The sequence below is a fragment of the Scyliorhinus torazame genome, chromosome 6, assembly GCF_047496885.1.
Source record: "Scyliorhinus torazame isolate Kashiwa2021f chromosome 6, sScyTor2.1, whole genome shotgun sequence".
NCBI classification, from domain to species: Eukaryota; Metazoa; Chordata; class Chondrichthyes; order Carcharhiniformes; family Scyliorhinidae; genus Scyliorhinus; species Scyliorhinus torazame.
Window position 1 is genome coordinate 220,903,569 of NC_092712.1, and position 72,089 is coordinate 220,975,657.

The 72,089-nt window shown below is 48.1% G+C and overlaps 1 long non-coding RNA gene across 1 annotated transcript; it reads left to right on the plus strand.

Moving 5' to 3' along the window:
* The first annotated feature begins 6,293 nt into the window (after positions 1-6,293).
* On the plus strand, positions 6,294-29,863 carry LOC140425305 (uncharacterized). Its single transcript, XR_011947827.1, has 3 exons — positions 6,294-6,381; positions 25,502-25,585; positions 25,911-29,863. It is a non-coding gene; the product is annotated as an uncharacterized lncRNA (long non-coding RNA).
* Positions 29,864-72,089: the final 42,226 nt, after the last annotated feature.

The window sequence follows — 72,089 nt, forward strand, 5'->3', positions numbered from 1 at the left end:
AGGGCGGTGCCCATTCACCAAGCCCCATTACGGCAGCCATCTTGTTGGCCCCCCCCCACCCTCCCCTGCCACCCCTTCCCCGGTCACTCCCCCTCCTCGGCCACCCCACTCAACTGTCGACACCCGCGGGGGACCACCCAGGGCCACACCGTCGGCAGCCCCCAGTGAGGGCAGAGCCACCAAACGGTGGCCCTGGCAGCAAGAAAGGCGCCAGGATCGGGGGCACCGACAGGGCCAGTGTGTGGAGGTGGGGAACATGTGTGGCTGGTGCGCGCGGTGACAACTGGGGCCACCATGCAGCCCATGGTACCTGGTTGTGCACGGGTATATGCGCCATGATGACATGTTTTCCCCTCACCATCTGCAGATAATCATGTTTGGTCACCAACCAGCGATATTGGTCACTGTGGCGGCGGATGCTGCTCTGCACGCAACCCTGTGGCAGCGTGAGCGGGGGCGGCGCAGAGAGAAGGCGGAGGCTGCAGCAGAGGAGCGGGTTGCAGAGGGGCAGGTGGCAGCCGCTCAGGCTGGAGGGCCGGCCGCCCAACAAGATGAGGAGGAGGAGGAGGAGGAACAGGATGAGGAGGAGGAGAAGGTGGTGCTAAGGAGGCGCCAGATGAGGCCACGCGCCTTCCGCGACCTTTGAGGACCTCCTGGACCGGACCTGCAGGAGACTGCGGATGTGCAGAGGGACAGTGCGACACATCTGACATCTGATGGCACACCTGGCACCGCAGGGGAATGGGGGAGGACACCCACTCCCGGTGGCCGTCAAGGTGACAGTGGCGCTGAACCTTTATGCCATGGGGTCGTTCCATTCGCTGAGTGGGGATCTGTCCGGGATCTCCCAGCGTCGGTGCACAGGTGCAGCCGCGTCGTCACCAACACCCTATATGCCCTTGCGGACAGGCACATACAGTACCCTGTGGACTGCACCCACCAGAATGCCCGGGCAGCGGGGTTCGCTGCCGTCGCCACGATGCCCCGGGTCCTTGGGGGAAATCGATGGCGGCATGTCACCCTGCGGCTGCCAGCGAATACCAGGCAACTGTTCACGAACAGGAAGGGGTACCACTCAATGAACGTTCAGGTGTTCTGTGACCACCAGATGAGGGTCCTGCTAGTCTGCGCCTGATTCCCGGGCAGTGTGCATGACTCATTCATGATGGCATAATCTGTGATCCCCGGCATGTTTGAAGGACACCCCCCCCCCCCCCGGCTGCGGGGCTGGTTGCTGGCCGACAAGGGTTACCCGTTGCCCCTGTGGCAGATGACACCTGTACAGAGGCCACAGACCGATGTGGAGAGCTGATACAATGATGCCCATTGTGTGACCAGGGGTGTGGTCGAGAGGTCCTTCACGGTGCTGAAGATGCGTTTAAGGTGCTTGGACTGCTCTGAAGGCGCCCTCCAGTACGAGGCCAGGAAGGTCGGCCGCATCGTTGTGGTCTGCTGCGTCCTTCACAATATAGCCCAGCAGAGGGGCGATGTGCTGGAGGAGGATGGGGAGCAAGGGCAGGCCTCGTCCGACGAGGAGCATGAGGGGGCAAACGTTTCACCAACCATGGGGGAGGGGTGTTGCTGGGGAAGGACACGGACACCACAGTACCACACCCCTTCACCACCAGACACCCTCACCTCTCACACCACCGAACACCCTCACCTCCCACACCACCGACCACCCTCACCCCCCCACACCACCGAACCACCCGCATGCACACACCCCTCCATTACATATACCTGCGGCACAATGAGCTGGGGGCACTGGGTTGCCAGTGACAGCGGGTCTGGTCCATGGGATGGAAGATGATGACAACCCGCTCTGCGATGAGCTCCATGCTCCACATCGTTAGACAATGTCTGACTCATGCCCACAGTAGCACCTTCCACCTGGGTGATCCCTGCATGCTGCCCACCAGATGCCCAAGGAACAGGAGGGAGGGAGTCCAAGGTGCTGCGGTGTTCCGGGAACTCCCCTGCATGAATCACCGGCATGGGCCACAGCACCTCCTCCTCCCTTGGGGTGCCCGATTGCCCCCAGACTGTGCCATGGGACGGGGGTGCGAACGGAGCCAACCCCCGAGGTCCCCCTGACACGCTGCCAGTCCTGGATGCCAGCTCTGGTATCGACAAGGGTCTGAAAGTTAGCGGCCATGGAGCATAGGGAGTGGCCCATCTCCCTCTGGGACTGGACCACCTCCCTCTGGGTCTGTGCGACGCCGGCCATCACCTGGGCAATGCCGCCGACGCTCTCAGCGACGGCAGCTGTGACTGGGCTACCACCTGGGCAATGCCACCGACGCTCTCAGCAATGGCCTGCTGTGACTGGGCCATCAACTGGGCAATGCCGCCACCACTCTCAGCAATGGCATGCTGTGACTGGGCCATCACCTGGGCAATGCCACCGACGCTCTCAGTGATGGCCTGCTGCGACTGGGCCATCACCTGGGCAATGCCACCGATGCTCTCAGCAATGGCCTGCTGCGACTGGGCCATCACCTGGGCAATGCCACCGACGCTCTCAGCGACGGCCTGCTGTGACTGGGCCATCACCTGGGCAATGCCACCGATGCTCTCAGCAATGGCCTGCTGTGACTGGGCCATCACCTGGGCAATGCCACCGACGCTCTCAGCGACGGCCTGCTGTGACTGGGCCATCACCTGGGCAATGCCACCGATGCTCTCAGCAATGGCCTGCTGTGATTGGGCAATCACCTGGGCAATGCCACCGACGCTCTCAGCGACGGCAGCTGTGACTGGGCCATCACCTGGGCAATGCCACCGACGCTCTCAGCAATGGCCTGCTGTGACTGGGCCACACTGAGGAGCACTGCTGCAATCTCCAGGTGGCTCTGGCACATGGTTGCCTGTAAGTGGGCAACCCTGTCCTGGACCACGTCTCCGCCTGTACAGAATGCCCCAGGCCTTGCATATTCTGACCCATGTCCGACGCCGTTGCCCCCATTGCCTCCACCGCGGACGCCACCCGTGAGGTTTCGGCCTGGGTGACCGGCACTACTCCCTGCTCCTGCAGGCGGATGGACTCCTTCACCTGTATCTGCAGGTGCTGGAATCCGGCCATCCCCTTCTCTTCTAGTCCCTGGGTCTTTGCCTGCATCTGCACTATGGGTGGGACTGGATGTTCCAGGGGCTCAGGACCCGTCTGGGCGGCAGCTGGTTGCTGCAATGAAGTTACTGTGAAAATGCACTCGTGGCCACGTTCGGGTACACTGAGGGAGAATTCAGAATGTCCAAATTACTTAACAGCAGGGGCTGGATTCTCCATTCCTGAGACTAAGTGTTGACGCCGTTGTGAAAACGGTGGAGTTTCATGACGGCGTGATCGGGTCCCCAGATGCAGCGATTCAACCGCTCCCAAGGGGCCAACACGGGCGGATCAGGAAACTCATCACAATGTTAACGGACCGGCGGCCGATTCGCCGTGATTGACACGACGCTGCACACAATTCATTCTCCCCCCCCCCCACCCACGCAAGCGTCGCAGCCAAGATGGCCGCAAGGAGGGCAGGGCCGCGATCCCGGGACACCGGACTGGAGACCCCCCCTTGACTCCATGGAGGAGAGGAGGCTGCTGCTGTACCCCGGGCCGGGACGGAAGTCAGCAAGCACCATCGTTCGCCGTACCTGGGCAGAGGTGGCAGCCGCTGTCAGTGCCATCGGGGAGGTGGCCCGGACTGCAGACCAGTGCAGGAGGAAACTGCACGACCACCTCAGGGCGGCCAGGCTGAGTACCCAGCACTGTGCCCCTGGCACCAAGCACCCTACCCCCCACACACATGTGACTCGTCCCTCCAGGGGGACGGCCGGACCCCCACCCTGACTCACTTGGCTGCATCCACACATGCTAGCCGCAAAGTACTTTCTTTTATTCCCTTTTCTTTTCATGTACTTAATGATCTGTTGAGCTGCTTACAGAAAAATACTTTTCACTGTACCTCGGTACACGTGACAATAAACAAATCCAATCCAAACCAATGGCATGTGTCCTGGCCACTGATGCCATCAGAGACACAACACCTGGCTGCATGCGTCGGACTATCTAACATTGTTGCTGTTTGTGATTTCCCCCACTCAGGACAAGGCTGTGCACAACCGCTGGGAGCGGGAGAAGACTGGAGGGGGACTTCCAGACCTGCGCCCCTCACTGTGCCCAAGCAGAGGGCACTAGACATTGTCGGCAGGCCGGAGGAGAGGGAGGTCACGGACGCGGAGGTTGGCGGCCCTACTAAGTGAGACCCCCCCTGCCTGGTTGCGGGTCCTCACAACAAATGTGTGCCCACCCCAACCTCACACAACCCTCGCCCCACACCACAACCCCCCACACCCCTCACCCCACACCCCAACCCCCCACACCCCAACCCCACTCATGCCAGCCCTCATCACCTCACGTCTCACCCCCATCCAGCTATCTAACCATACATGCTGTCTTGAGTCTTCCAGGACCAGCCGGGGTTGGTCCCGGCCTGTCTGGGGCCCCCCGGCCAAAGCGAGTGCCATGGCCGGTGCCCCCCAGAAATCTGAGCACTGACGGGGAGAGCAGCCGGAACACCAGCCCTCTGCCCGAGACGACCCAGGACAACACAACCCAGGAGACCATGACCCACGAGACCCCAGAGTTCGGGTCGGATGAGGAAACTGACTTTCCTTCACAGCTGTGTTAATGTAAGCCTACTTGTGACAATGAAGATTATTATTATTATTATAAGCAGCAGGCTGCCTCCACCTCTGTTGTGCATCTTGGGGACACATCTAGACATACCATCCGCCTAGGAGGTCGAAGCACTTCGAGGATCACTGAGGGCACCGGTGGGAGATGGCGATGGAGGGGGCAGCACTATCTGGAGAATGGGGAATTGTAAAACCAACTAAACACCTTTGTGCATAACCAGTATGATGCCTCTATCACATTCTTCTACAATGGCCTCCCAACCCTTGGCCCTTCTCTCCAGGCATCCACCCCCTCGCTGTGGCACTCACCCATGATCCGGCCATGGACATGTCCCCGGTGTTGCTTCCCGCAGTGTTCAAGATCCTTATTTCGCCTACGGGAGCGAGCCGGTTGCATCACAAACTGTTTGGCGCCTGGCGCAGTTCTTGTTTTCTGTCTCTCCCGCTATTCACCAGCCTCATTCCGTTTGAATGAGAGTGTCACGAGGCCGGAGGCCCTAAGTTTCTCACGTGAGAATAAGAAAACTTTTTTCTTACAGTGCCATGTTTCCTAACACACATGCTTTTCTTTACTTACCCTTAATGCGCTCTTAACGAGGCAGATTGGCTATCCGCCGTGTGTGGATGGGCAGCCCTGCTGCCCCGTCCAATCCTGTCTCCCCAAAAATGGTTCTGGAGAGGAGGAGTCCAGGACGGACACACTGGCTGGCATCAGTGTTTTCATTCCCAATCCTGTTTCTGCTCCAGGCACCGGTGGGCCCGGAAAATCAAGCCCCGAGTATAGACAATCCCTAAAGTTATCCTCAGTTCCATCAAAAATAACCCCTGGAAGATTGTAGAGTACTTTCCTGTGTCACCATATTTGCCCTTTAAAGTTTTGATGAAGGATTTCCAATGAATATAAGCCAAGTTTGGTACAGAGTGTTCACATGAATCTATATGAATTACATATCGTTTGGTACGAGTCTCTGCCCGTCCCAAGTAAACTTTAATAAACCCACCACGCTCCATAACAAGTAGAGAATTGTTTTTTTGTAACAGTAATGAAAGGACCAATCATACCATAATGTGGTTTGGAAGAAATCCACAGTAGGGTGCATTTTAATGGCTTATATTTCACCTTCTGTCAGTAGTCGAAGACAAGCACTTAGATTGAACGTAAATCAAACAATTAAAGCTGGAATAATATCATATTACATTATGTCGTAGGCTTTTTATTTCTGGAAAAAGGCATACACCACAAAATAAAGTCTATGCAAAGGAAGATGGAACTAATAAACTTGTACAACACAACAGTTAGCACATACAGGGCAGTATCTAATGCTGCTCCCAGGAGTGGGAAATGAGGCGGGTCGGAGAACTTAATTGTGCAGCAGGTGAAAAGTCAGCTTCCGGATGGTGGGATTAAAATTGCAAATTAAGTCGGCAAGCAGCGGGAGCCTATTTTTAATGCATTGCCATGTCATGTATCAACCTCAAAACACCCACGCATAACTAAATGAAAGTTTTACAATTAAGTTGGCAGCAAGCGAGAAATACATGCCTTCGGGACTCACGACTGGCTAAAGCTGGCATGCGGCAGTCCAGGTAGACTTCCAGGTGGATTTTAACTGAGGTGGAGCAGCTTTTCTTGTCTGGGGAGCTTTGTTGGAGGCTTGGCTGTTGTGTTGAACTCAGGCGTCAGCTGTCCAGGTAGGCCGGGCAGCGGGGGGGGTTGGCTGACTGTGGGAGGGAGGGTGTTGCCTGCCAGGCAGATTGGAGCAGGGAAAACAGCCCAAGAGTTGTCGAGGGGAACAAAAATAGGGAGTTGAACAATACAAGGAAGGTCAGTCTCTCCTGATAGGAGCTCAATTCTGAGAATGGGAAATCAAGGGTGATTGAGGGCAGGGCAATGGTGAGGCTGGGAGAATTGAGAGTAACCAAGGATAGGTCAAGGGTAATAGAGGGGGACCGCTGAGGACCCAGGTTCGATCCTGACCCCGGGTCACTGTCCGTGCGGAGTTTGCACATTCTCCCCGTGTTTGCGTGGGTCTCACCCCCACAACTCAAAAGATGTGCAGGCCAGATGGATTGGCCACGCTAAATTGCCCCTTAATTGAAAAAATAATTGGGTACTCTAAATTAAAAAAAAGGCGCCAGGTGTAAGGCCTTAAAAGATCCCAACCAGTTTCAATTCAGTTCCTTGCTCTCAGTGAGAATGAATCAGACAAAAACAATATATTCTGGTGAAACATGGCAACACTTTAATTGATCACTCAGTGAATTAGGGATACAACAATGTTCTCACACAAGCCTTTTGAGTTTTCCCTTGCGCAGAGCTGGAGGCTTAGCTGTTGTGTTAGTCACTCTGCCGTTGTCCCGTCTCTCCACATCCATAGAACCATAGCGTCCCTGCAGTGCAGAAGGAGGCCATTCAGCCCATCGAGTCTGCACTGACCCTCTGAAAGAGCACCCTACCTTGGCCCACTCCCCGCCCTATCCCCGTAACCCCACCTAACATGCACATCTTTGAACATTAAAAGGGTCATCCTTCCAGAATGCATTACCTCAAACTTTTTAGGGTTAAATCCCATTTGCCACTGTTCTGCCCCTCTAAATCGTCCTGGAATCTAAGGATTTCCTCCTCACTATTTACCAAACCAGCGATTTTTGTGTCAATTGCGAACTTAATGACCATACCTCTTACATTCACGTCCACATCATTAATGTACACCACAAACAAGGGATCTACCACCGATCCCTGCGGAACACCATTGGACACAAGCTTCCAGTCACAAAACCAACCTGTGACCATCACCCTCTGCGTCCTGCCACTGAGCCAATTTTGGATCCAATTTGCCAAATTGCCCTGAATTCCTGTCTCCCATCCGAGACCTTGTCAAAAACCTTACCGGAGTCCGTGTAGACTACATCAACCACACTACCCTCATTTATACACCTCCTCACCTCCTTGAAAAATTCAATCAAATTTGTAAGATCTGGGGCGGTATTCTCCGACCCCACGCCGGGTCGGAGAATCGCCGGGGGCTGGCGTGAATCCCGCCCCCGCCGTGTCCTGAAGTCTCCGCCACCAGATATTCGGCGGGGACGGGAATCGCGCCGTGCCGGTCGGCGGGGCCGGGAATCGCACGGCGGCAGTCGGCGGGCCCACCCCCGCCAATTCTCCGGCCCGCGATGGGCCGAAGTCCCGCTGCTGGAATGCCTGCCCCGCCAGCGTGGATTAGACCACCTTTTGAACGGCGGGACAAGGCAGTGCGGGCAGGCTCCGGGGTCCTGGGGGGAGGCGCGGGGCGATCTGGCTCCGGGGGGGTGCCCCCACAGTGGTCTAGCTCGCGATCGGGGCCCACCGATCCGCGGGCGGGCTTGTGCCATGGGGAGCACTCTTTTTCTTACGCCTTCGCCATGGTCTTCACTATGGCAGAAGAGGAAGAGACCTCCTCCCCTGCGCATGCGCGGGGATGACGTCAGCAGCCGCTGATGCTCCCGCGCATGCGCCGACCCACGTCGCCCGGCGTAGACCTTTCGGCCCTGGCTGGCGTGGCGCCAAAGGCCTTTCCCGCCAGCCGGTGGAGCGCAAATCACTCCGTGCGGGCCTAGCCCCTCAAGATGAGGGCTTGACCCCTAAAGGTGCGGAGACTTCCGCACCTTTGGGGCGGCCCGACGCCGGAGTGGTTCCCGCCACTCCATTACGCCGGAACCCCCCGCCCCACCGGGTAGGGGAGAATCCCGCCCCTGATCTCCCTTTGACAAAGCCATGCTGACTATCCTTGATTAATCATTGCTTCCCATGTGGAGATTAATTCTGTCCCTCAGATTTTTTTCCAGTATTTCCCTACCACTGAAGTTAGACTCACTGGCCTGTCATTTCCTGGTTTTATCCTACTTCCCTTCTTGAATAATGGTAAACCAATTTATTTTTCCAATCAAGGGGCAATTTAGCATGTTCAATCCACCTACCTTGCATATCTTTGGGTTGTGGGGGCGAAACCTACGCAAACATGGGGAGAATGTGCAAACTCCACACGGCCAGTGACCCAGAGCCAGGATCGAACCTGGGACCTAGGCGCCGTGAAACTGCAGTGCTACCACTGCGCCACCGTGCTGCCCTGACTTTTCCATTCTTAAGCCAGCTAAAACCATTCTTCCTCTCAATGTTAATTTGTTCAAGTACATCACAGTTCCCTAATTTATTTGATTTCTATACCTATAGCTTCCAGGCAGGAGTAACTGATGGAAGGGTCTCTGTTCTGGCAGGGGGTGGGGTCTCTAATATGGGGGACTCTCTGATATATTGGGATGGTCTCTAATATATGGGGCAGTCTTTGATATATGGGAGGTCTGGTGGTGGTGTGTTGGGCAGGATTTGCTTTGTGGAAGGAGGCATCTGATGGACTTTAGGGGCACCTACCTTAAATACTTACCCCCTTGGTCCACTGTGAGGCCCACCGCGCCAGGGCCAGACTCACAAATACTTGTACCAATCCACAACCTCCTGAACCCCAGCCCAAAGGACCGGAGCATCACGGAGGCATGGCGAATCTGGTGACCAGCCCATTAATAGGATGTAATAGGTCATTTTGACCCATATGCCCCCTCCCACTGGTGCAGGGCATGAACGTTGATACCACCGCCAGTGGTGACCAGAGAATCAGACAGCGCTGATCCTGTTTTTATCCCACGGCTGGATTTTCCACCCAATTGTGGCTCTCGCTCTGCTGGCTTCACCCAATGGAGGGAGAATCCAGCCCATTGTGTTTAAACTTAAGTAATGAGGTCATGGGACTTGAGTGGGATGAACATGATCGGCCGGAATTCTCCAGCCGTTTGGATTCTTTATTCCCGCCAGAGGCACACCCCCACCCGCAGGTTTCACAGCGGCGTGGGGTGGCTTCAATGAGAAATCCCATTGACAAGTGGCAGGAGTATAGAATCACACTGCCAGTGAATGGCGTACCACCGAGATACACGCAGCTGGGGGACCAGAGAATCTAATACCACCGAGATACACGCAGCTGGGGACCAGAGAATCTAGCCCGGTGTAGTAATGGTCGGAGCCAGGATTATTCTTGTGAACCTCCTCTGGATCCTTTCCAAGGACAGCACATCCTTCCTTAGATACAGGGCGCAAAATTGCTCACAATACTCCAAATGGGTCTGATCAGAGCCTTATACAGCCTCAGACGTACATCCCTGGTCTTGTATTCTAGCCCCCCCCGCCGGTATGATTGCTAAAATTGCATTTGCCTTCCTTACTGCCAACTGTTAACCTGAAGAGAATCTTGAACAAGAACTCCCAAGTCCCTTTGTGCTTCTGATTTCAGAAGCATTTCCCCATTTAGAAAATAGTCTATGCCTCCATTTCTCTATTTCAAAGTGCATAACCTCACACTTTTCCACATTGTATTCCATCTGCCACTTCTTTGCCCACTCTCTTAGCCTGTCCAAGTTCTTCTGCAGCCCACCTGCTTCCTCAATACTACCTGTCCCTCTACAGATCTTAATATCATCTGCAGATTTAGCAACAGTGCCCTCAGTTCCTCCTTCCAGATCATTAATGTATATTGTGAAAAGCTGTGGTCCCAGCACAGACCCGCGAGGTACACCACGACTCACTGGCTGCCATCCTGAAAAAGACCCCTTTATCCCCACTCTTTGCCTTGTGCCAGTCAGCCAATCCTCTATCCATGCCAGGATCTTACCCTTAACACCATGGGTTCTTAACTTATTTAACAGTCTCCTATGCGGCGCCTTGTCAAAGGCCTTCTGGAAATCTAAATAAATCACGTCCACTGGTTCTCCTTTGTCTAACGTCCTTGTTACCTCCTCATAGAACTGTAACAGATTTATCAGACAAAACCTCCCCTTGACAAAGCCATGCTGACTCAGTCCTATTTCACCATGCACTTCCAAGTACTCCAGGATCTCATCTTTAATAACAGACTCTAAAATTTTCCCAATGACCGAAGTCAGGCTAACCGGCCTATAATTTCCTGTCTTCTGCCTCCCCTCCCTTCTTAAACAGCGGTGTTACATTAGCCACTTTCCATTCCTCTGGGACCCTTCCTGCCTCCAGTGATTCCTGAAAGGTCACCACCAATGCCTCCACAATCTCCTCAGCTATCTCTTTTAGAACCCTGGGGTGTAATCCATCTGGTCCAGGTCATTTATCCACCTTCAGATCTTTCAGTTTCCCCAGAACCTTCTCTTTAGTGATGGCCAATACACTCACCTCTGCCCCCTGATTCTCCTGGAGCTTTGGCATCCCACTGGTGTCTTCCACCGTGAAGGGTGATGCCATTTCTTTGTTTCCTATTATTACTTCTCCAATCCTTTCCTATACTCTGTGTCTCTGTCACTTTCTCTCACCTATTCCAGGTATGAAACCGGTCAATTAAGGTGGAATTCTGCCACACCCCCACTGTTGGGTTCAATTATGGGCTAGTGGGGGAGGGGGGGGGGGGAGAGTCAGGTGGGAGGCCCAAAAACTGGTTATTCGTTGGCTGTGAATTTCCTGTGGGATCTTCCACTGGTGCCAGCCATGGCAGATCAGTAAAGCCACAGGTAGCTGGTGTGAAACTGATTTGCGTCCTGTAAATAGGATGAAGGTGAAGGCCCAACCGGAATCTTGCCCCCATGCCCGATTCTCCGGGACGCCAGTGGAAAATCACGCGGGTACAGGACACGTAGAAGCGTGGAACCATCTAAACGTTACGGTGCAGATGGAGGCCATCCAGTCCATCATGTCCGCACCAGTCAAAAAAGAGAAAAAGGAAACTAGCTGCTCATTTCAATCCCATTTTCCAGCACCTGATCCGGAGCCTTGGAACACTTCAGATTCAGATCCAGAGGTACTTTTCAAATGAGTTGAATATTTCAGCCTGAACCATCAACTTGGGCAGTTAATTCTAGATGCCCACCACTCTCTGAGTGAAAATTATTTTCCCTCATGCGCCCTCTGATACTTCTACCAATCTCATTAAATCTATGCCCCCTGGCAGCACGGTAGCACACGTGGATAGCACTGTGGTTTCGCAGCGCCAGGGTCCCAGGTTCGATTCCTGGCTGGGTCACTGTCTGTGCGGAGCCTGCACGTTATCCTCATGTCTGCGTGGGTTTCCTCCAGGTGCTCCGGTTTCCTCCCACAGTCCAAAGACGTGCAGGTTAGGTGGATTGGCCATGCTAAATTGCCCTTAGTGCCTAAAAAGGTTAGGAGGGATTATTGGGTTATGGGGATAGGGTGGAAGTGACAGCTTAAGTGGGTCGGTGCAGACTCGATGGGCCAAATGGCCTCCTTCTGCACTGTATGTTCCATGCACACTATGTACTCTATATAATTGGCCCTTCAGCTGGGGGAAACAAGTTTTGTCTACCCTGCCTTGCTGCCTCATAATATTGTACACTTCTTGGACCACAAGCAGTGCTGGAAGTTGCCCTGTTCACTCTGCTTTCTTCAGCTGTTGGGTTTCCCGATGGCTGGGAAACCCAGCCAGCTAAAGTGAAAGCCAGAACACTGCTTTAATATGAAGCACACAGCCTCATTACAATATTTAAATAGACATCCTGCCTCCTGGAATCTGCCTATCTCTCAAATTCTCCCATCCTTTCTCTGTTCAGAAAAAGATGTGCGGGTGGGGTTTGGAGGTGGGTTGGAGTTGGGTCAGGTTGGAGATTCTTAAAATGTTATCATCCTGCCTGACTCCAACATGCCCATTTAAAAAAAAGATTAAAATTACTCCTTCACCTCATAGACTTAGCAAAGAATGGATAAAAGCCTTTCATTTGTATAGTGCCTTTCAAAACCTCAGGACATCCCAAAGCACTTTACAACCAATGAAGTATTAATGTGTCGGCACTGTTGTAATTAGGAAATGCACCAACAATTTGTGAACAATAAGATCCCACAAAATGCAATGTGATGATAATCGGATAAATATTAGCCAGGACACCAGGGGTAACTCCCTTGCCCCTTTAAAATAGTGCGATAGAAAATTATACATCGACCTGAGAGGGGTGTTGGGGCCTTAATTGGTTTAATGTTTCAATTAAAAGACAGCATCTCCAACAATGTAACACTGGAATGTTCACCTTGATTTTGTACTCAAGTCTTTGAAGGGTTTTGAACCAGTGACTTTCAGACTCAGCGGAATGAAACTATCACCGAATCACAGTTGACGTTTATGATACTTATTCTGAGGGAGAGACGTGCAGGTTATGAGGGCAGACAATGGGCTGGCACTTATGCTGCCCCTGGTTCCCAGCAGCTCCCTCCCCCTCCCCAAAGTGGGTTTGAATGTGGAGCATTCCTAAAATCCAGTGGATGGCTTGCCTGCCCCCTACCCACCTGCCCATGGGGACAATGGCACCCTGGTAATGCTATGTCATTTGAAAGTTCTGTGCTAAGCTGCTGAGTAGAACCAGGTTTGTTTGAAGTGATAGCAAGCAAATGTACGATTAGAGATTGTCAGTTCAAATTTCCATAGGTTCCCTTGAGCTGCCACTAGTTGCAGCTGCTGAATTTCTTCCCTGCTGTGATCAGCTAACCCAATAAATGCAGATTGTGGACCAAACCACGGACTTTTCTGCTCAATATTGCTTAGCTATTTAGCAATATGTGTCTGAGGAACCATGAAAGTCTAAAGAGAATTCTGATTTTATAAGAAAGGAATAAACATGGGCTAAAGTGGGAGGAGCAATTGGCTCATACTTCAAAAGTAAGGCCTCATCTCTGCATGTATATTTTCATGTTTGGAAAATGTAATAATTTTTTCAAGGTAAAATCATTTTATTTTTAAAAACATTTTATTAGGGTATTTGTAGTTTTTATAATAATAATGATAGCAGCAACATTAAACATGGTACATAAAACATTTCCATCCCTATCACGTTCTTCAACCCCCCGATCAATAGCCTAAACCCCCCCCCCTAGATTTTTGCCTCTGCTGACATTTTAATTTTCTCCGAGAAAATCAATGAACGGCTGCCACCTCCAGACGAACCCTAACTTTGACCCTCTCAGGGCAAACTTTATTTTCTCAAGATTGAGAAACCCAGCCATGTCACTAACCCAGGTCTCTACACTCGGGGGCTTTGAGTCTCTCCACATTAACAGTATCCGTCTCCGGGCTACCAGGGAGGCAAAGGACAAAACGTCAGCCTCCCTCACCCCCTGGACTCCCGGCTCTTCCGACACTCCAAAGATCGCCACCTCTGGACTCGGCACCACCCGAGTTTTTTATACCCTGGATGTGGCCTTAGCGAAATCCTGCCAAAACCCTCTCAGCTTCGGGCATGCCCAAAACATGTGGACATAATTTGCTGGACCTCCTGTGCACCTCGCACACCTGTCCCCCAAAAACTTGCTCATCCGGACCACCGTCATGTGTGCCCGGTGGACTACCTTAAATGGTATCAGGCTAAGCCTGGCACATGATGAGGGTGTGTTAACCCTGCATAAATCATCCGCCCACAGACCCACCTCGATCTCTCTCCCTAGCTCATCTTCCCATTTGCCCTTTAGTTCCTCTATCTGAGTTTCCTCCGACTCCATAAGTTCTTTGTAGATATCTGATAAATTCCCCTCTCCCACCCATGTTCTGTATCCCCCGTGGTCACAGGAGCGGGAAGTTCGGAACCTGCCTTCTCAGAAAATCCCGTACCTGCCGATATCTAAACCCATTCCCTGCTGGCAATTCAAATTTCTCCTCCAAATCCTTCAAACAGGTGAAGCTCCCATCTATAAATAAATCTCCCATCCTCTTATCCCTGCTCTCTGCCATCTCCGAAACCCTCCATCCAGCCTTCCCGGCAAAACCGATGGTTGTTGTAAATCGGGGTCCAGACCGATGCTCCCTCCGCTCTCCTATATTTCCTCCACTGCCCCCAGACTCTCAGAGCCCCCACTACCACCGGGCTTGTGGAGTACTGGGCCGGCGAGAATGGCAGAGAAGGCCCCCCTTCCTTTATAATCATGGCTATATTTGCCGCCCAGTAGTAGTTACAAAAGTTTTGCAGTGCCAACCCCCCCCCCCCCGACTACACTCCAATGATACTTTCTGCACTCGTGGGGTTTTACCCGCCCACACAAAGCCCCAAATCACCTTATTCACCCGTTTTAAAAAGGCCCTCGGGATAAAGATGGGGAGACACTGAAAGACAACCAGAAATCTGGGGAGGATCGGGTCTGTATCCTCCCCGCCAGTGACAGTGGGAGCATGTCCCATCTCCTAAAGTCTTCCTTCATTTGTTCTACAAGCCTGGACAAGTATAATTTGTGCAATGCCTCCCATTCCCGTGCCACCTGGATTCCCAGATAGAGAAAGCTCCTTCCTACCATTCTAAACGGCAGCTCTCCCAGTCTCCTCTCCTGCCCCCTTGACTGGATCGCGAACATCTCACTTTTCCCCATATTCAATTTATACCCCGAAAACCTGCGAAATTCCCCTAAGATCCGCATAATCTCCCTCATCCCCTCTAACGGGTCAGAAATATACAGGAGCAGGTCGCCTGCGTAAAGCGAGAGCCGATGCCCCCCCCCCCCCCTGGACTAACCCTTTCCAGTTGCTGGAAGCTCTTAACGCCATAGCCACCGACTCTATGGCCAGAGCAAACAACAGTAGGGAGAGGGGACACCCTTGCCTTCTCCCTCGGTGTAGTTTAAAATAGCCCAACATCCGCCGAGTCGTACGCACACTTGCTACTGGTGCCTGATACAGCAACCACACCCAACCAATGAAGCCCCGCTCAAACCCAAACCTTCCTAACACCTTCCACAAATAATTCCACTCCACCTGATCAAAGGCCTTCTCCGCGTCCGTCACAACCACCACTTCCATCTCCACCCTCCACCCCCCCCATCCTTGTGGCCAATATCCTAGCCAGCAGTTTGCCGTCCACATTCAATAGGGAGATCGGCCCGTATGACCCGCATTGCTCACAGTCCTTCTCCCGCTTCAGAATCAATGAGATCGAGGCCTGCGACATTGTTAGGTGAAGGACTCTCCTCTCCCTTGCCTCATTAAATGCCCTCACCAGCAGTGGGAAGGTAAAATCATTTCATCTGTAATTGTGCATCCAACTATATTTAGTTGCAAGAAATAATTAATTTCTTTCCACTTTCTTGTCTGTCTGAGTTAAAATAGTTTAGACGGGTTCTAAGTGATGCAACGAGGCCGTTCATCTTGCGAGAGGCCTCATTGTTTGATTAGCACTGCTGCCTATGGCGCTGAGGACCCAGTTCCAATCCCGGCTCTGGGTCACTGTCTGTGTGGAGTTTGCACATTCTCCCTGTGTCTGCGTGGGTTTCACCCCCACAACCCAAAGATGTGCAGGTTAGGTGGATTGGACACACTAAATTGTCCCTTAATTGGAAAAAAATAATAATTAGGTACTTTAAATTTACAAAACAAAATTTAAAAAAATGTACTGAATGAGCTGTATTTGTTTACACAGAGTGATACAAACTTCCAAATGGAACAAGACCTCCAGAAAGCATAGAATCATGGAATTTACAGTGCAGAAGGAGGCCATTCTGCCCATCGAGTCTACACCAGCCCTTGGAAAGAGCACACTACTTAAGCCCACATTTCCTCCTTATCTCCGTAACACAGTAACCCATCTAACCTTTTTTTTGGACACGAAGGGCAATTTAGCATGGCCAATCAACCTAACTTGCACATCTTTGGACTGTGGGACGAAAGCGGAGTACCCGGAGGAAACCCACGCAGACACAGGGAGAACGTGCAGACTCTGCACAGACATTGATCCAAGCTGGGAATCGAACCTGGAGCTGTGAAGCAACTGTGCTAAACACTGTGCTACCATGCCGCCCCAAAGGATCCATCCTCTATTCCTCCTTATGTTCTTTCCTCAGTCATTATACTGCTCCTTTGCTCCCCAGAGCCTGGCTCTTTTGCCCTCCTCGTCTCTTTAATTCACCATGCCTTAAAGATCCGGGTACCTTTAATTCTTGCTTCAAGGCAGCAGAAAAGATCTGGCGATAGAGCCTATAACACAGTATGGACAGCAGAAATCAATACTTCAGTTCTACTATTGCATGTTGGAGTACTGGAAAAGGTGACTCCCCATAGATTAATGCCCACCAGTCCTGGAGCAGCCCTCCAGGTTTTTAAACAGCTTGAAATTGCTGCAGTCAGATTTGTGCACAGCGTAAGGAAACTGAGAACCAGTAGCAGCTTTGTGGCGAGGATTACTGAAGCTTCTAAGTTTTCAGTGTCTTAATGTGCCTCAGTGATAGAAGCAAACAGTTAAAGGGGCACTGGCTTCACAAAGATAAGTGTTTGGAAATTATCTGATTACCAACAGGAGATAAAGGACAAATACAAAGTGACATTTGATTGTGTTACGACTTTACGTTTTAATCACCATGCTGAAAGTTACACATGGTTGTTCTAATGCTTTTCCTTCCTGAAACATCTTAAATCCAGTTAAATATTTAATAATAAGCAGAAAATGTTAGAACTATTCAGCAGGGCAGACAGCGTTAACATTTCAGATCGAGGATCCTCCATCAAAACTTTGTATTCGCAAAATCTTTTCTCAGTTAGACAATGCTCTTTTAAACAACAAGGTATGCATTCACCACTAATTTGGGTTATTAATGGAACTTTCATGCTGTTTAAACACAGTATCAGTAATAAAAAAAGTAGGAGCTTTCAGGTAGATTCTGGATCACACTTTTGTCCCTTGTTTGGTGGGCCTGTGCACAATAAAATGTAAAATGTCTGCATCCTACACTGCCGTTTTATTGAGAAGGTAAAATGAAAGCCTGTTTGTCATCTGACCTTGACAGGCTAACAGCTCAAGAATATGATGAGCCCATGCTTACACAGACAAAAGTACCCCACACGGGCGTCTGTACAGAGACCACCATATGGGTGAGCATATGTCACTCTCTGGGAAACAGGCCGAATCACTTCAGGGACTTAATGTGTCAGCAATCCAGAGACAGAGACCTGTCAGACTGGATTTCTGAGTCTTGAAATAACAGGCTCTCAGTATCATTTTAACATAAACTGTTTTGTAAGACATGCCTTAGGTTCTGAGGTAGAATTTAACTTTCACTGGTGGTCAGGCGCTTGGCAGCAGTGGATCAACTGCCCATTAGACATTATCTAATGGTGCATATAACATATGTCCAATCTTCCATGTCAAGCTTACTGCCCATCGATAAAAGTTAAAACTTACTTTTAGACTCATTTACAATTATTAGAACAATTGATTATCTGAAGAATAATGGAAGCCTGTACAAATTTTATGATCAGGCTACGTTAAGTATGTTACATAAATACACTTTTTCCCCATTCCCTATTTTTTCCCTCTGGATCCTTAGCGGAACATTTTAACTTTGTGGGGTGTGAAAGGAAAAGGGAAATTTTTACAGATTTTTGGCAAGTGCATCATTATAACTTTTGTATTATTTGTCCTCATGAATACAGCGCAGCTTTGAAAATCCTGCAATGAAGTGTCAGTTAAACACTGAGCATTTGCAAACTCAAGTTGTCTTCTTGATCATTTTGACATGGGCAACTGAGTTAGAACAAATCCTAACTGACAGGATTTGATGCTCAGCCACTGTAGCACCATGTGATATACGGCAGAGCAGAACCACAGGGCAAAAGTCCATCACAATGGGAGGTGGGCATCTTGTTGAACAGACAGAACCTACTGCTCAGCTTTTACGGTGCGGGGAATATGCCTGAATATTTTTGCAATGCTGTGGGAAAACAGGCTGAATCTTTGCATCCTGCTCGATCTTGACAAATTAAAGGGCGCGGAAAAATGTTGAATTGTTTGCACCTGAAATGTCCTAATTTTATTCCCACCGAATTTTCTTGCCCTGAAACGGTGTATCGTCATGTTAGAGTATCAACCCGGAGGAGGGAGCAAATAACTCACCAACATAATGTAACAGTGAATGCCAGGATGCTATTTGACTGAGGGGAATTGACCATGGGGAAGTTGTATCTGGACTCATTCCTGTTTTCAGTGTCAATGTACATGGACTTTTTCAGCTTGTAGAATGCCTGCCTGCTCCAGTGTAGAGCATGGTCAGGACTGAGTGTGAATTGGAGCTATAGTTACCTGGTGACATACACCCTGATACAAATTGCTGCATTTATTACAGACAGTTATACCCTTTGATAATTTATTGTTGGGTGTTTAATATTACATCAATATTCCTAATTTTAGAATGTACAGTTGTACCTGTTTGAAATGTTGAGCTTGGATGAAGCATTGAGCTGTTTTAACTCCCAGACCACATTTATATGCCACTGCCACTGGCCCCGTCACTCCAAGTAGGAAGGCAGAGGGAAAACCTCACGGGTCTGGAAGCCTCCCATTGAAATTGTTTAAGTGGTGAGATTGGCTGCCAGGGCAGGGGAGGATTCTTCGGCAGGGAAACCTAACTTTTCCTTGTGGGGTCAAGAGGGGCAAGAGTGTTCCACTGGGCCCCCACAAAGAAGTAGAAATTTGAATTAAAAAGTCCTCTTTCTTGATCTATTCTGGCCTTGATATAAGTGATGAATTTGGCCGGAAACTCACTGCCACTTGCCACTAAGGCCACTGAGTTGTAACTGCTGTGGGGTTCTGCTAACGTCATTTGGGTCCCAGCAGACCAATGCTAAAATAGGATCCCACTGCTTTCAGTCTTCACTGCTTGCTCAATTGAAAATTACAATTAGTCAGCTTCAGGAGGCTCACAGGTAAGGAGGTAATCTGGATATTTTTAAATGCTCACCTACAGGGCTTTTACAAGGGTTCTATCAGGTGGATAGGGTTGAATTCATACCTATTCTACCTCTGCCCAATTATTCCTTCTGTCTTGAAGCCTTGTTGCCCTACTATATCAATCAGGCCATGGGTTTGATGTATTTCTGGCAGTAAAACCTGCCAACACACAAAAAAGATCTGGCTGCACAATGTATGTCCACAACCAGGGCTTGTTAATAGAAACGTATACATTGGGCGGATTCTCCCATCTGGCGACCAGGTCCCGTGGTGGGGCTGGGAACATGGAGTGTTTCGTGCTGCGTAGGTCTGAGGGAAACCATGCCAGATCTTTCAGCCTTGATCTCATTAATTATGTAACTGGATATTTTGTGCCATATTTTGTGGTGAGGAAGGCATGATGACACATAGTCCGCTCTCGTATCCGGGCATCATATTGAAAAGGCGTCTGGCATCAACTGAAATGAAATGAAAATTGCTTATTGTCACAAGTAGGCTTCAATTAAGTTACTGTGACAAGCCCCCAGTTGTCACATTTCGGTGCCTGTTCGGGGAGGCTTGTACGGGAATCGAACCGTGCTGCTGGCCTGCCTTGGTTGCTTTAAAAGCCAGCGATTTAGCCCAGTGTGCTAAACAGCCCCAACTGACCCACTATTGAAGACGGTGGACCTCCTGAAAATTAAGATGGTGCTCCTGGTATGCTCATTGGCTGGAAGTAGACCTCCTCGATGCCCCTTAAACTGGAAGATCCACCAGTAGTTGCTGGTCCCACCCACAGGTGTTCCAGGGTCCAGATTTGCTGCCGGACTCCATTCCAAACTTTGGAGGCAGCCCATTGTTCAGGTGAGTCCCGAAATCTGTACGCCGCATTGTACCAAATGTGCTTTGGACCAACGTATATTCCTGCTGGTGTTGTGAAGAATCCGGAATGGGTGGAAGATTCTGGTCAGGTCTTCAACTGCATCCCATAGCGGAATACAAATCAATTTCTCCCTGACCTCCAATGGGTTTGCCGATTGGCCACGGCGGGCACAGACAGACGATCCGGTGCAAAATTCATGGGCGAAATTCTCCTACCCGCTCCGCCACATTTCTGCTCCGACCGGCCGGCGGGAGTCTCCGTAACACCGGCCGGTCAATGGGGTTTCCCATTGTGGGGCAGCCCCACGCCGTCGGGAAACCCCCGGGCGCCGGCAAAACGGAGACTCCCGCCGGCGGAGAATGACGCCCCATATCCCTTGAAACTGATTTTTGCTCTCCTGCCAAATTCTCCCCTCCCCTGCCCAACATCAATCCTGCTGGCAGAACCATGGGAAAAGTGCTACAATGAACATTTCATCCCTAAAATTATTAAGACCAGTCCGAAGGGTAAAATTCAGTAAAAATACAGAAAAGTTTTTTTAAAGTTCCTCCTCTCCTTCCTGTGTAAGTTGGCTGTATCAATGGATACAATTTGTTCAAGATAAACCCGTGTTGAGATATTGAAACAATGGGAATGGGATGATTTTGAGCCTGCACTAGCCGTGCGTGGGATCGGCAACGTAGACAGAAAATCGGGACAGATCGGGAAATGGGATTCTCTCCAGAGAGATCACATTTCGCGATTTTCCCCACCCCTTGCCGGGGACATCACGAGGCCGTCATCCTCGTTTGAATAGATTTTAATGCATTTAAATATTATTAATGGACCTCCCGCCACATGATCTCCCCTCACTGTTTGGCCAAACGAAAATTAGTTGGTGCAGAGGTAAATATAGCCCTGGGGGCGGGCAGAGTGCCAAGCTGACAATGCCAACTTGAAATGAAAAATGAAAATGATAATGAAAATCGCTTATTGTCACGAGTGGAGAGATAACTGGCCTGTCTGTGAAACTGGAGAGCTACACGTCGGTTTTCAGTCTGGGCCTGACACTTTATCAAATTCTGGGTAAGATTCCATCATGATCACAATCGTTGTTCACAAGTTAAACAGCTCAGCTCGTCAGTGCAGCAAGACGGTGCCTTGATCTCTACAACCCCTGCAGTCTCCGGACCTGCCCAATGCCCCAATTTACAAATTATGGGGTCCTTGAGCCCCCCCCCACCCCGTGAGCCCCCCCCACCCCGCGAGCCCCCCCCCCCCCCCCCCAACCACTCCCCCCTTCCCTCCACCTCATTAGGGTGGGGCACCCCCGGGCCCAATCACAGTCAGGAGCAACGTTGCAGATGCACCGTGGCAGTGCTCAATCAGCCAGGGTGGCAGAGCCAGATGGCACTGCCAAGCTGTCCTGGTGGCATGGGAGTGCCAGGGTACCACCCTGCCCAGAGACCAACCACCCGGGGCCAACAATCGCCTGGAGATCCCATTTGTGGAAACCAGTGCTAAACGGCACCATGACAGGGTTTCCAAGGCGAGGCCGATCGATCCCTCACCTTGGCTAACTCTGGCAAAGACATATTCAAGTGAGACTAACTACTCATTTGAATATGCAGATCTGGATCACGCCTATTGAGGGAGGGATCCAGATCGCAACACCTCTTGAGATCTCGTTACCTCGTTACCTGAGATGTATGAGTGTTGCCTCTCACAACGAGAATTGTCGCATCACTGGGTTGGGCACTATGAGACCAGTAGATCGTGCTCAACATTTCAGGTCAACAACCTGTTTGGTTGAGGATGGCCTTAATAATGCCTACTTATGATTTCCCTAGCTCAAAAGTGGTATCAGGAGAGGTGCAAAAAAAAAAATCATAGGGCGGGATTCTCCGTCCCGCTGCACCAGTTTTCTGGTGCAGCGCACCCTGGCTGGCCTTCATGCCCCCGCCGGCAGCGGGATTCACAATGGCTTTTCCCATTGTGGGCAGCCCCATGTGTCGGGGAATCCCACAATGGGTGGACTGCTGGCGCAACAGAGAATCCCGCCGGCAGAGAAACCAGCCCATAATCTTTCTCATTGACCAGGAAAAATAATTAACGTGTAGGTCACCCTCATGCCTGACTAATGGCAACCTTCAGAGAAACTGGCTGCCCCTGGGACCTGCTTCCCTTCTGTGCTCTCAGGCAGGGGTGTCAAAATAAAGCAGGAGGAAGAAAAAAGAAATCCCTTTAAAAAATGAAACTATATTTAGTCATGAAAGGGCATCACACTTCTTATGGATTCACATTGTTATTGAAATTCAGCTGATATTAAAAGACACATTTATTTAGCATGAACATCTGGCATTTCTACATCAGACTTCCCTTAAGACTGACCAACAAGTTCCAAAATGGAATTGAAATACTTCTGTGACAATATTTTGCCACGTCAGTTCATGAAGAGACAAACATCAACACATTCAAGGTTTTACTTATCATTCAATTGCAGTTCTGTTTCAATAGCTTTGGAGAATACATCTGTTCAGTATAGGCTTGTTGTTCCTTTTGAATGGTTATCTTTAAAGTTTGCAACATTTTCCCAGATTGGTTTGGAGCCGTACAGCTATTTGAAATATTCACTTTGAACTACGACGATGACTATCTTTTGAGGAAACCTACGTTTCCACTTTAGGTTAATGCCATCAATGCCAATTGAGGGTGAGGGGTTCGGGTAATGAGGGGGTTTCATTTGGAGGCCAGATACTTGCATGCCAGGCCTATAGAAGACCCAGGAAAAGGGAGCACATTCCTACCAGAGAAGATGCAGCAAATGTGAAATGTTAATTAGATGGATGGTTCAACAAAATGATAAAAGCTGACTACATTGTCTGTTCTCAACCCTCTCTTGACATGCTGTGTCTACGCTGTCATACACACAGCCTAAAACGCTTACTTTTGTAATGATTTACTTCAGGCAGCGGCAGACATTCTCCTGACGTGGAATTATTTATCTTCATCCTGCAGACAGTTTGGAACATATTTTCTTTTTTGAAAAGTTAGGGTCAGGCGAAAGGAAAATATTAACACGGACTCAACTAGAGTTCTGGGACTTGGCTTTTTTTTCTGCTGTAGCTTTCCCAGAAAAAACACAGCAGATGATGTCATAGCAGCTGCTGATTGCCTGACAGACAGTTTCCGTAGCACAACATGAGGCCCTTTGGTGTTCATGCCAGGCTGATTGACACATGAATGACACCAATGAGAACTGATCTATGTACCCTCTGGGAATGCCAGCGTAATTGATAGACAGAACGCAATGAGAAATAGTGTCTTTGAACCTGAAAAGAATTTGCTTTTTTCTTCCTGGAGCTCACGCCCCCACTCTCTGCGGCCTTTTTTCTAGCCTCTTTTAGGTGTTTTGTTCTGCAGGATTTATTGAGCTTAATGGAACTGAATAACTTTTTTTTCCACAATCTGTCAGTCAAGTAGCACAACTCCAGGGCTTGTAAATGAAGTCCTTTCAGAGGCTGACAGAAGAGGAATGTGTCACTCATCCAACAGTCCCTGTTGTGTTTCAATATGCCACAGGGGTGATAGGGGAAAGCAGTTGAGCTTGCCTGGGGCACATTCCCAGTGGTGGCTAAGAGGCCCTGCTACATCCAGGTGGCAGAGCTAGAGCTGGCCGATCAGAGAGGTCTTAAAGGTGCAGGAGCCTAAGCCTGAGGCACACACTGTGCTTTGAGATCGCTGCAACACAGGCTCGATCACTGTGCTACCACCCTCCCCAGCCGTGAATATATCATTACCAGGGTTTTTTAAAAAACTATTACGCTTTGCTTTTATTTTCACAGTTCCTCCTCAGAGACAGTACGGATTTCTTTCCTAAAATAGCTTATGGATCACTTTGATCGGCCTGTTTTATCAGAGATTATTGGTGAGAAAGCCTCTGTGGGTCTGGAGCAATGGTGGGCACATCAATCTGCACTAATTATGTGGGGCCAGCTTCCAAATGGACACCAGCCTTTTAGGCATATTTGTGATTTGGAATTTTCTTATGTATACCATTTCTACAAGTTGTCATGCCACTATTTTGCATTTTACCTCATGGATTATAAATATTTACAGATATTGTGGGTAATAATTCACCACCTTTCCATTCTCCCACTGTTAGCTTTTTGCAAATCAATCACGCCACATCCAATACATGCTGCATTGATGATACATTATCCAAATTGTTGGAGAAGTGTGAAGATGACACATTAGGGCAGCATGGTAGCACAGTGAGTAGTACTGTTGCTTCACAACTCCAGGGTCCCAGGTTCGATTCCCAGCTTGGGTCACTGCCTGTGCTGAGTCTGCATGTTCTCCCCGTGTCTGTGTGGGTTTCCTCTGGGTGCTCCGGTTTCCTCCCACAAGTCCCGAAAGACGAGATGTTAGGTGAATTGGATATTCTGAATTCTTCCTCCGTGTACCCAAACAGGCACTGCCGGAATGTGGCGACTAGGGGCTTTTCACAGTAACTTCATTGCAGTGTTAATGTAAGCCTTCTTGTGGCAATAAAGATTACATAAAAAAATTATAGTTCCAGCCTCTCCTAGACCTAGTGTATGTGGGCTAAATAGAATGAAAATTGATCAACGTGAGAGACCAATTGGGCATGTAGATTTTAAAATCACACAATACACTGGATATACAATGCACAGTGAAATACATATGCTGGATAAAGATATTACATTAACATTTGGCTTGAGGACCACCTTCTCCGATACCAAGTGCATGTGGAAATTTGATTCATTGATGGGGGGGTCTGAGAGGAACATGCATGCTGTGTACAGAACCTTTGAGGCACAGAATTAGAGTTTTCTTTCCTTCCCATGTGATAGTGTAAACATGAAATCTCGTCAGGAAATCATGGCCTATTTAAAATCAAGACGCAAGACAAACTTGGTGAATAAATGTGTAGCCCTGTCAGCTTTCAAAGGGGAAGACTGCAAGTTTGATTCCTCTCTGTGATATCATTTTGTTTTATCAAAATAAACCAAAGGAATAAAATAGAAAGCTATAAAAATATAAAATAGAAGCTAGAAAATAAAGCTGGAGCACACATGCACAACATATTAGTAGAAAATTGTGACAAACTTAATTCTAAATTGCAAGTCTTGAATGCAATTAGAATCAATTGTGTTTTTTGCTTTTTAATGGATATATGTAAACTGTTATTTATTTCAGATTCAACTGAAAACTGCAAAAATAAAATGAAGTAACATTATCAACGTGCTCAAGTAAAAAAAGTTAATACATGCCACATAAAAGGTGTTTATTACAAAATAAATTCATGCTCATAACTATGAGATTTATTAACTGGTAACCTTTAAATATTTAATGAAGTGTATTAAAGATTTATTTTAATAGTTTTATAAACTAGGATATGGCAATTCCATTGACAATTGTGTACTAATTTTTGGAACTTGTGTTATCTGTTTAATAACTCCAGCTTTTGAGGTTACAATTTTGGTTAACAGCACTGATTCATTTTGTTCATTCCACATCAGATTTGAAAGTGACAGTAGAATGGGTATTTTGTCTTTTTTAATGGATATATTATATACATATAAAAAAAAAATCTTATTTATTTCAGGTTCAACGGCAAACAGAAACATTCAACAATATAACCACGGGCTTCGCTCCAGCCCAACAGTTAGAAAATCAGCATGATAAAGTGTTGACATTTATTTCCTTTCTACCGGAACTGTATCATCTGGGGTGAGTGACAATTGTGCTGCTGTGGTTCACTACCCCCACCTTGGTGATTCAGCTGGGACCTGTAGCCTAGCACATGTTGAACTGCAAATACAAACCTGTATCTTATTGCCACTGTTAATGGAAGGAAAATGAAATCAGGTTTTCTGTGTTGCTTTGAAATGCAATCGCACAGTACATCACAATGTACATATTGTACTAAAGATATAAAGGAGAAAGCACACTGACTTTTATTTGTCCATTGTTTGCATCAATTGTTAGCACTGTTTTATTTTTGCGCCTTAAGGATAGGAGAGCCTAAATAAAGTTTTGACAGAAAGTTCAATATTTCAGCTTTGGGACTATTGTTTTGGATTTTTGCAATGTTTATGACTTTTGGGCCTTTTGCAACAAGATTGATTTCTTTTGTAAATGTTTTATGAATATTGTATGTGTTCTGTGTGTTGTTTAAATGTTTCAGCATTGAAAATCCCCATGGCGATGCATGTAATCATATTGAGATAAGTCCAGCCAAAGTTTGATGAATCAGGGGCAGTGTCACCATGAATAGACTATCGTCGGTGGGGACCATATTCCATTAGTCCATTAGTGAAGCATCTGTGGATCATTAAATCAATGATAGAAGGCCAATTGGTGAAGATGGAATGGTGCAAGGACCAGTCCCCCAATATTTATTTTCCCTCAAAGGCCTCTTATATTAACAGTTTTTTGCAAATCTGAGTCTAGTCTTTTGGGTTGCACGCCACGATCTTAGCCTGGATGACGTGATTCCCACATCTGCCTCGAGTACCAACTATTGCCAGGTGCCACTGAAGGCTCCAGGGCAAGGAAGCTCTTGCTGTAGAAAGTCTTAATGCCTCCTTATGTAGGTCATCCTGGATTCTTAGACATCAGGTAGAAAGCCAACATATCTGGAGGCCAGCCTATAGTTCTTGCCAATTTATCTTCATCACCAAAACTCCAGTGGCAATGGCATGTATTCTAGGACAGCCATGAATTTTCAATTTTATATAACATTGATTCTCAGCTGATTTGATGATTTTACACATGGGGGTGGGGTGGCCGGATTTTCTGGCTGTCTTGTCAGCAGGATCTTCCAGTCCTGCCGACAGTAAACTCCCGCCGTGGGTTTCCTGGTGGCGGGGGGTAGATTCAATGGGGAATCCCATTGGAAGCAGCGAGACCAGAAGATCATGCTTCCAGCCAACGGCAGACCGCCTCCCACCTCCGCCTCTGATAAACATGCATGGGGGGGCACGGGAATTCGGAAGGGATTGTTTTAAATTTGTATTTTCATTAAAGTGACAAACATTATTGCTGGGGAATGGAATTGTATCTATTTGAAACATCCCGTCCCAGCACAAATAGATCCTTGATCAAGTCTAGCTTGGCAGTGTTTAACCTACTGACCCACCTCAATCTTCCTTGTTGCATTTGTTTGAAGTAGAGAGAGCAAGTAAAATTGGGCGTCAGGCACATATAGAGTGGGTTTGTCAGAACTGGCGACTAATGTTTCCTTCATGTCCCGCCTATTTTTGTTATTATGTCCATCAGATGCAGCACTGCAACCTCCTGTTTTAGATTTGTTAACCACATGGTGGCACTGCCTCACATGATAGCAGGTCACCTGCTTTTGACGAGTATTACAAATCAAATCCCATGACAGTTCAGTCCAATGATATTTACTAACATTCACCTTTCCTTTCAAATTAAATGTGATCATTCATACACTGAGTAAACTGCATTGTAGAGTTCAAGTGTGCCATTTATTTTGCACAGCCTCTTTTGTTCCCTTCCATCCCTTCTGCCAATCGTCGCACGTTGCTATGGGAATAGCCACGCCAGCGAGCCAAAACTTTTATTTATGACTGCAGAAATGGCAGAACGAGAGCTAATGAAAAATACCACAAAAGCACCAGTATGGAACCCCTGATGTTTTAATTTGTCTTCAGTGAATCACACAGATGTTTATCTCTCAAACGAACACAAATAAGCTAACTTCTCGCAATCTAAACTCGAGCATGCAGGAACTCTCTACTCTATTGTTAATCTCCTCTGTTTATATCCATATCCTTTGAAACTTTCTTCTCTGTAAACATACTCAAGAAAGTTTCCTGTGGGTTTTTGTTTGATTGGCAGGCATTTAACCACAATGTTGCTGAAAGCAATGTGAATGCTTGTTTAAACAGAGACAGGGATCCCTATACAGAGTGTATTATATGATGATTAATGATATATGCAGGTCTTTCTTCATACCAGATTCAGTTTCTTCAAATATGAAAAAAAAAAGGCCAGATTTTCTTTCTCTCAGCAATTTGGCCTCTCAGCTAATGCCAACTACTGCCAGCCTAGTTCACTGTCAGTTTTCCTGCCCCCAAAAAGCAAAATATTGTGGAAATCTCTGGGACGTCGGTTTGGACATCAGCAAATTGTCTGAGATGAATGGAGTTTGCCAGTCCCCGGCGAGGTTCTTATTTTGGAAAATTACACCCAAGGCCTAATTTTAGTTTTCAGGTACGATGTTCACCACTGTCACTAGAACATGTTCCACAGAAATATCACCTGACTGTCAGGCGCATAAAAGACGGGCTTCTGCAAGCCGACTGCAATATTCTTCAGAAATTAGAAAAGGAAAGGAAAGAAGGAGTAAAGCACCCCGGTTGTGACATGAATCTTCTTAGGTCTTAAGACCTGAATACTGGTATCAAAACCAACATATTAAATTCGCATTGGCCAATAAGTGGAGCTGTCCCCTTCATGCTTTCAAAGCCTTACACTTGTGGGCTGGAATTCTCTGGCCGTTGCGATTTACTCTTCCCACCAGCAGCAAATCCCCGTTCACATATTCCCCGACAGCGTGGGGTGGTTACAATGGGAAATCCCATTGACAGGCTGCGGGAAGGTAGAATCCCGCTGGCAACAAACGGCGTGTGGCTGAGAAGCATGCGGCGGGGAGAACTGGAGAATCCCACCCGTAATCTTCCTCCTATTTCACCGTGGGCTGATGTTTGTTTTAACTAAAGCAATAAACAGAATAGTGCCATCATGGTGTGGGATACACGAGGTATTTGGCAGCTATCATGAGGAGCTATGGTCGGTGCAGTGGCATAACTACTAGCTATATTGTAAAGCATCCAAATAAATGCTGATACAAAACTCACCCACGAGTCAGATTTGTACTGACTGGGATATTTGGATAAATCGGCCTGAATATACTGCACTGTGGTTCAGGTTCCAATCACATCTGAACTCTAAATGTAATTTAACCATACCATTACTCTCCCAGTTTTTTGTACTGTCTATTCCCACTTCCTGTCATAAGTTGTGAAGTTCCAGCTCTCTCCAGTGGAGTCCAATCACTTCATAGATGTTATTGCCACTTTTTAATGAGCTTTTACACATCTACACAATGTAATATCTGTACACAATCTCACCTTCTGCTAAATATACACACACATGTCCACTTCACCAAAATCATCACGTGCAGTGAATTTAGAGAACAAATTTGAATTTGTCAATAATCTGTCCCACTTCACTCTGTTTATTAACTACAACAACTAATTACTTTTTTATTTTGAAATTGATACATAATCCTGGTATATTGCCCAACACAATTTCTTAACTTCCACTCCTCCCTCATTAAATCCCCAGTTACAGGATCTGATTTTGCTTTGAACAAGACAACACAAAAGGTTTTGATTTTCTGAGGTTATTGGACGATTCTGTCAATACTCATTTTAAAGTTTCATATGGTTCTTCATAGGTCTCTACTGTTCAAAATAAAGCTAGAAAAACTGTTTATCTGCTTTTGTAAGCTTTCGGAACATTAAACAAGGCAATATATCATGAGACCAATCTGCCAATCAAAATTATCTGTTCAACGATGCACCTTGATCATCATTAGCAGCTCAATACACAAGCAATCCGGAGCAGTGAGGTTATGCTGGAATTGTATAAAATGTTGGTTAGGCCGCAGCTATAGTGTTGTTTGCAGCTCTGGAATCCACCCTGTAGGAGGGGTGTGATAGCACTGGAAAGGATGCAAAGAAGATTTATCAGGATGTTGCCTGGGCTGGAGGGTTTTTGCTATAAAGAGAGATTGGATAGACTCATTTTTCTTTCCTTGGAAATGAGGAGACTGAGGGGGCACATGATTGAGATGTATGTATAAAATTATGAGGTGCATAGAAAGAGTAGACAGGAAGAATATTTTCCTCTTGGCGGAGGGATCAATGACCAAGGGGCATAGATTTAAGGTAAGGAGCAGGAGGTTTAGAGGGGATGTGAGGGAAAACCTTTTCACCCAGATAGTGGTGGGAGTCTGGAACCCGCTGCCTGAAAGGGTGGTGTATGCAGAGACCCTCATAACATTTAAGAAGTATTTAAGTGTATACTTGCTGTGCCAAGGCATACAAGGCTATGGGCGAAGTGCTGGAAAATGGGATTACAATAGTTAAGTAGTTGTTTTAGACCGACGCAGGCGCAGTTGGCCGAAGAGCTTTTTCTGTGTGGTTAGCACTGCTGCTTCACAGCGCCAAGGTCCCGGGTTCAATTCCCGCTTGGGTCACTATCTGTGTGGAGTCTGCACGTTCTCCCTGTGTCTGCGTGGGTTTCCTTGGGTGCTCAGGTTTCCTCCCACAAGTCCTGAAAGACGTGCTGTTGGGTGAATTGGACATTCTGAATTTTCCATCTGTGTACCCGAACAGGTGCTGGAATGTGGCGACTAGGGGATTTTCACAGTAACTTCATTGCAGTGTTAATGTAAGCCCTACTTGTGACAATAAAGATTATTAAATTAAAGATGTCTGTGACACTAATCACAGGTAAATTCATTTTAGAACCTAGTGTGGTGCCTAGTTTTTCTGAACTGTTAACTAGTGTTGCCTAATTTCTGGAGTTTATCACCTAGCTATTGAGTAGCACATTTGTGTTATCATATTGCTAAACCATTAGTGGATATTTGAGAGACACAAATGAAACACTTACTCTACGCAACCTTTACACAGTGAACTTTCGTTTTCTGGGCTCCTGGCATAGATCTTCATAATATGTTAGGCTTACATATTATTAAACTGAGTATAATTTTCTGTTAATTTAAATGACTGAATGGGAAATTGTAGGTGGGGAGCCCGGTATTACTATTTGCTCTCCAACTAAATGAAACACTGCACTGCAAGTGTTGAAGGTAAAAAACATACCCAATGTAACTAGGGGCACTGTTCCATCAAAACAATTCAAATATACTTGCATTCCCTTTCCAAACTGAGTGTAAGTATTTATCGGGCCAGTTACACACTATTAGTCTATTTCTCCCGCAGATTAGTCCCAGGTGAGTCTAGCAATTCTTTTTCACATGGGGGAGGTGGTGGCATAGTAGTATTGTCACTGGACTAGTAATCCAGGAGACCCAGGGCAATGCTCTGGAGACCTGGGTACAAATCCCACCAGGGCAGTTGGTGGAATTTGAATTCAATACAGAAATCTGGAAATAAAACTCTAATGATGATCTTGAAACCATTGTCGATTGTCCTATAACCCTATCTGGTTCACTAATGTCCTTGATGGAAGGAAATCTGCCATCCAGGAATGTGATGCCAGACCCGTGACTCTGAAATGGCCGAGCAAGCCACTCATTTGTATCAAACCATGATGAAGTCCACAAAAAGGAATTAAACTGGATCGCCCACCTGGCATTGACCTAGGCACCGGAATTAACAATGGCAGACCCAGCCCTGTTAACCCTGCAAAGTCCTCCTTCCTAACATGTGTGGATTTGTGGCAAAATTTGGAGTGCCGTCTCACAGACAAGTCAAGCTACAGTCTGACATAGTCATTCTCACAGAATCATTGCTTACAGATAATGTCCCAGACATCACTATCACCATCCCTGGGTGTGACCTGTCCCACCGGCAGAGGGCCGGCACAGTGGCATACAGACAGGAGAGAGTTGCCAGGGAGTCCACAACCTTGACCCTATGGAGTCCATTGAAATCAGATCGAACATGAGAAAGGAAACCTCCTGCTGATTACCACGTACCGTCCACCCTCAGCTGATGAATCAATACTGCTCCATGTTGAATACCACGTGGAGGAAGCACTGAGGGTGACAAGGGCACAGAATATACTCTGGGCAGGACACTTCACTTCATCATCAAGAGTGGCTCGGTAGCATCACTACTGACCAAGCTGGCCAAGCTGCCTGCTGCAGATGCACCTGTCGATGACCACATCAGTAAGGGTGACCGCCGCACAGTCCTTTTGGAGAGGAAACCCCATCTTCACATTAAGGATACCCCCCATTGTATTGTGTGGCACTACCACTGTGCTAAATGGGATAGATTTCGATCACATCTTGGAGCTCAAAACAGGGCATCCATGAGGTGCTGTGGGCCATCAGCAGCAACATAATTGTACTTAACCACAATTTGTAAACTCTTGGCCCGGCATATCCCCCACACTATCATTACCACCAAGCCAGGGATCAACTCTGGTTCAATGAAGAGTGCAAGAGAATAACACCAGACATATCTGAAAATGAGGTGTCCACCTGGTGAAGCTACAACACAGGACTACTTGCTACTCACAAATGATAGAAAGAGCTAAGTGATCCCACAATCAATGCATCAGATCTAAGTTCTGCAGTCCTGTCACATCCAGTGGTGAATGGTGGTGGACTGGAGGAGGAGGCTCCACAAATATCCCCATCATCAGTGATAGGGGAACCCAACATATCAGAGCAAAAGATAAGACTCAAGAATTTGCTATAATCTTCAGTCAGAAGTGTCAAGCAGATGATCCATCTCGGCCTTCTCCGGAGGACACCAGCAACACAGATGCCAATCTTCAGCCAATTCAACTCACTCCATGTGATATCAAAAAATGGCTGAAGGCACTGAATACTGCAAAGGCTATCAACGCTGACAACATAGTACTGAAGACTAGTGCTCCAGAAATTACCGTGCCCCTAGCCAAGCTGTTCCAGTACAGTTACAATCCTGGTGTATACCCAGAAGTGTGGAGAATTGCCAAGATACGCCTTGTACACAAAAAAGCAGGACAAATCCAACTCAGCCAATTACTGCCCCATCAGTCCACTCTAGATTTTCTTGAATTCCTAAGGTTTGTCTTAATACGAGTTTTCTATTTTTAACTTGTCTCTTCGCATTTGAGCGATTCTGTAGTGAATACCATGGTTGGGATTAATCTTGTGGATTTTCTTGCTGATACCCATCGTTTTCTTTCGCAATCTTTCAGTCCTCCTATAAAACCCAAGTTTAATGTGCGATAATGTGCAGCACCCTAATTATTATTGCTTGATCTACCTCAGTCTTACTTTTAAACTTTGGTGACAGCCTGCAAAATACTCTTTGATTAACCTCACCTTAGTCTCGCAACTAAATGATTCCAATCATTGCAAAGAATGGCTGATTCGTTTTTGTTTAGCCTGTTATTACAATATAGTCCTTCTTGAGAGGCAAAAGACAATTTTTTGGAAATTACTGTCCCTTTCCTGCTTGCCATCATTCTTCGACTAGTGAACTGAAAATGACACTAAACAGGAAACTGGTGCAATGTGCAAAAACATTGCTGTACGGTCTAAAATTTTCATGTGATGTCTATGTGGTGAACTTTGTTTATCTTTAATATTACAGCCTGTATGTTATTTCATTCATGAATTAATGAGAATTCCTGCTCTGGATCTATTCAGTCATCAGCAGTCTCCTCAGAAATGGCTCAAAACCTCCTTTTGGCATGTTCAACTGCATTTCAAAGTCAAAAGTATGAATTATGAGAAACAGAAGTGATATTACAGGTGATATTCAGGAGGTTAGGGTCGAGGAAAATCTTGAACTCAAACTCGAAATTCCTTTTATTTTGATAAATGTTAAATTTGCCAGAAAGTTGGAGTTTTTGTCATTCAACAGAGCTATTTGAATAACTGTACCATTCTTCAATATTGCAGCTGAAGAATATAGATGGAAAGTCAAAGGTCAAGAACTTACTGGGGTTTCTGGGAGGGGGAAGTATGTTAACTTGAAGTCATGCTGGGAGCAGTTCAGTCCCGGCTGGAGAGTTTTGTAGTGTGCGGGAAATTCAGGAGTGCAACTGTCAGTGAGTTTTAACTCATTTGCATTTACATCTGTCTTTTGAATTTTCTGACCAATTACATTTATAGCATACATGACCAGCAGGTATTTAAAGGGACATTGAAAAGGAAGCAGTTGATGAATTCTGAAGATGGGAGAATAAAAAGAGGAACTGTCAAAGTTAAGTCCTCGCTCAATATTCAAGTCTGTACTTTGCCTCACTGGATGTGTTGCTGGGGCTATTAATGGTCTGAAGGGACAGACTGTTCCTTTGCCACAGAGGGAACAAAGTCTACCCATTTGGGTTCTGCCATGGCTACTGAGCTCCTGATCTCATTACAGCTTTCGTTCACACATAGACAAAAGAGTTGAACTCCAGAGGTGGGATGAGAGTGACTGCCCTTGATATCAAGGCTGTATTTGACCGTATATGGCATCATGGAGCCCTAGCAAAACACGAGTCAATGGCAATCAGCAAAAAAACCCTTCATTGGTTGGAGTCATACCTGGCACAAAAGAAGATGGTTGTAGTTGCTGGAGGTCAATCATCTCAGTTCCAGGATATCACTGTAGGAGTTCCTCAGGATAGTGTTGTCCAAGGCCCAACCATCTTCAGCTGCTTCATCAATGACCTTGGGCATGATTCTCCCAAAAGATTTCAAAGTTAATTTGTGGACCATTTTTCAGGGAGCTTTGAGTTCCCCACTGCTATTCAATGACACTTAGGGTGTGATTCTCCGGCCGCGCCCGCCCGCAGGAGAGTGGAGAATCCCATGCAAGGTCAATGGTCTTCTCCATTGTCCGCGGCTCGCCTGTGGTGTTCTTGCGGTGGGCGGGGCGGAAGAGTCCAGCCCTTAGTCACTTTTTTGGGTCTTGGGGAATTTCTCACCGGCTCAGCACACACTTCGAATTGTTTTTAGCACTGGGGAGCTGAACTCAGAGATCGGGCACTATTTTGAAAGGGTGCCCCAATCTCTCACTGAGCTTGTGGGTCCCCCACCCATCGGCAATGTCGCCCCCACCCACATGGACACTTCCCCACACCACCCCCCCCCCCCCCTTGTGAGGACACCGGGTCCCTGGGGGTCCCCCCTCTTCAGGCACCCCCAAGTCCCCTTGCAGCCCCCTCTCCCTTCTAGGACCCCCACCCATCACCCCCTCCCATCCTCCTGGATGCCCCTCCTTATCTGTCCTGCACTCCCACACCCTTCAAACCTCCCCTCCAACCTTGTTTCATGGGCTTGGCCCTCCTCGCCACCTGACCCTTGGCAGTGCCACCCTTGCACTTGGGCACCCTTGCACTGCCACCCTGGCACCCAGGCACTGATCCTGCCAGTTTGGCAGTGCCAAGATGCCAGTTGGGCATTGCCAAGGTGCCAGATGGGGAGTGCCAAGGTGCCCGCGTTCCAAGGGGAGGACCAGGGAGCCACCCTGCACTCACCTTTGTTGTGTTGGGTGTTCCGCTATACAAACGAACCAACACGGTTGTAGATGGTACAAATCTGTTTTATTATTCTTGATAACATCTACTGTATACTTCTGACTGTGGTTCGTACTTTACCAGTTAACCTGTGGACCCAGCCCTTGCACTATCTTAGAGAGGCACTCAGCACATGGTGTATGTCTGAGTGGCACGCTGTGAGCTCTGTGCTCTGAGCTATCTCCTGCTGGAATGAACGGGAACTGTGGTGTTCCCCGTTTTATAGTGCGTGTGCTCTCACTGGTGATTGGCTGTGATGTTGCATGTGTGTTGATTGGTCCGTTGATCTGTCCATCAGTGTGTGTGTGTGTTTGCACAATGATATGTTAATATGAATATCATGACAACCTTGACCACCCAGGGTTCTCCAATGGCTTGAAAGACCCCTGGATGCCATTCTGCCTGGTCCACATTTGTGTGGGCCAGCACTGATCGGTGCCCGGCTGCAGTCTCCCTGGGGAGGCCGGTGAACCGATGGAGGCCGGTGGATCCTGGGCAGATAAGTCATAAGTAGGTTTACGACCTACTTCCCCGAGCGTCATTCGGTCCCGCCTATTTGGGTCAGGGTTCCAACTCCGACGTCTCCCGGGACTCTCATGAATCCCATGAGGCGCAGAGCTTATTGGGAGGCTGGCGAATTGAGCGCCTTCCGTCCATCATAGGGTCAGAAGTGGGATGTTTGCTGATGACTGAATAATGTTCAGCACCAGTCGCCAAAACTGCAACAAACCATGTCCAAAAGTACCAAGACAGGACAATATCCATGCTTGGGCTGACGAGTGGTAAGTGACATTCACACTACGCAAATCCCAGGCAATGACAATCTCCAACGAGAGAATCTATCCATCGCCCCATGACATTCGGTGACATCACTGAATCCCCCACTATAAACATCCTGGGAATAACATTGACCTGAAACTGAATTGGACTCATCATATAAATAATATTGTTACAGGAGCAGATCAGAAGCTCGGAATACTGCAGCGAGTAACTCACCTCCTGACTCCCCAAAGCTTTTTGATTATCTACAAGGTGGCAAGAGTGTAATGGAATACTCCCCACTTGCCTGGATGAGTGCAGTTCCAACAACACTCAAGAAGCTCAACACCATCCAGGACAAAGCAGCTCACTTGATTGGCAACCTTCCACAAATATTCACTCCATCCACCACCGACACACAAAGCAGCAGTGTGTACCATCTACAAGACACACTGCAGGAACTCACCAAGGTTCCTTAGTCAACACCTTCCTAACCCACGGCCACTACCATCTAGAAGGACAGGGGACGTTCCCATCCAGGTCACTAACCACCCTGACTTGGAAATACATTGTCGTTCTTTCACTGACGCTGGGCCAAAATCCTGAAACTCCTTCCCGAATGGCATATTGGGTGTACTTACACCACATGGACTGGTTCAAGAAGACAATCATAACCAGCTGCTCAAGGGTAACTAGGGATGGACAACAAATGCTGGCTTAGCTAGCGAAACGCACATTGCATGAATTAATTAAGAAAAAGCAAGGTGGCACGGTAACACAGTAGTTAGCACTGCTGCTCACGGTGGTGGGGATCTGGGTTCGATCCCGGCCCTGAGTCACTGTGTGGAGTTTGCACATCCTCTCCATTTCTGCGTGGGTCTCATCCCCTCAACCCAAAGATGTGCAGGGTAGGTGAACTGGCCATGCTAAATTGCCCCTTAGTTGAAAAAAAAGAATTGGGTACTCTTAAAAAAAAAGAAAACGTAAAATGAAGAGACAAGGCTGAAAGTTAAGTTGCTCACGGCATCAGCGGTGTTATGTTCTGTGTTATGGCCATGATAAAGATCTACACAGAACAATCTAGTTCTTTGATTAGTAAGATAGCTTATTAACCGATGAACACGTGGAAAGATAATGAATGAACTATAATACAAATGCTAACTAATAATTGAATTCAACAAATTCTCCTGAAGCTACTTCTAGTGCGACATCTCCTCTAATACGACTTACTACCAACTTCACATGGTGGGTCTCCATTGCCACCTGCTGGTTGGAGGTCATACTGATAATTATATACATTGATGTGCACATGCATATAACCACATCCCCTTCCTTTGGAAGTGTTAACATTTACAAATGTAACTGTGCTTTACAAAACATGATATGCATGATGACTTTAAACATGTACTGTACACAGTTCACTACAAGTTCCATCTCTCAGGTTTACGAGGTATTAATATAATAATATAATATTATTATTTTCTTATAATATTATTATAATCAGGTTGATCTCCTGAGCAATGGCGGAATAGGCGATTGTGTTTCACCTTCATTGTTTTTGGTGTTCCTGCTTATTCTGTATTTATTGCAGTGGATGTTCTCTGATCGCTGTCTCTGATGTGTGGTCTGTATCCTCTTCAAGTGTCTTGGGATTACATACCAACTCAAAACGAAGGGACGTTGAACTTACAACAGCGCTCTTTGGTTTCTTCGCAAGACTGCGCCATCCTCAGTGATGACAAGAAATGAATGTGGACCTGCCTGTTGCAGTACTTTTGCAAGCCTTGACCATCCGTTTCGATTGGCACCCTCCTATCTAACCATGTCACCTGGATGCAGTGGCAGGAGCTTCCTTGTGGATCTATCGTAGAATCCCTTCTGCCTCCTTCTCTGAAGAAGCAGTTTCCACTCCAGTCCTCGATGCACGGGGTGAGTTGCAATGAAAAGCAGGGTCGTTCCTAGCTGTCTATTCATTAGCAACTGTGCCGGTAACAACCCATTGATAAGTGGTGCTGAATGATAGCTCAAAAGTGTCAGATACTTGACTTCTGGGCTGTCAATGGCTTTTTTTAGCAGCTGTTTAACAATGTGCACGCCCTTTTCTGCCTTCCCATTTGACTGATGATATAAAGGACTTGAAGTAACGTGTTTAAAGTCAGAATGACGGGCGAACTCAGTCCACTCACAGTTTTTGTCAGTCATAACAGTGTTTGGTATGCCATGCCGGGCAAAAATCTCTTTAGCATGTTAGATAACACACCAAGCAGGCAGGTTCGCTAACTGTGCTACCTCTGGGTAATTAGAGAAGTACTCGATGACCAGAAGGTAATCCTTTAATTGAAGGGAAAAAGATCCATGCCCACCTTCTGCCAAGGAATTGTGGTGATTTCACCCATGTGCATCGGCTTTTTGCTCTGCTTGAACTGGAACTTCTGACAAGTGTCACAGTTACCAACCATGACCGCAATGTCTTGGGTGATGCCTGGGCAATAAATTGTATCCCTGGCCCTGCGCTTGCACTTCTCAACGCCCAGGTGCCCTTCATGGAGCTTCAACTGTGGGCAGCACGGTAGCACAGTAGTTAGCACTGTTGCTTCACAGCTCCAGGGTCCCAAGTTCGATTCCTGGCTTGGGTCACTGTCTGATTGGAGTCTGCACGTTCTCCCTGTGTCTGCCGGGTGCTCCGGTTTCCTCCGGGTGCTCCGGTTTCCTCCCACAAGTCCAAAAAGACGTGCTGTTGGGTGAATTAGACATTCTGAATTCTCCCTCAGTGAACCCGAACAGGCGTGGGCATGTGGCGACTAAGGAATTTTCACAGTAACGTCATTGCAGTGTTAATGTAAGCCTATTTGTGACAATAATAAAGATTATTATTATTACTATCCTTGAGCATGAGCGGCCTCAAGGAATGCGGAATCATAATCCTGTTCTGTCGTAGTAGAAATCCATTCGCCTCACTCAACTCTGCACTCACATTGTAGTAACCCGAGCAGGAACCCTTCGGCCATCCCTCGTGGAGATACTTTGTTACGTTTTGTAGGACTATGTCCTTGGCTGTTTCTTCCTTTGCTGGCGCGACTTCTCATCAGAAACTGGAAGAGACGTGTCGACGAGATTGATATGTTCCTGCACGTCCTCATCAACCAGGTGTACCTCTTTAATGCCCGTGGCTCAAGAAAGAGATGCTTTCCTGGTGTGTAGATTAGGTTGAAATCGTAGTTTGGGAGCTTCATCATCACGCGCTGGATCCTCGTGGACATTGTACACAAATTCTTTTGTACAGTTGAGACGAGTGGCCTGTGGTTAGCCTCCACAAGAAACGTCGGAAGACCATACACATAATCATGGAATTTGTCCAAACCATTGACTAACCCGATTCTTTTTCAATTTACACATACCTGCGCTCTGTCTCTGACATTGCTCTGGGTGCGTATGTCATGGGCAGCCAGCTGTCATCTGCATCCTGCTGCAGCAACACCCTCCCAGGCCATCATTAGGATGAAAAGAAAAAAAGATCCTTTGATCTTTTTCACAGGGTTAAAAAACTCTAGAACTTGCGCTATAGTCACGAGATACGCAATGCTTGCCAGTCCTGCTCATGTCTGGGAGACCATTGGAAAACTGCGTCCTTTTTTATCATATGTCGGAGGTGAGAGGTTTTAGGTGCCAGGTTGGGAATAAATCTGCCAACAAAATTGGTCAAATCTAGTATCCGTAGGATGCCTTTTTTATCTGTGGGACGTGACACCATCAAAATAGCCTTTATCTTCTCATTATCCGGCTGCACACCTTGTGCAGGGAGCCTGTCCCCAAGAAGGTGATGCTGCCAACCCCAATTTGACATTTTGCTTTACTAAGCTTCAGGCCATTTTTCTTTATCCTTTGTAAGACCCTGAGAAGCCTTCTGTCATGCTCGTCGCATGTGGACCCCCAGATTATTATGTCATCCACATAGGCTCGGAAGCCTGGTAACTCTTCATTAAGTTTCTCCTTTAAAAACACTTGTCTTTGCAGGAGCAGGCCAGTCGATTTCAGCGGGAGCGGAGCAGGCTAGTCAATTTCAGCGGGAGCAGTGCGCAAGTGATTTCTGGGAGGTAAGTTTCTCCTTTAAAAACACTTGTCTTTGCAGGAGCAGGCCAGTCGATTTCAGCGGGAGCGGTGCGTTAGTGATTTCTGGGAGACCTTCACAGGAGCAGGCTAGTCAATTTCAGCAGTAAACTCTTACCTGGTCCCGTTTTCGGTCCCTCTTTGCTGTTTTTAAAAAAATTTTAGTGTTTAAGGCGGGAACAGGAAGTTCGACCCGCGGACTTCTGGGAAGACCCTCACCAATAAATTCTGGTGGAGAGGAAACCCGAGACACTACACGTGTAGTGTCTCCCACCCGCCCTCCTCCTCTAACCTAATAATAAAACACATTGGTGTGAGGTAAGTACCATATTTTATTATTATTATTATTTATTTTTTTTAAATTTAATTTAGTTGTTAGCCAGATCTTGGTAGAAAGTTAGAGGGATGGCAGGGAAGGGAGTGCAATGTTCCTCCTGCAGGATGTTTGAGGTGAGGGATGCCGTTAGTGTCCCTGCTGATTTTACCTGCAGGAAGTGCTGCCATCTCCAGCTCCTCCAAGACCGAGTTAGGGAACTGGAGCTGGAGTTGGAAGAACTTTGGATCATTCGGGAGGCAGAGGGGGTCATAGATAGCAGCTTCAGGGAATTAGTTACACCAAAGATTGGAGATAGATGGGTAACTGTAAGAGGGACTGGGAAGAAGCAGTCAGTGCAGGGATCCCCTGCGGTCGTTCCCCTGAGAAACAAGTATACCGCTTTGGATACTTGTGGGGGGGGGGACTTACCAGGGGTAAGCCATGGGGTACGGGCCTCTGGCACGGAGTCTGTCCCTGTTGCTCAGAAGGGAAGGGTGGAGAGGAGCAGAGCATTAGTAATTGGGGACTCGATAGTCAGGGGCACAGATAGGAGATTTTGTGGGAGCGTGAGAGACTCACTTTTGGTATGTTGCCTCCTAGGTGCAAGGGTACGTGATGTCTCGGATCGTGTTTTCCGGGTCCTTAGGGGGGAGGGGGAGCAGCCCCAAGTCGTGGTCCACATTGGCACTAACGACATAGGTAGGAAAGGGGACAAGGATGTCAGGCAGGCTTTCAGGGAGCTAGGATGGAAGCTCAGAACTAGAACAAACAGAGTTGTTATCTCTGGGTTGTTGCCCGTGCCATGTGATAGTGAGATGAGGAATAGGGAAAGAGAGCAATTAAACACGTGGCTACAGGGATGGTGCAGGCGGGAGGGATTCAGATTTCTGGATAACTCGGGCTCTTTCTGGGGAAGGTGGGACCTCTACAGACAGGATGGTCTACATCTGAACCTGAGGGGCACAAATATCCTGGGGGGAGATTTGTTAGTGCTCTTTGGGGGGGTTTAAACTAATGCAGCAGGGGCATGGGAACCTGGATTGTAGTTTTAGGGTACGGGAGAATGAGAGTATAGAGGTCAGGAGCACAGATTTGACGTCGCAGGAGGGGGCCAGTGTTCAGGTAGGTGGTTTGAAGTGTGTCTACTTCAATGCCAGGAGTATACAAAATAAGGTAGGGGAACTGGCAGCATGGGTTGGTACCTGGGACTTCGATGTTGTGGCCATTTCGGAGACATGGATAGAGCAGGGACAGGAATGGATGGTGCAGGTTCCGGGGTTTAGGTGTTTTAGTAAGCTCAGAGAAGGAGGCAAAAGAGGGGGAGGTGTGGCGCTGCTAGTCAAGAGCAGTATTACGGTGGCGGAGAGGATGCTAGATGGGGACTCATCTTCCGAGGTAGTATGGGCTGAGGTTAGAAACATGAAAGGAGAGGTCACCTTGTTGGGAGTCTTCTATAGGCCTCCAAATAGTTCTAGGGATGTAGAGGAAAGGATGGCGAGGATGATCCTGGATAAGAGCGAAAGTAACAGGGTAGTTATTATGGGAGACTTTAACTTTCCAAATATTGACTGGAAAAGATGTAGGGCGTCATTCTCCGACCCCCCGCCGGGTCGGAGAATGGCCGTTGGCCGCCGTGAATCCCGCCCCCGCCGAAGTCTCCGCTCCCGAAGATTGGGCGGGGGCGGGAATCCGGCCGCGCCGGTTGGCGGGACCCCCCGCTGGATTCTCCGGCCCGGATGGGCCGAAGTCCCGCCCAGGAATTGCCTGTCCCGCCGACGTAAATCAAACCTGGTATTTACCGGCGGGACCAGGCGGCGTGGGCGGGCTCCGGGGTCCTGGGGGGGGCGCGGGGCGATCTGACCCCGGGGGGTGCCCCCACGGTGGCCTGGCCCACGATCGGGGCCCACCGATCCGCGGGCGGGCCTGTGCCGTGGGGGCACTCTTTCCCTTCCGCCTCCGCTACGGCCTCCACCATGGCGGAGGCGGAAGAGACTCTCCCCACTGCGCATGCGCGGGAAACTGACAGCGGCCGCTGACGCTCCCGCGCATGCGCTGGGAAACTGACAGCGGCCACTGACGCTCCCGCGCATGCGCCGCATTTCCGCGCCAGCTGGCGGGGCAACAAACGCCATTTCCGCCAGCTGGCGGGGCGGAAATCCCTCCGGCGTCGGCCTAGCCCCTCAATGTTGGGGCTAGGCCGCCAAAGATGCGGAGACTTCCGCACCTTTTTGCCGGCGCGATGCCCGTCTGATTGGCGCCGGCTTTGGCGCCAGTCGGCGGGCATCCCGCCGTTGGGGGAGAATTTCGCCCATAGTTCGAGTACATTAGATGGGTGGTTTTTTGTACAGTGTGTGCAGGAGGGTTTCCTGACACAATATGTTGACAGGCCAACAAGTGGCGAGGCCACGTTGGATTTGGTTTTGGGTAATGAACCAGGCCAGGTGTTGGATTTGGAGGTAGGAGAGCACTTTGGGGACAGTGACCACAATTCGGTGACGTTTACGTTAATGATGGAAAGGGATAAGTATACACCGCAGGGCAAGAGTTATAGCTGGGGGAAGGGCAATTATGATGCCATTAGACGTGACTTGGGGGGGGATAAGGTGGAGAAGTAGGCTGCAAGTGTTGGGCACACTGGATAAGTGGAGCTTGTTCAAGGATCAGCTACTGCGTGTTCTTGATAAGTATGTACCGGTCAGGCAGGGAGGAAGGCGTCGAGCGAGGGAACCGTGGTTTACCAAAGAAGTGGAATCTCTTGTTAAGAGGAAGAAGGAGGCCTATGTGAAGATGAGGTGTGAAGTTTCAGTTGGGGCGATGGATAGTTGCAAGGTAGTGAGGAAGGATCTAAAGAGAGAGCTAAGACGAGCAAGGAGGGGACATGAGAAGTATTTGGCAGGTAGGATAAAAGAAAACCCAAAAGCTTTCTATAGGTATGTCAGGAATAAGCGAATGACTAGGGAAAGAGTAGGACCAGTCAAGGACAGGGATGGGAAGTTGTGTGTGGAGTCTGAAGAGATAGGCGAGATACTAAATGAATATTTTTCGTCAGTATTCACTCAGGAAAAAGATAATGTTGTGGAGGAGAATGCTGAGACCCAGGCTAATAGAATAGATGGCATTGAGGTACGTAGGGAAGAGGTGTTGGCAATTCTGGACAGGCTGAAAATAGATAAGTCCCCGGGTCCTGATGGGATTTATCCTAGGATTCTCTGGGAGGCCAGGGAAGAGATTGCTGGACCTTTGGCTTTGATTTTTATGTCATCATTGGCTACAGGAATAGTGCCAGAGGACTGGAGGATAGCAAATGTGGTCCCTTTGTTCAAAAAGGGGAGCAGAGACAACCCCGGCAACTATAGACCGGTGAGCCTCACGTCTGTAGTTGGTGAAGTCTTGGAGGGGATTATAAGAGACAAGATTTATAATCATCTAGATAGGAATAATATGATCAGGGATAGTCAGCATGGCTTTGTGAAGGGTAGGTCATGCCTCACAAACCTTATCGAGTTCTTTGAGAAGGTGACTGAACAGGTAGACGAGGGTAGAGCAGTTGATGTGGTGTATATGGATTTCAGCAAAGCGTTTGATAAGGTTCCCCACGGTAGACTATTGCAGAAAATACGGAGGCTGGGGATTGAGGGTGATTTAGAGATGTGGATCAGAAATTGGCTAGCTGAAAGAAGACAGAGGGTGGTGGTTGATGGGAAATGTTCAGAATGGAGTTCAGTTACAAGTAGAGTACCACAAGGATCTGTTCTGGGGCCGTTGCTGTTTGTCATTTTTATCAATGACCTAGAGGAAGGCGCAGAAGGGTGGGTGAGTAAATTTGCAGACGATACTAAAGTCGGTGGTGTTGTCGATAGTGTGGAAGGATGTAGCAGGTTACATAGGGATATAGATAAGCTGCAGAGCTGGGCTGAGAGGTGGCAAATGGAGTTTAATGTAGAGAAGTGTGAGGTGATTCACTTTGGAAGGAATAACAGGAATGCAGAATATTTGGCTAATGGTAAAGTTCTTGGAAGTGTGGATGAGCAGAGGGATCTAGGTGTCCATGTACATAGATCCCTGAAAGTTGCCACCCAGGTTGATAGGGTTGTGAAGAAGGCCTATGGAGTGTTGGCCTTTATTGGTAGAGGGATTGAGTTCCGGAGTCAGGAGGTCATGTTGCAGCTGTACAGAACTCTGGTACGGCCGCATTTGGAGTATTGCGTACAGTTCTGGTCACCGCATTATAGGAAGGACGTGGAGGCTTTGGAGCGGGTGCAGAGGAGATTTACCAGGATGTTGCCTGGTATGGAGGGAAAATCTTATGAGGAAAGGCTGAAGGACTTGAGGTTGTTTTCGTTGGAGAGAAGAAGGTTAAGAGGAGACTTAATAGAGGCATATAAAATGATCAGGGGGTTAGATAGGGTGGACAGTGAGAGCCTTTTCCCGCGGATGGAAATGGCTGGCACGAGGGGACATAGCTTTAAACTGAGGGGTGATAGATATAGGACAGAGGTCAGAGGTAGGTTCTTTACGCAAAGAGTAGTGAGGCCGTGGAATGCCCTACCTGCTACAGTAGTGAACTCGCCAACATTGAGGGCATTTAAAAGTTTATTGGATAAACATATGGATGATAATGGCATAGTGTAGGTTAGATGGCTTTTGTTTCGGTGCAACATCGTGGACCGAAGGGCCTGTACTGCGCTGTATCGTTCTATGTTCTATGTTCTATGTGCTCCATGGCACAGTGGAAAATTTCTGATGCAGAAATTATGTCAAATGGCTTCCTCGGGAAACAGTAGCGCCCAAGTGGTGTGTTAAACGTGCCCAGCTTTGTGCTCGCTTTGTCCAGCTTAAGCTGCCAGAAGCCTTGTGATGCGTCCAACTTGCTGAAACATGTTGCTCCAGCCATCTCACATGTTATTTCCTCCCTCTTTGGAATCGGAAAGTGCTCTCTGTTGAAGTTAAGGTTCAGGTCTTTGGGGCCCATGCATATCCGTAGGTCATTATTCCGCTTTTTGATGCCCACTGAAGTTAACCCAGTCTGTAGGTTCCTCTATGTGTCTGATGACTTCTAGAACAGTCATTCTGTCTAACACAGCTTCAGTTTGTCCTGCAGTGGAGCAGGTGCACATCTTGGCAGGTGTACGACTGGCTTCGCAATCTCATTCAATTGGATGTGCTACGTGAAAGGCAGAGTGCTAAAGCCTTTAAATATCTCCGTAAAGTCCTTTAAGATGGATTCTATGGATGCATGTTGGCAGGGTGCCATGCTTTCTGCACTGTAAACCTACTTAATGAGCCCAAAAGCTTCCACTCACATGAGCAATTCACACTCTGTCTCCACTATGGAAAATATAATCATGCAAGCTCTGTCTTTGACAGTTACTGCGAGCTACATGCGCCTGACGTTGTGATTTGATGACTATTATAGTCCTTCAGTAGAACTAATCGACGAATCATTTTTGGATTAATATTTAGCCCTTTTAACGCTGACTAAGTGATAAGGTTGGCCCCGTGTCAAGCTTTCATTTGATTAGCGCGCCATTAACCATCAACGGAATCGTCCATTTATCTTCTATCAATTTGGTTGCAAATAGTGAGGAAAAATTTGTCATTTTGGCTGTTCGGATTACTCGTGTCTACAGTCAAAATCATGTTCACAGCAGCCAGGTCGTCATTGCACATCTCATTAACTAAGTTAACTGGCCTGTTGGGTCCACTGTTCTTCCACATTTGCAACACAACTTTCCAAGTGCGGGACATCGCCATGGCAAGTGTCGATTGCCGTATTGCTGGCACAAAATGTCGGATCCGGTCGGCCGCTCAAAATGGTCGCCCGCACTGAGACCCATGTTTCCTCTTTGATTGCATCACAGTGCTTATGGCGCTGGCGTCTTCTGTCACATTGGTGCAAAAATGGATTGAGCGCGCTAACCTGCTGTGCAGCTAGCTCGCAGGCATGACAAATATTGATAGCGTTTTCTAGTTGAAGCTCATCTACCCTTAATAGCCTGTCGGGTACATTGTCATTTGATATCCCGAACCCTATCTGATCACGGATCATTGACGACTTTAAAGTACTAAAATTGCACACCTGTGCCTTCAATCGCAAGTCGATTAGAAAACTGTCGAAAGATTCACCCTTCGTCTGAGTGCGCGTGCGAAAGATATAGCGCTCAAATGTTTTTCTTTGGGGAGCAATAATGATCAAAGTACTTTATTACTTCACCAAAGCTCTTGCTTTCTGCTTCACTGTCAAATGCAAAGGTATTATAAATTTCCGTTGCTTGAGGACCTGCTACCATGAGCAGCAACACAATAAACCTCTCATCAGGCTGTGCCTGCAGGTCAAGAACTGCAACATAGAGTTTGAATTGCTGCTTAAAAACACGCCAATTCTTTTCTACATTACCGGTAACTTGAAACTGGTGGGGTTCCTTCAAACCTTCCATCTCTATCTTCACAGTCTTCCCTGCGTTGACTTTCAGTTGCCAGTAGCTTACCAGGTAGGTGGAAGAACTTTATTTTTTCTTTCTTCAGTCTGTTTTGTTCCATCTTCTCCGTAGTTATCTTCAATTGTTCGACAGTCTTGGTACCATGTTATGTTCTGTGTCATGGCCATGGTAAAGATCTGCACAGAACATCGAGTTCTTTGACTAGTAAGATATTTATTAACAAATGAACATGTGGAAAGATAACTAATAAACTACAATACAAAGTGTAACTAATGATTGAGTTCAGTGAATTCTCCTGGAGCTACTTCTAATGCGACTGCCCTCTGATATGACTCTCTTGAGTCACATGGTCGATCTCCATCGCCACCTGCTGGTCGGAGGTTATACTGATTAAAATTTTTTTTTAAGAGTACCCAATTATTTCTTTTTACAATTAAGGGGCAATTTAGCGTGGCCAATCCACCTAACCTGCACATCTTTGGGCTGTGGCGGTGAAACCCAAGCAGACATGGGGAGAATGTGCAAACTCCACGTGGACAGTGGCCCAGGGCCGGGATTCAAACCCAGGTCCTCAGTGCTGTAGTCCCAGTGCTAACCACTGCACCACGGGCCACCCTAGTGGTCATACCGATAACTGTATACATTGTTAGATAACTATATACATTGATGTGCACATGCATATCACCTCAAGCGGCAGGAATGTGGTGACATACTCTTGGGGGTGAATTTCACAGCCCCGTCAGCCAGTGTATTTGAAGGTAGAGGGTGCATAAAATAAAGTGGGTTTCCAGCCTGCCACCTTCTCACTCACCCACCGACCTGTCCCCCATATTATGGGGGGCAGGTAATTCATCAGGCAGCCACCTGCTCTTCGGCCTATTGAGGCTCTTCAACAGGTAATTAGCTGTTAACCTCATTCTGCCTCCGCTGCAATCATTTGATCTGTGGGTAAAGGCATGGGCAAGACAAGCCCCCCAGCAACTTATGGGCAGGAATGGGAAAATTTCCTTTGGAGTGACCCTTCTGCACATCAGGAGAATATCTCCGAACATGGCACCACCCAGGTCAACCCTCCTCCCCGGTCTCTATAACCTGCCCCACCCCCCCCTCCCCTGCATGGATCTCCCTGCTGTGGCTGCCCAATATCCCTGAGCATACAAATATCCAGTATCCATTTTAATTTCTTCCTCGTGACTGCTTGTAATTGCAGCAGTTGCCATTATTTTCCTCAGGCGCTGCTGGAACTACAGAGATGTTCACCCATCAGATATGGGGTGGGATTCCCTGTGGCGATGGGTAAAAGTCTTATCCAATTAAAACTGCCCCAGCAGGTATCACTACGGGGCAGCCAGATTTCACCCCAGGAAGGTGATGCCTGACTTTTAGCTTGTGGGGACCGATAATCCATCCCACCATACATCCACCAACTTGGATTCAGTGCAAAAGGTGGTTCAATTACTCATGGCGGGAAAGGTAAGTTACACTCCATTCCATCTTGATATATATATATCATATCAGCTCTGCCATTTTGAACGTATTCCAGAACATTACTTGTCATGCCAATTTGAGGTACAACAACTCCTCTCTTTAAAAAATTTTTTTTAGAGTACCCAATTATTTTTTTTCCCAATTAAGGGGCAATTTAGTCTAACCAATCCACCTACCCTGCACATCTTTGGGTTGTGGGGGTGAAACCCACGCATACACGGGGAGAAAGTGCAAACTCCGCACAGACAGTGACCTGGGGCTGGGATCGAACCCGGGTCCTCAACGCTGTCGGCAGCAGTGCTAACCACTGGGCTATCGTGCTGCCCTCACCACTCCTCTCTTACCCTCATCTTTATATAATACCATGCCTCTCCTTCACTGTTCTCTCTTCCCCCACTGAAGGAGAAGATGGCACAGAATACCAGAGGTGGTCAACCATCAATCTTGCAATTAGTATCTGTGAAAAGGAAGCTAGCAGAGTCCCAGTGTACTTGGCCTTCAGCGATGGAGAGATTGGACCTTTCAGCTACTGGGTGACACAGTTAAACAGGAAGTTACTACATATATTACAACACTCACTCATCTTCACTTTCACCAGTGAAATGTGATCATGCGCATAATGATCACTTCAAGCGTTCTTACCTTGACAGTTCAAATTCATGTCTTTAGTCCCTCCAAGGTCTTCAAGCATCTCACAGGAGCTGGTCCAGGAGGACTATGATGAATCTGAGGGGTGGTTACTCATTCTGAGAATGTACCATCACAGGACTCATGCACCATATAACAACTCAGATATTCACACCTTCCTGGAACTGGTAAGGCAGATAGTTGGCATTGGGTTTCATCTGGTGACTCACACATCACAAGTTAGCAAGAAAATCACCAATGACTTTCCCACCATAAATATCACATTAAGTAGGATTGATGAAAACTTTATAATAAAGCCATTTATGGCCTCACTGATTTGCAGCAAAGTTTTCTCTGGCTCATTGCTAGCAGGCAAGTGTGTATGGGCCATGACAGGAATGATGGTGAAAGGGACTTGGGAGTGGGAGCTCAGTTCAAAGTGCTTTCACTTCACCCCATTGACCCCACCTAAATCAGATCCCGGCATGCTGCCTCTTATTTCAGTGGCTGAGGCTGCCTCTGAACAGGTATAGGTGGACCCCTTATTGGTTCCACAATTTGGCAGATGAAGGCCCAAAGCACCTCAACAACACTCAAGAAGCTCAATACCATCCAGGACAAAGCTGCCTTCTTGGTTAGCACCTCTTCCACAAACATTCACTCCCATCACTACCGGCACACAATGGCAGCAGTGATCATCTACAAGATGCACTGCAGGAATTCACCAAGGTTTCATAGACAGCAGCTTTCAAGCCCATGAACACTACTACCTAGAAGTTCAAGGACAGCAGACAAATGGCAAGACCATCACTTGGACGTTCCCCTCTACGTCACACATCATCCTGACTTGGAGATATATTGCCGTTCCTTCACTGTCGCTTGGTCAATATCCTGGAACTCCCTCCTTAATAGCACAGTGGGTGTACCGACACCACATGGACTGCAGCAATTCAGGAAGGCAGCACACTACCACCATCTTCTCAAGGGCAATTTGGGATGGGCAACAAATGCTGGCCTAACAATCAGAGCAGGTTTCCGAACAGCTAGCTCCGTGGAAGTCACAAGGGTTACACCTCACAGATATGTTAAGAGCAAGGGTATAAAATTGTAGCTGCACAAAGTAACACATGGGTATGTTACAAAATGATAGATTGGTGAGCTTCTGTTTCATTTTTGAGCCACTAAAATTTTATTCATTTGCACCACCAATAACGGTCTTCTTATTTGATAAATGGTGAGACAGAAATTGATGGCAAGCAACGGGTTGACAGGGATCATTTGTTGATTGTAGAGTGCTTTGCGTTGAAAAAGTTTTGGGCTAGTGGGTAAATGTGCTTACAGTTCATGACTGCCAGATGGGTGGATTGAGAAACCCTAACAGGATCTCAGCATAATGGAGGCAGCCCGAGCAGCAATCTGGCTGCTGCCGGGGCATTGGCTGAATCATGCTCTTCCTCTTCTGAAGAGGCACTGACCCTTGCTCCTCCTGAAGATCCAATCCTGGCTACTATGTAATTGTTGTGCAGAGTGCAGCTTACCATAAACATTCTGGAGATCCTGGCTGGTTTTTCCAATATGCCAAGTGGATACTGAATGATAAATCTGGTTGTCAAATGAGTTTCATTGGTTGGGTTCCTCACGAGGGTCATCCGCCACTTTTTAAATGGCTTCAAGCAGCCAGTCAGTATTCTGCTTCAGGGTGTGAAGTGATCAGTGAGGGTGAATTTATGCAGGATAAAAGCATCATGGCAGCTGTATGGGAATCTTACACACACCTGTAGAACCATCGTTTTGTGGTGGAGTGGAAGCCCTTGTGGTGTTTAGCACCTGCGGGAAGCCAGCCAGAATCTCAGACCTGAGTACCTATTCATTTTGACTGGCATAATTGGTGGCAAAGTGTATGTGACTGCCTGCCCTGGAAAACATAGCATCAGTTACCTGTGATATGCATTTGTGGTGCTCAAATGTGAAATCCTGCAATGCCGTTGGGAGCATCCCAGAAGGAATCTGAGACAAGGAAGTTGAGGGAAGTAATAACATTGTTAAGGCAAGGCCACAGGTCCCCTTGGCAGCATGTCTTCTTCCAGCAGGAGGCACATAGCTATCACCACCTAACAGGAGATCCTGATCCTCCTTGAGACCCTGGTGTTCAGACGTGACCAAGAAACCGATTCTCTCCCTGTACTCCCTGTGCTGTGTGTATCAGCCCCCCATGAGCAGCATCTCCCTGCTCAAATTGAAAGCTGCTGTCGCTCCTGCTGTTGCTGCTGACCTTGCTCTGAGCAGAACTCGAAGCTAAAACAGCACGAGCCACACCCGCCTTCATCTGATAGATCAAAATTACAAAGTGGAGATCAGACACACACAACTCCAAGTATGAGAGTAAGGTCTCGGAATGATTATTGTCAGAGAACGTCTTTTATACAATTGGGCAAGAAATCAGCTGTGAGGTTTTGAATACTCACATGCACGTTTGTCTGTCACTTCCTCAGCCCCCCTCAATTCCTGTAGTGTTCCTGCCTTACATTAACTGGTACATTTCAGCAAGTCTGGGTAACCCATGCCTCCACAGTTAAATCCCTAAATTCATGTTAAAACTGCTCTTAATAAGCTATTAGCATATTGAAATTAACACAGACTAACACTTTGCAATGAAATACACAAACATGCGGGCTACAGCCAGCTTCTCGAACCAGAGTCAATTTCAATACTTTTAACCCTCATCCACTCCCTAACCCACACACTCCAGCAATTAAAAATTCCACCCAGGATCCTATGTCCATTTATATGGTATGCCCGTGTTTGTGGATGCGCTAATCCACTTAGATTAATGGAAACATGCCTGCGTAAAGATACCAAACCGGAAAATGTCACATGAATACACCCAAAGATGTGCAGGTTAGGTGGATTGGCCATGCTAAATTGCCCTTAGTGTCTGAAAAGGTTAGGTGGGGTTACTGGGTTGCGGGGATGGGGTGGAGGTGTGACCTTAGGTAGGGTGATCAATCCAAGGGCCGGTGCAGAATCGATCAGCCAAATGGCCTACTTGTGCACTGTAAATTCTATGAAGATTATGGGTGGGATTCTCCGAGCCCGCGCCGGGTCGGAGAATCGCCGGGGACACGGGATATTTCCCGCCAGATTGCTCCAACGCCGAGGCACGATTCTCCGCCGACCGGAGAATCGGCGCCAATTGCGCCCACGCGGTTGCCATGGCGCCAGTCAGGGGCTGCTGAAATAGGCCCCCATGGCAATTCTCCGCGGTCGACCGGCGGAACTCCCGCCGAGTTCCACCGAGTCTCACCGGCGTGGTTCCAACCTGGTACCACCCGGCGGGAGCTTGGACCCGCGGCCGTGGTGGACATCCTGGTGAGGGGGCCGGGGGATCTGACTCCGGGGGGAGGGGCTTCCATGGGGCCCAGGCCCACGATCGGGGGCTTCCGATCGGCGGGCGCCCGCGATCTGGAGGGGGCCTACCTGCTTCCGTGCAGGCCCGCTGTAGGTCTCTGCCATGTTGCGCGGTGCCGGTGCAGAGGCGGCCGTCGCGCGCTTGCACGGACCCGCGTCGACCCTGCACGGCCGCCTTTCAACGCCGGAGCTGCGAGCAGCACTCCAGCGCCGTGCTGCCCCCCTGAAGACCGCTGAATTGCTGGGCCAGAATACCCGTTGCCGCCGCCGTACACCACTCCGGTGTTTACGTCGGTGTCAACACTTGGCCTGGGATTTCGGAGAATCCCAGCCTATGTGTTCATCGGCAACAAACATTCCTCGGCTGAAATCACAAATTTGCAGTGAAAAAATTTTTCTTTACTCATTTAATTTGAATCATACAAGTAGGAAGCTGAAATAAGTATCAACTTAAACAATAATGGTCAACTGTTTACACTGCACGAGAGAGCTAAGCATTGACTTGGCAGCCTGATTGATGATCCTGCAATTATATTGGTGTTATTCAATCACAAGACTGAATGTTGTTTGAGACTCACCACTTGCATTTTTCTTCCTGGTCATCTGTGACTTTCAAAATCGCTGTCTAAACTAAAACAATAACATGTTGCCTACATGCCAAAAAGGCTGCTTAGATTTCATCTAACTATATGTCACAATGTGGAGCAAGGATTCCATCAATTCAACCTGGCTGTCTTCAATTGAGTTTGAATGAACAGTATTCAACCAATTGAATAGTAATAATGCATAACCTGTTATACTGCATTGGGAAACTGAAGATAGGTTCCCAATTGCCTTCTAATATACAGGCAGTCATCCATCATGGTTATTTATTAAGAAGCACCCGTTTACATTTTTCCCAATTAATTTATTTAATCTTCATCCAACTATCATCATCAGTTTGCAAATGTACATATTACACTTGAGAGTCTGTGTCTCCCATCTGGATAATCTACATGGGGGTGAAGTGGAGTCCTCTTCTCCTCGGTACAGTTTTGTCTGATTACAACTTGCTAAAGGTGTCTTGTGAGATGGTACCCTCAAAACTTAAAAAGCCACCTTCAAGCAGCTGTGAAGGTGGAGCAGTCAATCACTCAGAAAGCTGCAAGCTGCACAAGAAATATTAACAAGAAGCTATTATAGAATAGCTAAACCTATAGGGGATACTTCGGTAATGTCAAGATAATGTGATATGTTAAAGGCATGGGGCACGGTTGCACAGTAGTTAGCACTGTTGCTTCACAGCGCCAGGGTCCCAGGTTCGATTCCTGCTTGGGTCACTGTCTGTGCGGAGTCTGCATGTTCTCTCCGTGTCTGCGTGGGTTTCCTCCGGGTGCTCCGGTTTCCTCCAACAAGTCCCGAAAGGCATGCTTGTTAGGTGAATTGGAAATTCTGAATTCTCCCTCAGTGTACCCGAACAGGTGCTGGAATGTGGCGACTAGGGGCTTTTCACAGTAACTTCATTGCAGTGTTAATGTAAGCCTACTTGTGGCAATAATAAAGATTATTATTAGATTATTATTATGGGAGCTGCATAAATATCTTTGCATTTAATTGAAAAAGAAAGAGAACCAGGAGGAACTGAAATGTTAAAACTCTTAAGGTATGATTAATGTTGATAATGGACTTGGCAAAATCAGGACAGACATGAAGATTGATAGATTTGACCTTATGTAGCGACTATCTAACAGTCCTTACAAGAATGTAATGTAACTTAAATGGAGAGTAAACCCACCAATGGAACTATGTGGCTGTCTGCGGTGACCAACTGCAAGATTTTCCGTCTCCACAAGATGTTTTACATTACTATTGACCTGTTACCAATAAATGTATCTCATCGGGTGCTCAATAGAAACCTCAAGGTCACGAGTCACAGCAGGAATTAACAAAGTGTTATATTCTGATGTTACATGGATATTGTAGAAAGGTTAGAGTACAGTAAGTAAAAATGTAGGCACACTGAATTAGGGGATAACTGTAGAAGCACATGTTGCAGAGTTTAATGTTAGGCTTTGAGAAATACTGATTGTTTCGCAGAGCTATACTATAACAGTGATGTGGCATTCAAAGAGTATATAGCTGAACTGCCAACTTAACTAAATCACATTTTGTAAACCTGATGGAAGATCCCTTGGTGATCTCATAACAAGAAAGAAATAACTTGTATTTATATGCTGCTGTTCATAGCCTCAGGATATCTGTTAATGAAGTATATTTTAGAAGTGTAGTCACTGTTGCAATGTAGGGAAACATGGCAACTCATTTGTGCACAGCAAGGCTCTCCAAACAAACAAGACATATTACCCAATACTTATGTTGGTTGTGGGATAAATATTGGGCAGAAAATCAAGGGAGAACTGTTCAGCCCTTGGTCAAAAACTCTCACAATGGGCAGAATTTTACCAAAATTTACCAGTGTTAAGTTTTGACTTAAAACCATCGTGTGTCTCTCCAGATGCAGAGCTGTGTTTTCAGACCAGATTTCCTGCCGCTCAGTGCTCAGAGAATCTGGGGGGGTGGTTTGCACTGTCACTCTGTGGAGGTGCGCCTGATACGGCCGGCAAAGCCGGCTTCACAGAGATCAGGGTGCCATCATTAAAGGACACCTCAATCTGCGCTGATATTCAACCTCCCTCCCCACAGCAATGGAGGACCCCCCACTTCCCCCATAAGGATCAGGGCCCTTCCCCACCACACAAGCTTCAGCCGGCCCCCTCCTTGTTTTTATATAGCTGTTGTGAACCTCGATGTAACGTCAGGTCCACGAGGTATGAACATTCAGCGAGGTGGGATCATGTGGCTGGGAGGCCCTTTAATGATATGCAAATGTATTAAAATATATTGAAATGAGCTTTCCGCCAAGACATTGAGCGAGATTCTCCGACCACCCGCCAGGTCGGAGGATCGCCGGGGGTCGGTGTGAATCCCGCCCCCGCCATCCTCCAAATTCCCCCGCCCCCCCAAATACTGCCCTGGCCTGAAGCCCTCTGCGCATGCGCGGGGATGACGCCAGCACACACTGGCGCTCCCGCTCATGCGCCGACCCGCGCAGGCCGACGGAGGCTCTTCGGCGCCGGTTGGTATGGCGCCAAGCCCCTTTCCACACCTTTGGGGCGGCCCGACGCCGGAGTGGTTCACGCCGGGTAGGGGTGAATCCCACCCAATATGTCACCGGTGTCATGACACCCTGGGCTAGTGTGCAATTAACAGCCCCATCTGACCCAGAGTCACAAAATAATTGAATTAACCAAGAATTCTTATAAAAATACCCAAAGTCTTTGGCCCTTGGCTGTACAATAATTACAGTCACCAGGGGCGAAATTCTCCGGTATCGGCGCGATGTCCGCCGACCAGCGCCCAAAACGGTGCAAATCAGTCGGGCATTGCGCCGCCCCAAAGGTGCGGAATCCTCCGCATCTTGGGGGGCCGAGCCCCAAGCCTAAGGGGCTAGGCCCGCGCAGGACTAATTTCCGCCCCGCCAGCTGGCGGAAAAGGCCTTTGGTGTCCTGCCAGCTGGCGCGGAAATGACATCTCCGGGCGGTGCATGCGCGGGAGCATTAGCGGCTGCTCACGGCATCCCCGCGCATGCGCTGTGGAGGGAGTCTCTTCCGCGTCCGCCATGGTGGAGACCGTGGCGAAGGCGGAAGGAAAAGAGTGCCCCCACGGCACAGGCCCGCCCGCGGATTGGTGGGCCCCGATAGCGGGCCAGGCCACCGTGGGGGCACCCCCCGGGGCCAGATCGCCCCGCGCCCCCCCCCCCCCCAGGACCCCGGAGCCCGCCCGCGCCGCCTTGTCCCGCCGGTAAGGTAGGTAGTTTAATCTACGCCAGCGGGACAGGCATTCTAGCAGCGGGACTTCGGCCCATCCGGGCCGGAGAATCGCAGGGGGGGGGGGGCCGCCAACTGGCGTGGCGCGATTCCCACCCTCGTCGAATATCCGGTGCCGGAGAATTCGGCAACCGGCGGGGGCGGGGGGTCGGAGAATCTCGCCCCAGGTTTGTAAATTTGAACATAATTACTTTTTATTTATATAAGAACTATGAAATATGCAATAAATACAGTGTTTAAGTACTATCTCATTCCTAATCCCCACTTTAACTTTCTCTCACCCTCTACACACACACTAGACAGGCAAACACAAAAAGGTGGAAAGGGGTAAAAAACATAATTAAAAGGATACAAAAGTCTTTATTTTAGCACACCGCTCTTCGCAGCAAGCTTGCAGGTTAAAGTCTCTCTTTGCAGCCTGTACTGGTCTTCTCTGTAGATTCATTAATTCAAGTTCTCTGTTGTTTAAAAATGCAGTACTCACATCTTTCCTGAGAGAGATAGCACATTCTGGTCTCAGTTTGCACAGCATGTAATGGTTCTCCTGTAGTATAGAAATACAGTACTTGCAGGCTTTCTGGAGAAAGATAGCAGGTTCTTACCTCCATAGTTTCAGACATACAGCATTCCCAGGTTTTCTGGAAAAGGAGTGAGAGAGGTCTTGCCTCGGTGCTGCCAGAATCAAATTTGAAACTGCTTGGGACTCTGAAAAGCATTCCACTGGGATAGGAGCCATCATCACCTGTGATAGGACAGAATACAGCCTTTTCGAAAAATTCACTAGCCACCAGCCAAACAATCAAACCAAGACCCACTCCATCTGGTACCGACAGGTCTGGAACTCCTGTTTAAACCAGCTCAGACTAGCAGAGAGATCTCTCCTGTCATTTCTGAATTCTGCTGCTTTCCTAAAGAAACATGTCCATTAATCATCTGTGGATCAAAAATATTAACGCCAAATAAAATGAAGGCGAAATAAGGGAATAAACAGGAAGGACCTTAACATACATTCATCCCTAAAAGAATGAAACTTCGGGGCACAGACAGTACATTCGCTTCCTTCCTCCAGGTCATTAAGTGTCCCTCCAGGGGCAGCACAGTAGCATAGTGGTTAGCACAATTGCTTCACAGCTCCAGGGTCCCAAGTTCGATTCCCGGCTGGGTCACTGTCTGTGCGGAGTCTGCACGTTCTCCCCGTGTGTGCGTGGGTTTCCTCCGGGTGCTCCGGTTTCCTCCCACAGTCCAAAGATGTGCAGGTTAGGTGGATTGGCCATGATAAATTGCCCTTAATGTCCAAAATTGCAAATTTAAACACAATTAGTTTTATTTTTTAAAAATAAAATAATTTTTATTCAAATTTTCACAAAATATCAACAACAGAATACAGAAAGAAAAGAACAACCCCCCCCCCCCATATACATAAATAATAAATTAACAGCCTTCATTAACACAAAGGCAAAAATACACACCCACTCAAGAAAAACAACCCCCCCCCCCACCCCCCGCGAGCCTCCCCCCGGGTTGCAGCTGCTGACCATCTTCTAACGTTCTGCCAGGAAGTCTAGGAACGGTTGCCACCGCCTGAAGAACTCTTGTACCGATCCCCTTAAGGCAAATTTCACCATCCCCAATTTAATAAACCTCTTACCTGCATATATCTGAAGGTGTTCCCCGGGGGGAGCCCAAACATCTCCTCCAGCTCACCCAGGCTCGCGAACTTCCCATCCACAAACAGGTCCCCCAGGCTTCTAATACCTACCCTGTGCCAGCTCAGAAACACTCCGTCCATCCTCCCCGGGACAAACCGGTGGTTGCCCCGAATCGGGGACCACACCTAGGCCCCCACCTCCCCCCTGTGACGTCTCCATTGCCCCCAAATTTTGAGGGTAGCCGCCACCACCGGGCTCATGGTATACCTCGTTGGAGAAAGCGGCAGCGGTGCCGTCACCAGCGCCTCCAGGCTCGTGCCCACACAGGACGCCATCTCCAGCCTCTTCTATGCCGCCTCATCCACCTCCATCACCCATTTACGCATCATCGCCACGTTTGCGGCCTAATAATACCCACAGAGGTTAGACAGCACCAACCCCCCCCCCCCCATCCCTGCACCGCTCCAGGAACACGCTTCTCACCCTCGGGGTCTTCTGCGCCCACATAAACCCCATAACGCTCCTGTTAACCCGCCTGAAGAAGGCCCTAGGGATCAGGATGGCGAGGCATTGGAACAGGAACAAAAACCTCGGGAGCACCGTCATTTTAACTGACTGCACCCTACCCGCCAGGGAGAGTGGCAGCACGTCCCACCTCTTAAACTCCTCCTCCATCTGCTCCACCAGCCTCGTGAAGTTAAGCTTATGTAGGGCCCCCCCCAGCTCCTAGCCACCTGGACCCCCAGGTACCTGAAACTCCTCTCCACCCTTTTTAGCGGGAGCTCACCAATTCCCCTCTCCTGGTCCTCCGGGTGCACTACGAACAACTCGCTCTTCCCCATATTAAGCTTGTACCCGGAGAAATCTCCAAACTCCTTAAGGATCCTCATCACCCCCATTCCCTCCACCGGGTCCGCCACATATAGCAGCAAATCATCCGCATAGAGCGACACCCGATGCTCCTCCCACCCCTCACCAGCTCCCTCCAGTTCCTCGACTCCCTCAATGCCATGGCCAGGGGTTCAATCGCCAGCGCAAAGAGCAGGGGGGACAGGGGACACCCCTGCCGCATCCCCCGGTGTAGCCGGAAATACTCTGACCTCCTTCTGTTCATTGCCACACTCGCCACCGGGGCCTCATATAGCAGCCTCACCCACCTGACGAACCCCTCCCTGAACCCAAACCTATTCAGCACCTCCCACAGGTACCCCCACTCCACCCTATCAAAGGCCTTCTCCGCATCCATCGCCGCCACTATCTCCGCGTCCCCTTCCATCGCCGGCATCATTATAACATTCAAGAGCCTCCGTACATTAGTATTCAACTTCCTCCCTTTCACGAACCCTGTCTGATCCTTGTGTATGACCCGTGGCACACAGTCCTCTATCCTCATGGCCAAAATCTTTGCCAGTAACTTTGCATCTACATTTAAGAGTGAGATCGGCCTATATGACCCGCACTATAGGGGACCCTTGTCCCGCTTCAGGATCAGGGAAATCAGCGCCCTAGACATTGTCGGGGGCAGAGCCCCCCTTCCCTTGCCTCGTTGAAGGTCCTTACCAACAGCGGGCCCAGCAGGTCCGCATACTTCTTGTAAAATTCAACCGGGAACCCATCCGGCCCTGGTGCCTTCCCCGCCTGCATGTTCCCTATCCCTTTGACCAACTCCTCCAACCCAACCTGCGCCCCAACCCCGCCACCTGCCCCTCCTCCACACTCGGAAACCTCAGCCGGTCCAGGAAGCGACCCATCTCTCCCTCTTCCAGTGGGGGCTCAGACCGGTACAGTTCCTCGTAGAAGTCCCTGAAGACCCCATTGATACCCACTGCACTTCGCACCGTGCTCCCTCCTCCATTCCTAACTCCCCCGATCTCCCTAGCTGCCTCTCGCTTCCGAAGCTGGTGCGCCAGCATCCGTCTCGTCTTTTCTCCGTATTCATATACCGCCCCCTGCGCCTTCCTCCACTGCGCCTCCGCCTTCCTGGTGGTCAACAAATCGAACTCAGCCTGGAGGCTATGCCACTCCCTAAGCAATCCCTCCTCCGAGGCCTCCGCGTACCTCCTATCCACCCTCACCAGCTCCCCCACCAACCTCTCCCTCCTCTCCCCCCCTCTCCTTGTGCGCCCTAATGGAGATCAGCTCTCCTCTGACCACCGCCTTCAGCGTCTCCCAGACCACCCCTACTTGCACCTCCCCATTGTCATTAGCCTCCAGGTACCTCTCTATACACCCCCAGACCCGCCCGCTCACCTCCTCGTCTGCCAGCAACCCCACCTCTAGGCGCCACACCTCCCCCAACTCGAGGTCCAACCAGTGTGGAGCATGATCAGAAATGGCGATCGCCGAGTACTCCGTATCCTCCACCCTCGGAATCAGCGACCTGCTTATGACAAAAAAGTCAATCCGGGAGTAGGCCTTGTGGACATGGGAGAAGAATGAAAATTCTCTGGCCCCCGGCCTCGCATCCATGGATCCACCCCTCCCATCCGGTCCATGAACCCCCTCAGAACCTTGGCCGCCACCGGTCTCCTGCCCATCCTAGACCTAAAGCGATCCAATGCCGGATCCAACAACGTGTTGAAATCCCCCCCCATTATCAGGCCCCCTGTCTCCAGGTCCGGAATCCAGCCCAGCATACGCCGCATGAACCCCGCATCGTCCCAATTCGGGGCATATATATTGACCAACACTACCCGCTCCCCCCGCAGCTTGCCACTTACCATCACATACCTATCGCCATTGTCTGCCACAATGCTCGACGCCTCGAACGACACTCTCTTCCCCACCAAGATCGCCACCCCCCCGATTTTTTGCATCCAAACCCGAATGAAACACCTGCCCTACCCACCCCTTTCTCAACCTTACCTAATCCACCACCCTCAGGTGAGTTTCCTGAAGCATGGCCACATCTGCCTTCAGCCCCTTCAGGTGCGCGAACACCCAGGCCCGCTTGACCGGCCCATTCAGTCCCCTTACATTCTAGGTTATCAGCCGGATCAGGGGGCTACTCATCCGCCTCCCCCGCCGACTAGCCATAGCCCTTCCTAGGCCAGCCACATGCCCGCGCCCCCCGCACGACCCGTTCCCCACAGCGGCCGCCCCCCTCCCTGACCTCCTCTACCAACTCCAGCTCCCCCTTGGCCATTCCAGCAGCAACCCGGTCCCCCCACCGCCCCCCCGCCCCCCCCCCCCCCCCAGCTAGGTCCCCCCCTAGCTGCATTGCTCCCCCCATTGCACTCCCGTAAGTCAGCTGACTCCTGCTGACCCCGGCCACTCCATCGACCCCCCCCCCCCCACTCCCCCCCCAGTGTGGAACTTCCCCTCACCCCCCTTGTCCACCAGCAGCAGGATCTCATCCATTCCACTCCCAGCGCGGGAGACAAAGCCCGCGCTTCCCAGCTCTGGCCCCGCCCCTTCAGCCCTAAACGCGGGAAAATGCCCGCGCTTTCCACTCGCCCGGCCCGCCTCCCCTGGCGCTGCACCCTTTCCAGGCCCGGCCCCACTACTCCCAACTCAGGCCTCTCTCCCCCCCCCACCCCACCAACCCCTCCCTCCACCACCCCCTCCAACACACACTCCCCCCTTACCCCTACCTTCCCCCATTTTCCAGTGCCATCTCAGTGATCCTCGATGTGCTTCCTTGCTCTACCGCTGTGTCTAGGTGTTTCCACAGGATGCAGATCAGAGGTGGAGGCAGTCAGCTGCTTGCCACGCCCAATGCCTTTGAGGCTCCTGGCGGGCATCCTCTGGGGGCTCTGGAGCTAGAGGGCCCCATACACCTGACACGTGTACAGCCGCGCCAACCCTGTTCCAGGTGCTGACTGTGAGACGCGGCGTCGTCAGCGGGGAATAACTCGGGGGAGCTGGTGACCACCATCGCCACTCCATAGGACTGGTCCTGGTTTGCACACAGCGCCCCCGTACCGAAGTGAACCCCATAGGGCCCTGGGGTTCACTTCGGTACGGAGGGGAAGCTGGACCAAGCCCCGGCTGCCCCTGTGTCATCTTGCTCTGCCAGTCCAGGTGGCTCCCCAATGTCTGCACCATGGTGTTGATGCCCTTGGCGATGCTCTTCAGCGACTGGGACATGCTCTTCAGCGCCTTGGTAATGCCCACATGTAACTGGGACAACCTCCGCAGTGCCTCGTCTATTCCCATCTGAGACTGGGACATGTCCCGCAGGACCTCATCAAGGTATGCCTGGTACTGGGTCACATCCCCCAGAGAGTCGGACAGTCTACCGAGGTTGTCACTGGCTGGGCGACGTCTTGGACATCTTCACTCATGCGGGCTCTCCATTGCGGTCGCCACCCTAGCAGTGTTGGCCTCAGTGCCAAGCATTGCCAGTGCTATCTCCTGCAGCCTCTGGAACTCCTCCATCGGCTGTGGACCTGCTGGAGTGTCACTGATATCTCCCTCTGAACATCACGGCCACAACCCAGCGACTGCATCAGCTCCGGGTAAACCTGGTCCAGAGGATCAGCATCTGCGCGGGACCCAGCTGGGTCCTGGGATCCAGCAAACCTCAGATGCTGTCTCGCATGGGTATTCCTTCCTCCATCTGATGTGCATCAATAACTGTGTGGTGCTCACCAGGATGAGCCCCAGAAGTCTGCCACCCACCGAGGTGTGTGTATCTGCGCTGGTGGACGGTGATGATGAAAGCTGCGATGCATCTCTGGTGGCATCCTTGGAGATCTCCTCCGAGGTGTTCGCATGGGAGGTGATGGTGGGGGTGTGGGGGAGGGCGGTGCGTCAGCTGGAGGTCCTACGGGGGAATGCACATGTGGTCAGTGGGACAGATGGGTTAGTCCGAATGTCATCAACAACTCACATTTGACAGTGGAGCCCAGTGGACCCACATCTCTGCGCCATGCGCCGACCTCCACTTTGGTGACCGCTCTGTCCTCGACCACTCCCGTAACCTCCAGGGCCCGTTACTCGATGGTGGTGAGGATTCTGATGTTGTCACCCCGCTGTCCGCCTGGGCCTTCTCCCGCCATTGTGGGATAGTTTCTCCTGTGGGGACACAGAGAGGGCACCGTTAGCCGCACATGTGGACCACCATGGGAGTGGGGGGAAGGTTTTGAGGGGGGTGGTTCATGTTGGGGGGAAAAGGTTTCGCGTGGAGGGGTTTGGGAGGGGGCAGCATGGGCAGCATGGGTGGCCCACGGCATGGCACGGCGCTCGGCGGGGGTGGTTCCAGGTTCAGTCCCATGGGGGGCGGGGGGGGGGGGGGCCCGGTGCCAACTCACCTGTGCGGCCCGGTATAGGTTGTTGACCTTCTTGCAGCACTGGGTGCCAGTTGTCCTGGTGATGCTGCCCGAGCTGACAGCGCCTCCCAGGCGACATTAGCTGCTCTGTTGCTTACCTTCCGGGTCCCTTGGGGGAACAGGACATCCCTCCTGGCCTCGACTGCCTCCGGAAGCCTCCCCAGATCTGCATCCCCGAATTGTGGGGCCGGTGGTCTCGGCGCCATGACTGCTAGCTGTGTGGGGTTGGCTGTGCAGGAGCACTTCATGTGCTGCTCAACCTTGTTAGCGGGGGGGGCAGGCGAGCGCAGTCCCGGTGAATTGGCTGATGAACCTTGATTTGTGGCATGAAGCCCGTTGGGCCTCCTTAAGTGGACCAATTAACGTTGGATTGCAGTGACGGCCTTGCCAGGCTGTGCGCCGCGAAACACGCGGCAGTTCCCGCTCGCTACCACACTAAGAAACCTTTTCATTGAATCGCGCCCTTAAAGACAGACATCCATTAAACATCCATGTTTCAGTAACGATAATGGCAAAATAAAAGAAATAGGAAATAAGTTAATCACCAGGAAGGCCCTTACAACAGCAATTATCCAAGTTGTCTCAGTTCTGATGAGTCACTACAAAGAAGCATGGTCCTCAGTAAGGCTATATAATGGGCACTTGCGGTGACGGCGGGCGGGAGGCAGCCGCACACTGGAGGGCTCCCGCTCGGGAATAGGAATTTCGGAGTTTTAACGCCCGGTCCCGGGGGCAACGGAAGCTGAAAAGGCTGTAAGAAGGCATAGGGAGGAGAAATGTCCAAGTTTGGGAGAAAAACGGCCGTGAAAAAGGGGGTTAACGGAAGTCCGCCGGGCAGTGAAAATGTCAGCGCAGGAACTGTAAGGAAAGCGGAGGCTGGAGCACCAGGGGAGGCCACATCGCTCACAGCAGAAGAAATGACCAAGGTGATGGCTGTGGAACTGGAAAAACAGTTCACAAACCACATGGAAGCAATAAAGAAGGATATGGGGGCGGTATTGAAAGTGCTGGTAGAGGAGGCGATTGCCCCGGTGAGGGCAGCGGTATCAAGTGCAGCGGCAGAGGTGCGGGAGCAAGGTGAGACACTGAAGGAAGTGGAAGAGGCATTATCGCAGCACAGTGATCAACTCATCTCGATGGGGAAGGAGATGCGGAGAGTGATAGAGACCAACAAGGGTCTGCGAGCCAAAATGGAAGACCTGGAAAACAGATCCAGGGGACAGAATCTGAGGATTGTGGGTCTGCCCGAAGGGGTGGAAGGCCCGAGGCCGACGGAGTATTTTGCCACAATGTTGGCGAAGCTATTGTGGGAGGGGGAGGATCCCTCCCGATATGAACTGGATCGGGCTCAACGGTCGTGGAGGCCTATACCAAAGGCGAGTGAGCCGCCAAGACTGGTAACTCTGTGTCTCCATAGGTGTAGCGTGAAGGAGAAAGTCCTGTGCTGGGAAAAGCAGAAGCGGGTGGTGCAGTGGGCGAGAGCTGGTATACGCATATACCAGGACTTTACGGTGGAGCTGACGAGGAGGCAGGCTGCCTTCAGCTGGGTGAAGAAGGCACTGTACATCAGCAAGGTGCAGTGCGGCATAGTATGTCCAGCTAAATTGAGGGTGACCTACAAATTCAAGGACTTTTATTTTGGGACGGTGGAAGCAGCGGAGGAGTTTCCGAAGGCAGAAGGACTGTGGCAGAATTGAGAAATGGTCGTGTACCGACGTAGCCTCATGTAACATTATTTTTTCACTGCGTGTTGGTGTATGTACTAAATGAGTCGACGCTGTATATATTTGGACAAGGGAAGAGATGGGACTTTAATTTGCAATGATGGTTCTATGGGGCTTGGATGTGTATGCAGGGTTGTGTGCTAAAGGGGATTTCTTGGTTTTCCTGGGACCGGGCAAGGGGGAAGGAGACCCGAGCGGGGGTGGGAGGGGTTGCCACAATTCATGCGTGTCATTCACGGTACTCTTTCGGGGATTGGATGACATTGAATATTAGGGGGGGAGGGGTTGGGTGGTGGACTGTATATGTCAATGGTGACCATAGGTGATTCCTGATTCCTTTTTCTTTTTTCCTTTTTTTTCCACCTTGGGACATTTTGTTTTATTTGATGCTTATATTGTCAGGTGGGCCGTTGTTTGGGGTGGTGGGAGGATGGGATCGTTGTTGTTGATAAGGGGATTGACATTGTATTTGTTACCATTTACTGTTTGTTGGTGGGTGTAAATTCTGAAGAAAATGTGAAAATGGAGAATTAAAAAATTAATGAAAAAGTAAGGCTATATAATGTCTGGTGTAGGCTGGACTCTTGAAAAAGTTGCACACAAAACATTTAATGAAGCAGGCCATTGTTTTTTCTTAAATGTTCTATTTATTTTTTCCTTTTACAGCAAGTATAAAATGCTCACATGAACAAAAATATATAAGTCAGGATTTATTAAAATATTCATATCTTGCTTGGCATTTTTGGTACTTCAGCTAGATTGTGAGTGAGTTTCAGTGCTCCTATGATCCACCCAAACATCAATGTTATGTATGGTGTTGTGAGTGGAATCAAGTTGTTGAATTGCTCCTCACGAGCATCCATGATCATATTGCAACATATTTTGAGAGAATGGTGTGTAAACTAGCTGTTCACCACCTGCAAGTTCCCCTCCAAGTCACAAACCATCCTGGCTTGGAACTATATCGCTGTTGCTCCACTGGGTCAAAACCCTGGCACTCCCTCCCTGACAGCACTGTGGGTGTTCCTACAACACATGGACTGCAGTGGTTCAAGAAATCAAACCACTGCCTTCTCAAGGGCAATTAGGTATGGGCATTAAATGCTGGCCTAGCCAATGATGCCCACATCACATGAACAAAGAATTTTTAAAAACTCTGACACACACACACAGCTTCATCGAAACCTGGTATAAGCTCCCATGGGACATGTGCTGAACAATTTTCCAGAAACTGCTTGATTTAACTTACAACATATTTGCACTGGGTGAAAACTCTTTGCATTCAGGGTTCGCTTAACTGAGAGGCCATGTCAATCGCCAGATCTGTGCAAACAGACATTACATACGTCCACCTGCATTCAAAAATAATAAAGGAAGTGGCTTTTCAGTTAAAAAAGCGCTTTGTGTGAAAGGTAATTGCAGCTATTTTAATAAAAGCTTCAGAACAAAAGAAGCATTTTGATTGCTAATAAACAAGAAACATGGTCCAATAACAGGTCCATTGTGAAAATGATTGTACAGTAATGAGTTCTCAGATTTAGTCCTTCATGCCTAACCAATGGACAAGTTGCCTGTTCATGTGCATCACAGGTTTTACGGCAGTCTGCATTAAAAGAGTATAATGGAAATTAAGGCAAGTATATATGCACTGCACACAATTTTCCGGCCACTTAAATAACAGTCACACCTGAATTTCTGATTTGTGCTATCGACCTGGCACGTTCCCTGTTGGCAAGCAAAAGTCAGATATGACCTCTATAGTTTATTGCCAACCTTCAAGTGGGGAGGGATTCACAGTACAGGATAAACTTCGCAGATGATATTACAAAGCAATTATAAATCAATTACTCACTCAAGGGGAGGGATTTTTGAAGATTTCATTATTGTAGTGACTGGGTTATCCTGTAGTCATCCACAGCATCTTATCAATTTTTAAACTTTTAGCGAGTACTTCACAATGTTCATATTCTCATTGATGATGCTGTTGTGATCAATTTCATGAAGCATCTTGGCCATTCTAATCGATCAAAGCAATCACTATTAGAGGAGAAGAAGGAATGGAAACAAAAAAAAATGCTTCCCCCAATTCCACAGTGCTAAAAATAATTTATAGCTTGGAATGGTTCAAGGCAGTTCTCTCACTTCAAGGTTCAAATTCCTGTTATAAAGCTTGATTTTTGTGGTTTATTACATCTCTTACAAGCTCTCTGTGGCATTGCTGCACTGGAAATAATCCGAGCATCTTATTTTTTGTATATTAACTACCAATAAAATAATTAAATTGCTGACTTCCTTTGGTAGTATACTGCATCTCCTATTTGTATAAATTCTTCTGCACACTACTTTAAAAGCAGCCTCATGCTTATTGCCAGGCTTGCTGGATGTGAGAATCCGGGACAATTTTCATAATATATGTCCCTTTATATTGTGTATTTTAATGCATTAAGCCAGCATTCCTGATTGGACAGTTAACACAATCTGATTTATAATACTGTAGAGTGGTTTGATCCAGTTTGAACATTTCCTTTAACAATCCCTCGCAATGATTTCTGTCCCTGACATTCAACAGAAGGAATATTACTGAACAACTTTATAATGCAGACTTCCTGCCCACTGCCATTCCACCCATCAAAAATAGATGAACATTTCCAAAGAGACACAATACCTGATTTGAACCCACTCAAAACCCATTCACTTCTAAAATCAGATCCACGATGCATCATTTGTAAACAAATAAAACTGTTATGATTTTGGGCACAATATCAGACTAGCTGTAAAATGCCGATTACAGAATGAATTAAGAAATTCCAATTCAAGTCAAAGTCCTGAGATGAGGTCAAATTAAATTAAAATAAAACGTCTATGGCTCTTTTCAGTTTCTTCTGAAATAAAGATGAAGAAAAATAAAAATAAAAATAAGTCAGTGAAATTAAAATCATATTGCATACTTCTGTTAATATGTCACCATTACAGAAGTTGAGACATGCATTCAGTTAATATTAGGGGAGTTGGTATCCATTTTAACATTTTCACAGTTACGGCTTTTAAAATACAATTGCCTAACAGGAACAGCATTTCAATGCAAACAGGCAGCCTCTGCTGAGGCCTCTAATCATGAAGATGCTTTCAGCAAAGTGGTTTGATTGAGTGAACTCTGACACTGGAATAATCACTGAGTACAAAGTGTGCTCCTCCACCGCTTATGTGTGGTCCCAACAGACCCTATCCTGTTGATGTCTGGCTCTGATAAGTTCAAAGTTCAACACAAGAGGCCTATCACAGTACTTAGTGAAGTATGAAAAGAATTGACTGAAGCTGGAGATTGTGTGCTTTTGAAGGAGCGAGTTGAAATGAGAGTGAAAACTTTATTTTGCTGCACCAATAAATTCTGTTCAAAATGTCCTCCAGATCTATGTCATGGCTACCGACATGAATAAAATCTGAAGCAAAGAAGGGATCAAGTATAAAAAAAAACTTTTAAAAGTTGTTTTACGTCTAAACACTCGAAAATTGGAGCCAAGAGTAGCAGAACGGTCAAAGTCCGATTTATTACATAAACTGGTGCTCAGTTTTACAGAAAGGAGGGTCAGTGTGAGATCCTTCAAACAGTGTATTTTCATGCCAGACCATGAACTCCACATGGTGTTAATTACATGAAATAATAAACCCTCTTAGATTCAGCATACTCACAGCCTAAAAGAACTGTCGATCTAGTTGAACCATGCAGCCATGAAATCGAGAGCACTAATGATACTTGGAGCATATTAAAAAAATGATTTTATAGAAATGTTAAGTGGAGGTGGGGAAACGGTTAAAAACTTTAAAAAGTGTGGTTAAAGTTAATTAAACGAGTATATTTTCAAATTTGAAGCAAAAATAACATTTTTTCTTGGAAAAATAAGCATTTTTGGCAAATGTGTCGAAAAATGGTGGTGCACAATAACTTCATTTATGCTGTAATGGTGACATTTTATCACCAGATCCATGCTATTACATTAACAGCACATAGATTTGCACTTTTTTTCATTTTTAAGCTGCAGTTTATCACAAGGTCACAAAATATTTACAGATGAGGCGAGCTATTCAACAGACCCTAATTACCCACACCTGACCCATCTTACACGCCACATTGTTAGATCCAGGTGTGGTTTAAATGGTCCTGCTTTTTTTTTGCTACTCTGGAAGTTGTTGACCACTCTGTATGAAGAGGCTCCTCATAAGAGTTCTAAAGCTACTTTTGCCGTTTTGAACCTGTGTCCTCTGCCCTACTCCTCCCGCTGTTTAATTTATGATAACGTAGTGAATGAGTTCTTCCCGGAGAATTTTCAATTTTATATGCTATCCTGAAATCAATTTTGCCTGAAAAGTATAAAAATATCCCATTTAAACTCAGACCACTAAAACCAGAGATTAATCTTATGCTGTTCTGCACTGCCTTCTGCACTTGGCATAGAACATAGAACATAGAACAATACAGCACAGTACAGGCCCTTCGGCCCACGATGTTGCACCGAAACAAAAGCCATCTAACCTACACTATACCATTATCATCCATATGTTTATCCAATAAACTTTTAAATGCCCTCAATGTTGGCGAGTTCACTACTGTAGCAGGTAGGGCATTCCACGGCCTCACTACTCTTTGCGTAAAGAACCTACCTCTGACCTCTGTCCTATATCTATTACCCCTCAGTTTAAAGTTATGTCCCCTCGTGCCAGCCATTTCCATCCGCGGGAGAAGGCTCTCACTGTCCACCCTATCCAACCCCCTAATCATTTTGTATGCCTCTATTAAGTCTCCTCTTAACCTTCTTCTCTCCAACGAAAACAACCTCAAGTCCATCAGCCTTTCCTCATAAGATTTTCCCTCCATACCAGGCAACATCCTGGTAAATCTCCTCTGCACCCGCTCCAAAGCCTCCACGTCCTTCCTATAATGTGGTGACCAGAACTGTACGCAATACTCCAAATGCGGCCGTACCAGAGTTCTGTACAGCTGCAACACGACCTCCTGACTCCGGAACTCAATCCCTCTACCAATAAAGGCCAACACGCCATAGGCCTTCTTCACCACCCTATGAACCTGGGTGGCAACTTTCAGGGATCTATGTACATGGACACCTAGATCTCTCTGCTCATCCACACTTTCAAGAACTTTTCCATTAGCCAAATATTCCACATTCCTGTTATTCCTTCCAAAGTGAATCACCTCACACTTCTCTACATTAAACTCCATTTGCCATCTCTCAGCCCAGCTCTGCAGCTTATCTATATCCCTCTGTAACCTGCTACTTCCTTCCACACTATCGACAACACCACCGACTTTAGTATCGTCTGCAAATTTACTCACCCACCCTTCTGCGCCTTCCTCTAGGTCATTGATAAAAATGACAAACAGCAACGGCCCCAGAACAGATCCTTGTGGTACTCCACTTGTGACTGAACTCCATTCTGAACATTTCCCATCAACCACCACCCTCTGTCTTCTTTCAGCTAGCCAATTTCTGATCCACATCTCTAAATCACCCTCAATCCCCAGCCTCCGTATTTTCTGCAATAGCCTACCGTGGGGAACCTTATCAAACGCTTTGCTGAAATCCATATACACCACATCAACTGCTCTACCCTCGTCTACCTGTTCAGTCACCTTCTCAAAGAACTCGATAAGGTTTGTGAGGCATGATCTACCCTTCACAAAGCCATGCTGACTATCCCTGATCATATTATTCCTATCTAGATGATTATAAATCTTGTCTCTTATAATCCCCTCCAAGACTTTACCCACTACAGACGTGAGGCTCACCGGTCTATAGATGCCGGGGTTGTCTCTGCTCCCCTTTTTTCTTGGTGATCAGTCCTAGGCACACAAAGTGCAGTCTGACCAGAACGACAGAACAGTTTGGTTATGGGTCATTTGCAAATTCATCCTTAGCTACTTCAAAACCATCCATGGAGTGTGCGTATCGCCAATTCTTTCCCTTTCTGTGTGCGATATCTTACATTTGCAATAATTTCATCTGCCATTGTTTACCTCATGGACATACTTTGTTTAATTTTCCCCATAACTGCTTTGATTCCAATATTTGATTCCAATAGTTTGGTTCCATCTGCTAATTTGACCAATTTCTGAATTCAATTATTTAAGGAGTTTTTTGAAGAGGAAGATCCCCTGTCATTTAATTCACTGTGTGATTCTAGTTTTAGTATTGCATTTTGCTCTGATCTTTAATTTTGCAACTTACAAGACACTTCACCATGTCAACAATGCCTGCCAATAACACACTCCTAATTACAGCCATATATATCCCATGATAATTGTTTTTCTTTTCGAGGATGGAGAGTTATTAATCTTTTCCATTCATTCAGTGACTTATTACATTTCTTTTACTCCATTCAAATGCTTTCCCCAACCTTTTTATTAAGAGGAGCTGAACTAAATGTTTGCTGTCAGGCTTTACATTCGATAGAAAAGGGAACTCGACTCAATTCAGTTGACCTGTTTCCAATTGTATTCCTCAAATTCCACGTATGTATAACCTTTCATTGGGAAAATTAGAAGATGGAAGTGAGCAATGTGTTATTTACATGTATCCCACTCTCCGGAGGAAATCGTACTAATCTCCACTTCAGGCTGATGTTCAGGGCAGGAGCAGAGATTAGTCTTCAAGAGCACCAAAGGAGCTCGTAAGGGGACCAGATACATTGATGGCTCCCAAATGCTGCCAGGATAAAGTGCAATTTAACTCTTCTTAGTAGAGAAGTGCATAATGTAGCTTGAGGAAAGCAGCTAGTCATTTTGTTCACCTCTTTAATTCTGCAGAGGAAATTGGTCT